This window comes from Aegilops tauschii, chromosome 3 (assembly GCF_002575655.3).
Source record: "Aegilops tauschii subsp. strangulata cultivar AL8/78 chromosome 3, Aet v6.0, whole genome shotgun sequence".
Classification (NCBI taxonomy): domain Eukaryota; kingdom Viridiplantae; phylum Streptophyta; class Magnoliopsida; order Poales; family Poaceae; genus Aegilops; species Aegilops tauschii.
The window spans coordinates 48,514,260-48,586,348 of record NC_053037.3 but is presented as its reverse complement, the minus strand read 5'-3'; the positions used below and the strand labels follow the sequence as shown (position 1 = coordinate 48,586,348).

General features: G+C 44.3%; 1 protein-coding gene and 2 non-coding genes across 3 annotated transcripts; 2 read left to right on the top strand and 1 right to left on the bottom strand.

The window, feature by feature from the left end:
- Window positions 1-20,439: 20,439 nt before the first annotated feature.
- LOC109738719 (uncharacterized) lies at window positions 20,440-24,165 on the bottom strand. Its single transcript, XM_020297805.3, has 10 exons — window positions 23,892-24,165; window positions 23,687-23,798; window positions 23,004-23,358; window positions 22,831-22,864; window positions 22,409-22,612; window positions 22,064-22,153; window positions 21,635-21,700; window positions 21,462-21,553; window positions 21,325-21,372; window positions 20,440-20,878 (listed from the first exon to the last, which is right to left on the bottom strand). The coding sequence occupies exons 1-10, from the start codon at window positions 24,150-24,152 to the stop codon at window positions 20,761-20,763; spliced, it is 1,380 nt and encodes a 459-aa protein (XP_020153394.2). The 5' UTR covers window positions 24,153-24,165; the 3' UTR covers window positions 20,440-20,760.
- A 24,778-nt stretch (window positions 24,166-48,943) lies between these two features.
- Window positions 48,944-49,016, top strand: TRNAK-UUU (transfer RNA lysine (anticodon UUU)). The gene has a single exon. It is a non-coding gene; the product is annotated as a tRNA-Lys (tRNA).
- A 2,858-nt stretch (window positions 49,017-51,874) lies between these two features.
- TRNAW-CCA (transfer RNA tryptophan (anticodon CCA)) lies at window positions 51,875-51,948 on the top strand. The gene has a single exon. It is a non-coding gene; the product is annotated as a tRNA-Trp (tRNA).
- The last annotated feature ends 20,141 nt before the right edge of the window (window positions 51,949-72,089 follow it).

The following is a 72,089-nucleotide window of genomic DNA, read 5'->3' as shown; positions in this document are numbered from 1 at the left end:
AGTTCAGATTTATAATAAAAGAGGACAAAGAAATCTTTGCGCACTATAGGGTGGACACTGGCTGTCCTCTCATAGAGGCAATCCTCTTTGATCAAGAGGAAATAATGCGCTTTCAATCTCTAGACAATGTTGCTTTTAATGAAAACCTTAGAAAAAGGATTCCTACCAATGTTCTAGTTGATAGAATTTCCGAACTTAATAATAATTTTGCTATTTGAAATAATGAGCTAGGATATTCTCTCGAGTATAGGCTCACGAAGTTCTGTCAGAAGAATGCTTATAATGATGAATTGATTGTGCAATACGAAGGGCCGAAGGAGGAACCTATACCTCCCAAAATTGATCTTGGGGACTTCTGTCCCATTAAATTTAGCCCTTTTGATTACTTTTGCTTGCCTCAAAGAAAACTTGCTTCTGAACGTAGAGAATATGAAATTAGTTTTCATGATCTATCCTATTATTATGGCAATACCTAGATTTATCCTTGTTTTTATGCCTAGCTAGGGGCATTAAACGATAGCGCTGGTTGGGAGGCAACCCAATTTTATTTTAGGTTTTTTTTGCTTTTTGCTTCTGTTTAGGAATAAATATTTGATCTAGCCTCTGGTTAGATTTGTTTTTATGTTTTAATTAGTTTTTGTGCCAAGTTAAACCTATAGGATCTTCTTGGATGATAGTTATTTGATCTTGCTGAAAATTCCAGAAACTTTCTGTTCACCAAAACAATTGTTTAAAATCACCAGAACGTGATAAAATACTGATTCCAATTGAAGTAGATCAATAAACAAATTGTCTAGGTCGTCCTATTTTGGTAGAATTTTTTGAGTTCCAGAAGTTTGCGTTAGTTACAGATTACTACAGGCTGTTCTGTTTTTGACAGATTCTGTTTTTCGTGTGTTGTTTGCTTATTTTGATGAAGCTGTGGCTAGTAAAAGAGTTTATAAACCATAGAGAAGTTGGAATACAGTAGGTTTAACACCAATATAAATAAATAATGAGTTCAATACAGTACCTTGAAGTGGTGTTTTGTTTTCTTTCACTAACGGAGCTCACGAGATTTTCTATTGAGTTTTGTGTTGTGAAGTTTTCAAGTTTTGGGTAAAGATTTGATGGATTATGGAACAAGGAGTGGCAAGAGCCTAAGCTTGGGTATTCCCATGGCACCCCAAGGTAATCTAAGGACACCAAAAAGCCAAAGCTTGGGGATGCCCCGGAAGGCATCCCCTCTTTCGTCTTCGTCCATCGGTAACTTTACTTGGAGCTATATTTTTATTCACCACATGATATGTGTTTTGCTTGGAGCGTCTTGTATGATTTGAGTCTTTGCTTTTTAGTTTACCACAATCATCCTTGCTGTACACACCCTTTGAGAGAGACACACATGATTCAGAATTTATTAGAATACTCTATGTGCTTCACTTATATCTTTTGAGCCATATAGTTTTTGCTCTAGTGCTTCACTTATATCTTTTAGAGCACGGTGGTGGATTTGTTTTATAGAAACTTTTGTTCTCTCATGCTTCACTTATATTATTTTGAGAGTCCTACAAAACAGCATGGTAATTTTCTTTAATCATAAATATTGGTCCTAATATGATAGGCATCCAAGATTAGTAAAAAATAAAAAAATTATGAGTGTGTTGACTACTATGAGAAGTTTGATGCTTGATAATTGTTTTGAGATATGAAGATGGTGATATTAGAGTCATGCTAGTTGAGTGGTTATGAATTTGAGAAATACTTGTGTTAAAGTTTTTGATTCCCGTAGCATGCACGTATGGTGAACCGTTATGTGATGAAGTCGGAGCATGATTTATTTATTTATTGTCTTGCTTATGAGTGGCGGTCGGGGACGAGCGATGGTCTTTTCCTACCAATCTATCCCCCTAGGAGCATGCGCGTAATACTTTGCTTTGATAACTTGTAGATTTTTGCAACAAGTATATGAGTTCTTTATGACTAATGTTGAGTCCATGGATTATACGCACTCTCATCCTTCCACCATTGCTAGCCTCTCTAATACCGCGCACTTTTTGCCGGTATCATACACCCACCATATACCTTCCTCAAAACAGCCACCATACCTACCTATCATGGCATTTCCATACCCATTCCGAGATATATTGCCATGCAACTTACCACTGTTTCGTTTACTATGACACGCTTCATCATTGTCATAATTGCTTTGCGTGATCATGTAGTTGACATCGTATTTGTGGCAAAGCCACCGTTCATGATTCTTTCATACATGTCACTCTTGATTCATTGCATATCCCGGTACACCGCCGGAGGCATTCACATAGAGTCATATTTTGTTCTAAGTATTGAGTTCTAATTCTTGAGTCGTAAGTAAATAAAAGTGTGATGATCATCATTATTAGAGCATTGTCTCAAGTGAGGAAAGGATGATGGAGACTATGATTCCCCCACAAGTCGGGATGAGACTCCGGACGAAAAAAAAGAAAGGCCATAAAAAAAGGAGAAGGCCCAAAAAATGAGAGAAAAAGAGAGAAGGGACAATGCTACTATCCTTTTTCCACACTTGTGCTTCAAAGTAGCACCATGATCTTCATGATAGAGAGTCTCCTACGATATCACTTTCATATACTAGTGGGAATTTTTCATTATAGAACTTGGCTTGTATATTCCAATGATGGGCTTCCTCAAAATGCCCTAGGTCTTCATGAGCAAGCGAGTTGGATGCACACCCACTTAGTTTCTCTTGTTGAGCTTTCATATACTTATAGCTCTAGTGCATCCGTTGCATGGCAATCCCTACTCACTCGCATTGATATCTATTAATGGGCATCTCCATAGCCCGTTGATACGCCTAGTTGATGTGAGACTATCTTCTCCTTTTTGTCTTCTCCACAACCACCATTCTATTCCACATATAGTGCTATATCCATGGCTCACGCTCATGTATTGCGTGAAGATTGAAAAAGTTTGAGAACACCAAAAGTATGAAACAATTGCTTGGCTTGTCATCGGGGTTGTGCATGATTTAAATATTTTGTGTGGTGAAGATAGAGCATAGACAGACTATATGATTTTGTAGGGATAACTTTCTTTGGCCATATTATTTTGAGAAGACATAATTGCTTAGTTAGTATGCTTGAAGTATTATTATTTTTATGTCAATATTAAACTTTTATCTTGAATCTTTCGGATCTGAATATTCATACCACAAATAAGAGAATTACATTGAAAATTATGCTAAGTAGCATTCCACATCAAAACATCTGTTTTTATCATTTACCTACTCGAGGACGAGCAGGAATTAAGCTTGGGGATGCTTGATATGTCTCCAACGTATCTATAATTTTTTATTGTTCCATGCTATATTATATTCTGTTTTGGATGTTTAATGGGCTTTATTATACACTTTTATATTATTTTTGGGACTAACCTGTTAACTGGAGGCCCATCCAAATTGCTGTTTTTTGCCTATTTCAGTGTTTCGAAGGAAAAGAATATCAAACGGAGTCCAAACGGAATGAAACCTTCGGGAACGTGATTTTCGAAACAAATGTGATCCAGAGGACTTGGAGTCTACATAAAGCAATCAACGAGGAAGGAACAAGGCAGGGGGCGCGCCCACCTCCCCCAGGCGTGCCCTCCACCCTCGTGGGCCCCTCGTTGCTCCGCCGACGTACTTCTTCCTCCTATATATACCCATATACCCTGGAAGCATCAGATATGGAGCCAAAACCCTATTTCCGCCGGAGGGGGCATTGATCACGGAGGGCTTCTACATCAACACCATAGCCTCTCCGATGATGTGTGAGTAGTTTACCTCAGACCTTCGGGTCCATATTTATTAGCTAGATGGCTTCTTCTCTCTCTTTGGATCTCAATACAAAGTTCTCCTCGATCTTCTTGGAGATCTATTCGATGTAATCTTCTTTTTGCGGTGTGTTTGTCGAGATCCGATGAATTGTGGGTTTATGATCAAGATTATCTATTAACAATATTTGAATCTCCTCTGAATTCTTTTATGTATGATTGGTTATCTTTGCAAGTCTCTTCGAATTATTAGTTTGGTTTGGCCTACTAGATTGATCTTTCTTGCAATAGGAGAAGTGCTTAGCTTTGGGTTCAATCTTGCGGTGCTCGATCCCAGTGACAGAAAGGGAAACGACACGTATTGTATTGTTGCCATCGAGGATAAAAAGATGGGGTTTATATCATATTGCATGAGTTTATTCCTCTACATCATGTCATCTTACTTAAAGCATTACTCTGTTCTTACGAACTTAATACTCTAGATGCATGCTGGATAGCGGTCGATGTGTGGAGTAATAGTAGTAGATGCAGAATCGTTTCGGTCTACTTGTCACGGACGTGATGCCTATATACATGATCATACCTAGATATTCTCATAACTATGCTCAATTCTATCAATTGCTCGACAGTAATTCGTTTACCCACCGTAATACTTATGCTATCTTGAGAGAAGCCACTAGTGAAACCTATGGACCCCGGGTCTATCTTCCATCATATTAATCTCCCAACAACAAGCTATTTCTGGCGCCGTTTAGTTTGCTTTCTTTACTTTTACTCTTTATCATAAAAATACCAAAAATATTATCTATCAGATCTCACTATCGTATGTGACCGTGAAGGGATTGACAACCCCTTTATCGCGTTGGTTGCGAGGTTTTTTATTTGTTTGTGTAGATGCGTGGGACTCGCGCGTGGTCTCCGACTGGATTGATACCTTGGTTCTCAAAACCTGAGGGAAATACTTACGCTACTTTACTGCATCACCGTTTCCTCTTGAAGGGAAAACCCATGCAGTGCTCAAGAGGTAGCAGTAGCATGTACACGTACGTACAGCGGCCATGTTGCAAGAAAGTAAATACGGCCACGTACGTACATACGGGTGGGGTCTCGAACGCCTACTCACGCATACGTACGGCCAGGGCTCATGTACATGGCTGGATCAGAATGGAGAAACAGCGTCGTCGTCGTGTTCATGGGGAGCCAACCGGCTGGGTCAGAACGGAATGCGTCGTCGTGTTCATCAGGAGGGCTTGGACGGAACAGCCGATGGAAACGAGGCCTGGCGTACCGCAAAACGGAGGAAACGGCCTTGTGTTCGACCGGCCACGTTCGAAACGGGATCCTGTTCATCGGGAGGGGTCTGGCGTACCGCAAAACGAAGGAAACGGACTTGTGTTGGACCTCCTACGGTCGAAACGGGGTCCTGTTGATCGAGAGGGGTGTGGCGTACTGCAAAACGGAGGAAACGGACTTGTGTTGGAGCGCTACGGTCGAAACGGGGGTCCTGTTCATCGGGAGGGGTGTGGCGTACCGCAAAATGGGACTCCACGGGATATTGTTCATCTCCACCATCGACTGCCTCCACGGGCTACTATTCATCCACCGTCGACCTCCTCCAGCCTCCACCTGCGACTGTTCATCCACGGGCTCCTGTTCATCCAGCCTCCACCGCACGCTCCTCCACTGGCTACTGTTCAACCAGCCCTCTCCAAGGGGTCCTGTTCAACCACCCCTCCACGGCCTACTGTTCATCCAGCCCTCCACCGGCTACTGTTCAACCAGCCCTCCATGGGGTCTTGTTCATCCAGCCCTCCACGGGGTCCTGTTCATCCACCGGCTCAATTGATCGGGGTACTATTCATCCAGCGGCAACGGCCTCTACTACCACGGGGTCCTGTTCATCCAACCCCCCACCGGTAACTATTCATCCAAACCCCCTCAACAATGCCCACTGTTCATCCAGAGGCAGCATCGATCGGCTTCAGTTAGCAGCAGTAGCGAAGGAATCTCTCGGGTTCAGTTAACAGCCAGGGATCGATCGCTCGGGTTCAGTAATGTAGCTAGTGCAATCACTCGGGTTCAGTAAGCGAACGCCTCACTCGGTTTCAGTTAGAGCCCAACGCCTCGCACCCACGCGCGTACGTGTACGAGAGAAACGCGCAAACCTCCGTGCATTGCTCCGTCCCGGCCACCCACCGTAACTGGGAACTCCCCGATATTTTCCTCGCCCTTGCTTCTACCACGGTTTTTTCCATCAAGGACGGCCCAAAGAATGTCATGCAGCTGCGTCTCCGGCCCGCCTAGGACGAAAAGCCCATTTTCTGTCATGATTTTTTATCATAGAAGTAGGACCCCACCACATCTATGATGATACCGGGTTTTGTCACAATTATTGTCATAGAAGTGTCATAAGTATGACAGGAAAAAAATTCGTTCGGCCCAAAATGTCACGGATGTGTCTTTTTTTGTAGTGTCTGGCGGGGCAGATCCTGGGCCTTGTTGGATTTGGTGCAAGGGTGGTTGTGATCCAGAGGAGGTCGTTCGAGTGGGGTGTCTGCAGACTGTTGTAGCAACCTCCTGCGGCTCCACAAATGGCGGTGGTCACCGAGGGATCTTCGGGAGGGTCCATCTCTCTATGTCCAATGGTTGACTTTGGCGGTGTGATGCAAACTATGGACAGCGGCTTGATGCAGAGGAATGATTGTGCAGTGGCGGCAATAGCATCGCATATAGCTGCTAGGATTGCGGAAAAGGGGTGTGATACATCTCCAACGTATCTATAATTTTTGATTGTTCCATGCTATTATATTATCTGTTTTGGATGTTTAATGGGCTCTAGTAAGCACTTTTATATTAATTTTGGGACTAACCTATTAACCGAAGGCCCAGTGCAAATTGTTGTTTTTTGCCTATTTCAGTGTTTCGCTGAAAAGGAATATCAAACGGAGTCCAAACGGAATGAAACCTTCGGGAGAGTTATTTTTGGAACAAACGTGATCCAGAGGACTTGGAGTGGACGTCAAGAACAAAGCGAGGAGGCCACGAGGCAGGGAGGTGCGCCTGGCCCCCCTGGGCGCGCACCCCACAATCATGGGCCCCTCGCAGCTCCACCGACCTACTTCTTCCTCCTATATATATCCATATACCCCGAAAACATCCGGGAGCACCACGAAACCCTATTTCCACCGCCGCAACCTTCCGTACCCGTGAGATCCCATCTTGGGGCCTTTTCCGGCGCTCCGTCGGAGGGGGAATCGATCACGGAGGGCTTCTACATCAACACCATAGCCTCCCCGATGATGTGTGAGTAGTTTACCGCAAACCTTCGGGTCCATAGTTATTAGCTAGATGGCTTCTTCTCTCTCTTTGGATCTCAATACAAAGTTCTCCTCGATCTTCTTGGAGATCTATTCGATGTAATTCTTTTTGCGGTGTGTTTGTCGAGATCCGATGAATTGTGGGTTTATGATCAAGATTATCTATGAACAATATTTGAATCTCCTCTGAATTCTTTTATGTATGATTTAATATCTTTGCAAGTCTCTTCGAATTATCAGTTTGGTTTGGCCTACTAGATTGATCTTTCTTGCAATGTGAGAAGTGCTTAGCTTTGGGTTCAATCTTGCGTTGCTCGATCCCAGTGACAGCAGGGGAAACGACACGTATTGTATTGTTGCCATCCAGGATAAAAAGATGGGGTTTATATCATATTGCTTGAGTTTATCCCTCTACATCATGTCATCTTGCCTAATGCGTTACTCTGTTCTTATGAACTTAATACTCTAGATGCATGCTGGATAGCGGTTGATGTGTGGAGTAATAGTAGTAGATGCAGAATCGTTTCGGTCTACTTGTCACGGACGTGATGCCTATATACATTATCATGCCTAGATATTCTCATAACTATGCGCTTTTCTATCAATTGCTCGGCAGTAATTTGTTCACCCACCGTAATACTTATGCTATCTTGAGAGAAGCCACTAGTGAAACCTATGGCCCCCGGGTCTATTCTCCATCATATAAGTTTCCGATCTATTTTACTTTGCAATCTTTACTTTCAATCTTTATCATAAAAATACCAAAAATATTTATCTTATTACTCTCTATCAGATCTCACTTTTGCAAGTGGCCGTGAAGGGATTGACAACCCCTTTATCAAGGTTCTTATTTGTTTGTGTAGGTACGAGGCGACTTGCGTGTAGTCTCCTACTGGATTGATACCTTGGTTCTCAAAAACTGAGGGAAATACTTACGCTACTTTGCTGCATCACCCTTTCCTCTTCAAGGGAAAAACCAACGCAGTGCTCAAGAGGTAGCAGGGTGCGACAACACTTGAGTGACTTCGATGGTGGTGCTGTGAGCACCCGGTCGCGAGCTCTTGGGTGAAAGCCTAGGTTGACCCGAGCTGGTTATACCTGGCAATGGTGATGTTCTTTTACGTCATTACCTTGAGGCATTGCTCGGATATGCTTTGATTGTTTCTTCAGGATGAAAACCTAGATTCAGGCCTTGGTGGTTGGATCCGGTGACAGCAACACTTAAGTGTCGCTCCCTTCTTGAAGGAGTTGCTGTTGAAGAACCTCGTGGTCTGTGTGGTGTCATGAGATGGTTGGTTCGGATATGGTCACTAATGTACTTTGCCGATCGTGGATCTAATCGCTTTGGATTTTTCTTTTACTCGCCTACACATAGCTTTGGTCTTATATAACTTTGCTATCTAGTGAGTTTTTGTGTGTGTGTGTGTATTCGTATAGGCTATGTGCATCCTAGCTGTGCAGAGGCCGGATGTGTGCTCTTTGGGTTTGTATCCTCTTGATGCTGCTTTTTGAGCAAATAAAATTCACCATTTTCGAAAAAAAAACACGCAGTTGAGCAGGTCATTCTTACGGAACCTCCTCAGCCCCTAGGAAGAGACTGTTGAATTTTAATCTTGTCTAACAACCAAGAGAGATTTAAATGGGATGTGGCCTACCCCACCCCATGTGCGGCACCATGATCTGAGGTGTTAACCAACAATTTTGGTTTTGGCCCCGACTCTCTGGCACTCAGTGGCGTAGCCATGCCCCAGCTTACTAGGGCCATGGCCTGGGGCGTGGCTCTATGATCCATGGTATATTGTAGGTATTTTTGACATTCTAGCCTTCGTAGGTATCGTAGCTACAAGGGCTGGCCCGGGGCATAGCCTAGCCCTGCCTACGCCACTGCTGACACTTGATATACTAGTCAATGTGTACGTGCAATGAACGCTTAATTTGGAAGTATATTAAGTGCATGTGAATATTAAGTAGGATATTATGTGTGTATTATTATGTAATTAACACTATATTTGACATGAAATTAACTGCATGCTAAACGTGTTGAGCGCTCGACATTGAAGCAGTCTAGGTCGTTGGATTGATATGATTTGATGGCCGAGATTAATTGAATCTGCCCCTTTGGGTATTTTTATATTGGTATAGCACGGGTACAGCGGGGTGCTATACAAACAGTTTTTAACCCCTTTCCGCGACAACATTTGGAACCGTCACCGAGTGAGTGTGGGCGATAGGGCGTTCCGTCCCACACGACCCAGAAACCGTCGGGGATATGCCCACCTGGCACACACACTCAGCAAAATGAGGTCGTGTGTGACCGGCGAGCGATGAAATACGGTTATACTGGTCGTAAGTACATCCCACACAGTCAGTCCCTGCTAAACGTTTCAGTTCGTATATACATCCCACACAGTCGCTCCAAGGAAAAGATTTCCGTTCGCACGTACATCACACACGATATTAACAATTTTATCATTTGCGTTAGTGAATGCATCACACACGGTGCGTAGAAGAATCTGTGTGGCAAAGACTGTCCATCACACACAGTTTTTATGTGGTAAATGTTTGCGCAAGGTGGCCTAACGCAAACAGTTTTCAAGAGCAGGTCGTGTGTGATTGTTCATTGATTCAACACGGTTTATTCCTAGAAACTGTGTGCGTTCTCAATAACCGTTTGCAATAGCAAAATCCAATTAGCAGGCTAATTCGTCATTAGCAGGCAAATTGCCCTATTATTAATAATTCATTTATTAATCTAATTGACATTCATATTAAGCACATAATATATTTCATTTCCATATTAAGGAAGCAGGATTTCATAATTGAAATACATCAGAGTACAACATGATATAGCTTCAGCACTCAGCTACTCCATTACACAACTGCACCAGCATCAAGTTTCACATCCAGCATGTAGAACCTTTCAAAATTAGCATCATAGACGGTACATAGACAGATGCATCTCATCTGAAAAATTGTTGAAGCGGAAGGAGAATATTGAGCCTTCATTCATGTTGAAGGTCTATGCAACTTTAGGCCAGTGCCTATGGATGATTGACCGTCTGTCATTCGTCCTCTTCAGGAACACTTCAATATTGAACCGTTGGTGTTGTATGAAAACCTTCCTCGCCTCCTGACCATAGAGGTGGTTCGAGAGGTAATCATCAGTGAACTGCTTTTAAAAGACCTAAAAACAAGGATGTGCATAAATATCTTCTCTATATTGGAAATGGGGCAAAGGAATAAAAAAAGGCAAGGTATAATAGTTAGTACCATCTTGTAGTGAATTGATGTCTTCTTCCTTGTGTAGACAAAGATCTTATTGTTTTTGTCCTAACAATCTTTCTGAGTTTCTTGACTTGATTGATATTCATGGACAACTCATTTCCCCATATGCAAAAAGGATCGAACAGTGGGTTCCTGCAATTGCACAATAATGTTAGAATGGTTCCTGCAATTGCACAATAATGTGTTATTAGACAACGGACCATGCACGTGTTAACCTTGATTGTAAACCTCAGTGCTTCCCATTGTTTCCCTGCAACACATATAAGGTAGTTAGTCATCAGATTAAGTAAAGGTTCGCATGCTATCAATAAAATATGTTGATGAAAAATAAGCACATTGCAGATTCATCAGATTAATTCAAGCCACATGGAAAACTCATTCATCCAAACCAAGCATGATTAAGAACTAGAAAATATAGCACTTGTATATGTTTCTCATGTATTAAGTGTAGCCAAATTCGATTTATTCCTCACATGCACAACAATACAAAATTCTACCCACGACAATTGGACATCGCATTGCAGAATTGAACCAAGCAGTTAACTAAACACCACAACAAATGAACCAAACATTAACTGAGAACCACATTGCACAATATAATATACTCCTAATAGAAGATCAGACAGTTAACCAAACCAAGCATGCTTAACAACTTGGAAATATAGCAATTGTATTTGTTTCTCATGTATTTACTGCAGCCAAATTCAATTTATTCCTCACGTGATGTACAATAACAGAATGCACCCACAATAATTGAACATCACATTGCAGAATTGAACCAAACAGTTAACTAAACACACAACAAATGAACCAAACGTTACTGAGCACCACATTGCACAATATAACATACTCCTAATAGAAGATCAGACAGTTAACCAAACCAAGCATGCTTAACAACTTAGAAATATAGCAATTGTATTTGTTTCTCATGTATTTAGTACATCCAAATTTGATTTACTTCTCACATGGTATACAATAACAGAATGCACCCACAACTATTGAACATCGCATTGCAGAATTGAACCAAACAGTTAACTAAACACCACAACACAAATGAACCAAACGTTAACTAAGCACCACATTGCACAATATAACATACTCCTAATAGAAGATTAGACAGTTAACCAAACCAAGCATGCTTGAAAACTTGGAAAATTGCACCCTGAAGAATTGAACATCATATTTGTAGAATTGAACCAAACAGTTAACCGAACACCACATTGCACGACATATAGAACATATACACTAGAGCAGAAGATTGCATGGTAAAAATAGATAGCACAATTCACTAGAATTTGTTAAGGAAAGGCAGTAGCTAGCAAACTGAACATGGGTCCTTATAGTGAGCTAATAAGACAAGCTACTCCTCATTGTCGGAGATATCAATGACGATTGGCTCCTTGGACATGGAAGAGGGTGAGGCCTCCGCATCGTGGGTGCCCTCGTCGTAGTGGTGAGTTGCCTGAGCCGCTCCGGGCACCAACCTGCTGGCTCTCAAGATGAGGTAAGCACGTGCACGCTGAGAAAACACCTCGTAGTCTTCGTTGAAGGCACCGAGGGTGGCCTCGAGAAAATGCCACAAACTGTCGTTTAAAGCAGCCAACCGCGTCGCGGCATCGGCGCGCGAGGCGTCGACGGTGAGGTGCACCTCCAAGATCTGGCTCGGCACGAATGGCAGCCATCGCGACCTCATCCGCGCATGCGGCCGCGATTTGCTTCTGTGCTGCCAAATGCTCCTTGAGATCCTGGCTATACTGCGTGCACCATGGCTTAGGGCGGCGCTTATTTTGTGGAGGGATCGGTGATTTGGGTGGAAGGTGTCGCGCCAGCGGTCGGGGCATGTGGGATGTGGAAGGAGGAGGATGGGGGTCGGGTGTGGATTACCTGACTGGATAGGCGAGGCTGAGCAGCGTGAAGGAGGGCCGTCGGCGAGGAGGCGGCGCTGCAAGCAAGGAGTAAAGGTTTCAACTTGGAAACAAAGGCGGAAACAGGGGAAATGTGGCTTTTGGTAAGGTGGAGCGGGCGGGGAGGTAGATATTTTCGCAGAAGCCAAAAATTTGGAATCGGTTCAGCGAAAAAACTGGCGTGCAAAGTGTCATTAGACACGGTCCCTTATTCAGAACTGTGTATGATATGTGAACATCACAAACGATTCAGATAGCTTAACCCGTGTGTGATGGGTTTGAACGTCAAAAATTTTGGTTCGAATTTCCATGGTTACAGTGGTCATCCACATCATTGCACAATTTGGGTACACAAAGGAGACTACAGCACACCCACACTTCTTAATCGAGCGAGTTTAGCAATTAAATAGAGCTAGCTGACCTAAACATTACTCTAAAAAATTAAAGATCGGCGCTCTTAATTAAACAAAACAAAGCGTCGTGTCAAGGTATGCCGCGCAGGAACGGACGACTGCTCGAACGCTCTCGGTGATTGCCAACTCTTCGGCCGTGGGTTGCCGACCGTTGTCGGAGAAGCTTCTTTCGATTTGTACGGTGACCGCCATGAGCTGGGCGTGGGCGGCCTCCATCAGGGCTAAGGCCGTCGCTGCGGAACGGACAACTGCTGTGCCGCTCTCACCAGTTGCTATCCCCGAGGCAGATGTTGCTGCCGCCGCCTGAGGAGCAACAGCAGCCGTTTGGGCTGCCTTGGCCGCCCGATCGCAGATTGCGGTCGCCTTCACGAAGCTTGTTAGCACGCGCCTAGCGGTTGCGGCCGCACTCTCGCCGGAGTGGGCCGCCGAAGTTGCCCTCACGACACGGGTCCACGTCCCCATATTTCACCGGCGACGATTGAACAGTGAAATTATATTTGGGGAGCGACCTAGTGTGCTTGACACGCCGACTGTGGACTGTAGCCGACGCACCTTCTCGCATAAGTCATAGGCGTACTATACACGACGGTGCTCCAGGATATTTTGTACTGCATCTCACATGGTTTGGTGATAATAAGCTATGTGGGATCTACATGATTTTTCATCTTGATTTGAATTACATAATGAGGTCACATCGGCAATGGACGGTGTTTGAATTGCTAGAACTTTTATCTGCGGTGAACATGCAACTACATGTGTGTCATAAAAGAATTGGAATTATTCAGGGTTCATTTGGACATTTTATACATTAAATTAGTTTTCTTGTCATTTCATGTGCAGAATTCAAAATTAAACTACACGCACATGCTCCGGTGCAACAACATGGGTTGTTAAATCATATATGTGTCCATGGGTTTATGCTTATGTCCCATGCAACACATGGGGATGAATTTCAGGGATCGTTTGGACATTTTTATACGTTAACTGTGTTTTCTAGGCATTTATGTGCATAATTCAAAATTGAACTACATGCACATGCTCCAATCCATAAAAATGGGTTGCAAAATCAAATGTTTGTCCTTTTTTGCAAGCTTAGGTCATATGCAAGAAATAAAAATGAATGTCAAACACCTTGACACTGTCGCTCGGCCGCTAACATTGAGATACATGGTTTTAAAATTCTAGTAAATCGAAAACTCGTCTGAAATTCATGAAACTTGACATGATATCATAGAACGGCATCGACATGCCGTGGTAAAATATTATCCCATTTGGGGCAGGTTCGGGTATAAGCTTCTCGCAAAGCAGAGCTTCTCTCACAACAAGCCTGATGGTTTCGGTAGGGGAACGTGCCACCTTGGGGGACGAAACGATATCTGTTGCATCTTCGTACTTCCAATTTTTTCTCGTATCAACATAAAACAACACGAGTGTTGTGTCAATTTTGGAGATTTTTCAGGGTTCGCTTGAACATTTTTATACATTAACTGAGTTTTCTATGCATTCATGTGCATAATTCAAATTTGAACTACATGCACATGCTCCAGTGCAGACAAATTGGTTCAAAATTGGAATGTGTGTCCTTGGTTACATGCTTAAGTCCCATGCAAGAAATGAGAATGAATGTCAAACACCTTGCCACCGTCGCTCGACCGCTAACATTGAGATACATGGTTTTTAAATTCTAGTAAATCAAAAACGCGTCTGAAATTTATGAAACTTGACATGCTAGCATGGAACGGCATCAACATGCAATGGTAAAAATATTGCCCCATTTGGGGCAAGTTGGGGTATATAAGCTTCTCACAAACCAGAGCTTCTCACAACAAGCCTCATGGTTACGGTCAGGAACGTTTCACCTTTCTGGACGAAACGATATCCGTTGCCTCTTCTTGATTTTAATTTTTTTCCTAGTGTCAACATAGAACAACATGAGTGTTGTGTTAATTTTAGGAATTTTTCGAGGCTCGTTTAGAAATTTTTATACATTAACTGAGTTTTCTATGCATTTGTGTGCATAATTCAAATTTGAACTACAGGCACATGCTCTAATGCATATAAATTGGTTGAAAATTCAAATCTGTGTCCTTGGTTGCATGCTTAGGTCCCATGCAAGAAATGAGAATGAATGTCAAACACCCGGCCACCGTCACTCGGCCGTAAACATTGAGATACTTTGCTTTTAAATTCTAGTAAATCCAAAACTCGTCTGAAATTCATGAAACTTGGCATGCTATCATGGAGCGGCATCAACATGCCGTGGTAATTTTTTTGTCCCATTTGGGGCAGGTTTGGGTATAAGCTTCTCACAACAAGCCTGATGGTTTCAGTAGGGAACGTGCTACCTTTGGGGACGAAACGATATTCGCTGCCTCTTATTGCTTTCAGAAATTTTATAGTGTCAACATAGAACAACAGGAGTGTTGTGTTAAATTTTAGAAATTTCAGGGTTTGTTTGGACATTTTTATACATTAACTGGGTTTTCTAGGCATTTTATGTGCATAATTCAAATTTGAATTACATGCACATGCTCCAGTGCATATAAATTGGCTGCAAAATCAAATCTGTCCTTGGGTGCATGCTTAGGTCCCATGCAAGAAATGAGAATGAATTTCAAACACCAGGGCGCTGTTGATTGCCGGCAAAATGTTGAGATACTTTGTTTTTAAATTCTAGTAAATCCAAAACTCGTCTGAAATTCATGAAACTTAGTATGCTATCATGGAATGGCACCCGACATGCTGTGGTATTTTTTGTGTAAATTTTGAGAGAAGGCGCACTCGAATAACAACCAACAAAGGCATTTTGAAAAAATAGCTGCCACTTTAATATCTCAAACGTTTGTATAATTCAAATCGTGTGCGTTCCGTTAACCATTCACGTGACGCCACGTGTCTTGGTTTTAATGGTTATAAGAGGTGTCGTGCGGACAGCTGCTTGACTGAACAGGAGGCGTGCGAGCTCCCGTCCCAGCTCCCATCCCCGCGCCCGCGCCAGCGATCATCCCCGTAGCATTGATGGGTTGGTCGCTGAGCACTATCATAGAGCTGGAAGCCGCAGGCGTCAGCGAGGTCTCCGTGGACCCGCGCGAGCTTGTGTACATGCCAGCGCCCGTGCCCGTGCGCGCCCCTCCACCCACCGCGGCGCCGGTCCCCGTGCGTTTGGCTACCCCCGCCGCACATGTGCCCGTGCGCGCGCCCCCTCAGCGGCATGGGACGCCGCCGTCGACCACTACCTCTCAACGGCGCCAGTTGCCATCCTCCCGCGCCCCGCCCGTCGATCGTGCGACGACACGATGTTTGATTTACAAGTGAAGAACATTCTGTGCTGCCTTGAAGACTTCAACAACGACGTTCCGGAGGATGACAACGACGGCGCGGCACGCTGTCTCCGCCGCCGCCGGAAATAGTTTTTTGGGGGGTTTAATACTGTATCTCTAATTCTCGATCATATGAATATAAACTCGCAGTGTGACTGAATGAAAGATTATGTTTGAACGAACTTGCGTTTTTCTCTCTTAATGTATAGACTTATCAAATGATTTTATTTTGAAAATAACTTCAATGGTTTTTAAATATGAAACACTCACCGCAAACGTTTTAGTTAGAACACCCGTATGCAAACCGACAGCTTCCCCAGGAAGCCAAGGGAAAATGTGCCGAGTAGGATTTATGCCGCTTTTGATCGCAAATGTTTTAGATAGAACACCCATATGCAAAGTGAGAGCTATGGTCTTCCCCCTTAAGTCAAGGGAAAATTCGCGTCACAGCATTTGTGCATCCCTTCAATGCAAATGGTTGTTTTGGATGACCCGTGTGCAACCACGTAGAAACAATTGGGTAAGATTTGCGTCTGTCATATTGGGTATGTTGCCATTTGTCAAACTGGAAAGATTGACATTTGTTGATCTAGTAACATTGCCATTTGTCAACCTTGTAACACTGCGATTTGTCAAAATATGCAGCTAAAAATCACTAGCACTATCTAATTTTTGCAACTAAAATCACTAGCACTGCTCATATGAACACCAATACAAAATGGCATTGTACTTTTTTTGTCAAATTTGAGACCAGTTTTGATGTAATCTTTATCTAATTGCATACGGGAGATTATTAATAATTGGAACCAATATCCCAAACGGATTATTTATTCGAACTGTGAGCGTTAGGCTAGCCATAGTGGGGGTAACATAACCGGTAACATGCACTTGGGACTAGCAAACATGCTTATGTGGCACACAATTAAAGAAGAGAGAGAGGGTTAGAGTAACATAGGTAGATACCGTATCATATTAAATGTTATGCTACTTTGTGTCATGCATGGCAATAAATATGATCATCTATGATACTACTTTATGATACTATGCACTATGAAGGTAGTAACATACACTAGTATCATATGCATGATACTAGTATATGATACTCCCCACTATGACTAGCCTTAGACCAACAATGGATACGTGCCATGCTTCGGTTAAGCAATAAAGCGGCAGCATTAATCATCCAAATAGAAAAATAATATAGGTGCCGCCACGCGACCCGTGTGTCGTGCGAGCAGGCGTGAGTTCACGGGACGCGTATGCAAATGTACCGTTCATTACATACAACAAGTCATCAACACACAACGACAACGAGGATACATGTTGGATTATAGATTATTTCCAACAAAAAATTCTAGTAGATACTAAAGTTTTTCTCACACAACAAATAACAAAGCGATGAAATAAACTTCAGCTCAACCAATCCTCGGCGTTGGAAACGCTTGCTTTGAACCATAACCGATTCTCTGGGAAGGGCGTGCTATTGTCAATCTCGAGACCAACGCAGAACTGATCATCCAGGCTGAAGCGGCCGATATCAGGACACATATGTGATAGCCAGGGTAGGGAACCATAGGAATGTCCAAGGTATAGATACAGTTGCTTCTCATAAATGGTAGTAACATTGTGTCAACAGCAGCTGGATCGCCTTTCACCATCATTGGATAGTTTTGTCCAAGGAAGAGCGAGTTTTCTCCAAGACTATCAATACTGAACCATGGAGAGGGTGTTGGCACTAGCATACTAGTATCCATCCCGAATACCCTGCAACAGATGTTGGAATAGGTCCGGAGAGTGCGACCATGGGAGACAACACCTGCTTCGTTAGTAACATCAGCAGTGCCCTGTATACATACAAGAAGAGGTGATCCATCGGAATAAGTTGCCAGGCGCCATTGAGTATATAGGTCCTGCTTGTCCTCATGCTCGTGATCATCACCATCGTCATCTCCCCCTTGGTTATAAAAAAAATCAAGTATAGGTGATGGAATGTTCATAGGACCTTGGAAACACAAGAAGGTTAATTAGTAAAGGGAAACTAGCTAGCTAACCCCCATGCATGTGGATGAAACAATTATAGTTACGATGGAAGACAAACGTACCAAAACCATAAGGATTCCATGCAAAAACAGTGCCACGAGTGGTGGCAGCAAACACAAGACCCTCGTATTGAATTGCATCACAGTACTTATCCGTGTAAAAAATTGATTTTTGAGCAATATCCATCGAGGCGTGGAAGTAAGGACGGCAACAAGCTTGTCGAAGATAGCAACAACTTCATAGTTCTTGTAATCCCAAGAGTGGTTGGGAACTCGACAAATTGCTATCTTCCGTAGACGACAGTCACCATGATCGTATTTGAACGTATGTAGATCATTTGTGTGCTCGACCTCAGGGCAGTCTGTGATTTTTGGAAGTGGAACCCAGTGACGAGTGTACACATTCACAAGTTCCCACTCGCAGTTATACCCAATATAAACAACCCAATCTCCATTTGCGTCTGCCCAAGCCTTACCCTTAAGCGATGGCATCTTAACATCACACGTATCATTATCAAGCGGCATCAACTTGCACAAGGCGAGGCTTCTATCGTCCCCACGCCGGCGACCAGCGTCATGGCGAAGAAGATATATAGGCGAGATCAAACCGCTCCTGAACCCTTGGGTTCTTTGCAATGTTGTTATTTGTTGAGTCGAGAATGGACTTGAAAGAACCTGCCATGCTAGCCGAGGTGATGACGTCACACAGATCAATGAGTTCCTCCACCACGTCATCTTTCAGATCGGGGCAAGAATAGCGGGGTCGTTTCCGGCCTGTTCCCTCCATGGAGAAGACGGTCGAACAATGGCAGAAGGAAGGGTGAAGGCAAATGGAGGGAGGAAGAGTGTGCGACAACAGTTCCAAATCGAGAGGGAAAGGCGAAGAGGCGGTGGACGGTTGCCACGGTACACTGACGACAAGGCCGAGTGAACCGCATGCCATACATCGCACACACCTTGATCTGGTGACCGTTTCTTTTGTGTTGCCTAATCACAAACAGTTCATCCGAGTGAACCGTATGCTGTATATCGCACACACCTTCATCTAGCTGCCCATTTCTTTTATTTCTCCTCATCACAAACAGTTAATTAAACTGAACTGTATGCCCTGCATCGCACACGCAACTAAAATCCGAACTGTGTTTGATGCATCCGTCATCGCAAACGTTCTGCACCTTTTTTGACGGGTTTTTTACACCATCGTTTGCGATTATTGCATCGCACACAGCTTCGTCGAAGGGTCTCTGATCGTAGTGTCGCGTTAGCAGCATCCTGCAGTAGTGTAGATTAGGAGAAGGATCCCATCGGTTTAAGCTAACGCTCTCTACAAGGTAGATGGGGTCCGTCTAACTGTTGATCCTAATGCGATGCTGAGAAAACAGAGACCATCTCCACCGCCAACTGTCGCAAGGTCAGTCTCCTCACTGCTGGAGACCCCAAGATGCAGTCACGGACTACCTTGCTAATGGCATATGCCTGCCTGTTGGAATATATTGTCCACCTCCCTCCATCAGTTCGGACTTTTGGATGAGTTGGCTGGAGCATGAATTTAATATGATATCAGAGCCAAGAGGTCTTGAGTTCAAGACCCTACCAACGCAGTATTAAATAAAAACGATTTTACGGCCTACATCGATCCCAGGTCTGCCCATCGCGCAATGTCACCTGACGCATGCCGAATGAGCCACCGCTAGAGTGGTAGAAATGCAGCCATCGCCGCGTCCTTGGCTTGCCAACCGAGGCCAAGGCCAAGACGTCCTCTTCTCGTGGTGCAGTGGGGGCTCCTCTCTCCTCTCGGGGCCTGCGTGCAGTGGCCGGACGTGTGTTGGGTCTTTGGATTTTGAGGTGATGCGGTCGTGTCTGGCTCCAGGTGAAATCCTTGTAAAAAATTCTGTTGATGGTGGTGACAGCATTGCTGGGATGTCTAGTTCATCCAACTCCCTCTCTCTAGGCGTAAGCCGATCTGGTTTTGCTAGATTAGACGGCGTTGTCACTACCTTTTTGGAGGCGTCGTCCTGAAAACCATGACTATTGGTGGTAACTAACGGCTCATGTTTGGGAAACATATGCCATGGCGTCGTCTGCGTTGGTGGCACACAGGTGCCGTGGCGTTGCCTCGGCCTCGTGACCCTTCAAGTGAGTCCCACGACACCACCTGTGTCGTGGCGTTATGCAGTCTCAGAGCCTTTGGATTGTGTCAACGGTGCAGTGTTGTGGTTTGATCACAGCTGACCGATGCTGTTTGATTACACCAGCGTTGCTCTCTGTTGTGTCGATAGGCTGCAAAGCTTTATCCCCCCACCTTCCCATTCTCTATAAATATTCCAAAATTCATGGATGTACTGGCTAGGCAAATAGCAGGACAGGAGAAGAAATGCAACTAAAGCAGCTATCAAATGGTGGGGTGTCACATATCAGATTCAGATTGCACAAAATTCCCCACTGGAAAGAAGGCCTGGTTCAGACTTCAAAGAAGCTACGCATCCCAAAAAATTTGGTGAACATACGTCGTGGCAATTCACACATCCACTTTTGAGTAAAGAACCTCGTAAAGAGCCCGTGCTTTCAAGTACAAGGAATTACAGGCACCTAACTCCGAAGAATGCGGCTGATTGTGTAGTAGCAGAAGCTCCATGTGGTTTTCAGGACAAGGAAAATTGGGAATAAATTGTGCCAGTATATGTGTATCTTCTTGTCTACTTCACGTATGTGTAACTATGTGGGAACCAGCTTTCCAGGAGAGATTTCTTGATCCTCAGAACTAGGGCAAAGAGACCATAACAAGGGAAGTGAAGCAATGCCACCACCAAGTACCTGCATGGGTACAGTTTTTTAAGATCGCAGTTTGAGGCAGAAAGGTTACAAGTTCAAACAGTAATGGAGATTATATGTTAAAAAGAACTATAATTAAGTATCTCGAAAGGATTTTGAACCAATCGAAATTTATGCAAGAACCTAAAACAGTAATCAGGTTATGAAGCTGTTCAGAATTCTGTTGACTAGTCTTCTTGATCATCTATCCAAAAATGGTTGACCCCAAAATGTATCCCCAAGAAACAACCATAGTCTGGATTGATGTTTAAGGCAAACCAGTAAGGAAATCTATCAACTGCGGTCAATCTAAGTTCATTCTTGACTTATGCATGCTAGGTATGTACCATGCCCAGTCTAGATTGTATACAAAGGTACTAATTCATTAATGAAGCAGCTGCACATGGAAGAATAGCACTACAAAAGTACTTTCGTCAAGCAGAGCTTACCAGACAGGTGCTCGAGGGTATGTCAAGTCTAGGAATGGGTAAGGCCACCTGGAAAAATAGTATAACATAAACACAAGAATATTTTTTCCACGATTAAGATTCAATATAATAAAGGGAGATGTAAGTAAAAGTATTACCAAATCGACACATTAGCATGGATAATCCACTGAACACTGACGAAAAGGCCTGTCCAGAGCATGAAATATGATATTCTAAACCACGGAAAACGCTGCAATTTTAGATTAAACAATCAATATAAAGATCAGAAGATTGTGGTATGGATTGATATATTCAGGCACAAGACATTTACCAGGCTATTCAAAGCAGTATCACCAATTATGAAGAGAGCATTGAGTGAATGTGTTCCAATCAGCAACTGCAGTATGCAATCACAAAATAGTAGTAAGACATGCAGCAAAGAATATGTTCACCATCGTTAGCACAGCTCCAAACCACCAACAAAATATCACAATTTGCAGAACCCACAACCCAAAGCCATACACAATCATATGGACTAGCTCAATAACCAGAATGGAACTAGAGGGGTCCTATTTAGACTTCTATGTATTATGGTTTTAGAGTAAATTCAGAATAAAATATACAATAATGAAGTAAATGATACAAATCATAGTTTTGGTTATCAAAAAAGTGGCAACAATTCTTCCCATTTCTTTGGACTAACAAATAACTTAAAAGGTCCCAGAGAATACAGTTTGAAAATCTGTGATCGAAAACTCACAAAATTCATTTGATACTGATTCCGGGCAAGAAAAGGGTAGAGAATGAACCAAAACACCATATCCGTAAGCATCACAGCACCTGCATTTGTCTGAAAACAAGCATATCAAAATCGGGGCGCAACAAACACCAAATCCCTAATCATCACCATTCATCGGCCGGCCACAGTTCATAATGCTTTCAGTCAAAGAAAAGCTATAATAATGTAAAATAATTACATGTCAAGCAATTACACTTTCAGATTATGTTATTTGTTTTTTCAATCAATCACAACACACCTACCGTTCAGCAGTTAAAACTCAGAAAATCATTTGCACTTTGTATTTAAATATATATGATGAATTACCTGAAACATAATCTGGAACAGATAACCCCAAAATCCTGCAATTTCCCGGCCATCATGTGTTTTATTGAAACAAGATCTTTTGATGGAATCGTCGTATGTACTTTCCCCCGTTGGAGCAATGATATAAGAGCCATGATCTCCATCAGATTTATCCGTCTTGCAAGCGTACCGATAACATCCATAGATCGAAAGCACCGAACCAAGCTAAAGATGAAGAAGGTGCACGTTAGAGGTATCACCTAGTAAGTGCCAGCAAAATAGGCAATGAGCAAGCATGTGGATACAACAAATTGCATGTTATACAATCAAAAAACATTTTATATTGGTCATTTGTTCAAATTCTGGCAGAACATGTTGTTGTCATTCTCGTGTGTAGGTAAGAATAAGTGGTCACAATGAGTTTACTGTAGCAAACAACATACCCCAAAGTACAAGGTGACAAGCAAGAAGGTCCACCTGTCAAATGTAGAGAACAAACGAAATCAAATAATGTTCTGAATATTACTTTGTACCAAATGGAGACTTTGCGTTATCTTTCAGTTGTTGTTAGCGAAACTTCACAGGCAGTAATACGAGGAAGGATGAAGTAGCTTACTGAGTGTAGTAAAGGAAGACGGTCCATCCATCGACAATAACATCAGAGACAAGCACTGAAGCCATGAACAAGAATGACACAAGGCGAAAAGCCAGCAGCCAAGCGGGATGGATCTCCTCAAGGCACGGCTTCCAGCAGTCTTCAAGATACACAACTCCGGGTCCGATCTTGGGCCGCGCCTCCTCTCTGTCGACCCCCTCCTCATTGCCGGCCGGCGAACTGGGTCCCTCGTACTTCCAGATCAAGTAGCAGGCCAGGGCCATGCAGGAGTAGACCCAGGTCGCGCAGAGCAGGAACCTCCAGTTGAGCCAGTAGCCCGGGTCAGTGGTGTCCATGACCATGGCTGATTGCAATGCTACGACCAAATTGACAACATGTTTTGTCAGGCTTTTTTCTATAAAATTCGATTCTAATACCATACTTGTGGATGTGACCAAGAGAAAAGCCATTTTCCCCTGTTCCATGCCGACAAAGGGAGATATTTGCCGAACAGTGAAAGAAAAAGGAGAATGGAATCAGGTGGTACCCCACGGGAAAGGCAAAGACGAAGCTCTGCGCCATGATTCCGTGATCCAATCCACGCGCACGCCCACACGGAACACAAGAACAGTAACAGCGGGCATCAAGAAGCCTCGCGCGCAGGGGGAGACAGAGAGAGGGGGGAGCAGAGCAGAGCTAATTACCAGTGCAGACCCGCACGCAGCGGGCGCCTCCTCTCCGACGAGAAGAAGAGTGGTTCGCTCCGCCTTCTCCAAGCTCCCGCCTCCCTATCTCTCCAGCTCCGCCCGATTGCCGCTGTCATCAGATCGGAGAAACGCGTGCGCATCAGTACAGCGCGAATCATAAATGCTGGGGACAGGACCAGGGGGGGCGTGGATCGATCTTTACCCGTGCTCCGGTCTCCCTCTCAGGTCGCCGGCGCCGCGGACGGAGGGAGGGATCTCCGGAAGCGTCGGGGGGGCGGGAGTCGTGGACTGGTGTCCCGTCTACCAGTCTCACTTCGCTCGCTCGCGGCCACAGACAGGAGTCGGCGGCTGTGGGTGTGGGGGGGAGTGAACAAAGAGGGAGGCCGGCCGTGGGGAGCCACGTATCGGGTGTCTGATTCCAGGGTGCTCCACGGTGGTGGCGATGTGGTGGACCCGGCGACATCTCCGCTTCTCCCTCCGAGTTGGCGTGGGTGACTCGTCGGCAGGAGTCGTTTGCTTGTGCCGTTTTGTCTTTGCCACCCGGGGCAGTCGCAAATCGCCAAACAGTGTCCGCACGTAACACACAAATCGCTAACGTCCACGGGGTTTGTGGCTAAACAAGTGTCACCAAGGAAGAGACGAATTTGGGAGTGTATCCAATTGGCACTTGATTAAGAATCAAATGAGTTTCTTTCATTCTAGAAGCGTAGGCCGCGCCTCCGAGGCCTTTAGGTCTTAATAATAATTCATATTTTTTGGTGCAATCTGCCGACCTGAATACACCACGCAACACTTGCAAACACTCGCAGCAGAATCAATAGAGTTGCACCTTGTGTCATGTTGCAGTAAGAACAATCAACGACGACATAATACATTGTTAGTCGCTTGTATTTGTTTTGTAAATCAAAAATGGTGATTTATCAATCATTGTTGGCAACTTGCATATATGCTAATCATGAAAGTTGAAGCATACCCAGTGGCGGAGCTAGCAGAGAATGCCGGGGGGCAGAGCATAAAATATGATTGTTTGGGGGGGCTAGTGACTACTTTTTTCTTCAATCTTAGCCCCGACAAAAGCAATCCTTCACTGTTTTCTCTAATCTTTGGGGGGGGGGGGGGGGGGGGGGGCACAGCCCCCCAGAAGTGTACATAGCTCCGCCATTGAGTATAACACGAACTCAAATCATAGTGTTCCAAAGATGGTTCGCTGTCAGATACTTGCCCTCTGCTGTTGGATCTCCATGCAGATTTTCATTTGGGTACAAGGTTCAAGTTCAAAGCTTTCTCGCCAAAGTCTGAAGAGTTTTACTGAGAATGTCAATGCAGCGTGAAACTCGATCCAACCTTCTGGGAACCTTTTGTTGTGCAGAACAATAAACTACGTGCCACGGGGAAGTGCTTATAACGTTGGAGCGATAAATGGATTTGGTAATATGAGCCTACAGATTTCAATCACTCTGGAAGTCATTTATCGGGCTGGATGTTGTTACAAATTATAGGGCACTGCCACCCTAAAAAAATTATAGGGCACTGTCTAGTGGGGAGGTGGCCCTGTTGCACAAGAAGCTTTTGGGGCTCTGTTCACTGGAGCGGACAATCGCGAGACAACGTTCGAGGCTGCTCTACCTGAGAGAAGGGGACGCTAGCACAAAGTTTTTCATTGACATGCTCGCCACTATGAGAGGAGGGACACCATCATGACCTTGCACCATAATGAAGAAATCCTCACGGGTCGGGCTATGCGGTGAGCAATTGTTGCCAATAAAATTAATCATGCCGCACAGATCATCCAGGAGCATGCTTAGAAGATAGATCATGAGATTACCACTAGACATGTAGTCCCTCGCAGCGGAACAAGAGTCAGAGCAGCGCGTCCCAGAGTCCTCTTCATCACCGATCTCCCACGTACAGTCAATCGCCAGATGCCTCAAACAGGCTCGTCTGAGCCATGGAAGCGCACTTCCTCTAATGGTATCAACACGTACAAGAGTAACGTCGGGCGGCAGAGTGTAGGTCTCTTCGCATTGCCCGAGCATGGAGAAGTGGCTAGGTGCAACTCTTGTAGTTATAGGCGCCAGACCAACCTTTGATCCAATTTCGATCAATCGATTACCTCGCACCGCGGTATCCCTCCACTTATATAGACATCCCATCATGGACTCAACACTTGAGACCCATTTGGACTCTAGATGCCCAAAGGTCTACTCGGCCCCTGGTTGGATCACATCCGACTAGCAAAAGTCTGATCCGACCTCGTAGGTCACTTCCCTTACATGAGTGATAACGGTGTCCCAGTCGGGAGGAGGGGGGAGGGTCTCTCATCAAATCGTCTCCTGGCCTGGTGGTCCGGGCCGAGGACCCCATATTAGTGGGCCACACCAGACGGCCCATGGTGTATCAATGGGAGGCTCCCGAAGGCTTGTTGTGTACTCTAAGAAGTAGAATCGTCGATACCGATGAGCGGCTTAATTATGAAGTCGAGGGGAAGCGCGTTGGAAACATACAAATACAAGTTGGGACTCCGGATGTCACCAAGTGGGCTTGCGAGCCGGGTGGCGCTTACACTGCCCGATCAGCGTATGCAGCGTTGTTCATGGAAAGACAGCTTGCCCCCACGGCTGATTTCACGTGGAAGTCTAGAGCCCCCCTGCAGTGCCGGTTCTTTGTTTGGCTCGCCATGAAGAACCGTTGTTGGACCTCCGATCGTTTGGCTAGACGTGGACTGCCGCATCAGGATACTTGCATACTTTGCAACCAGAAGGATGAAACCATGAGTCATATCATGTTGCAGTGCGTCTTCTCGAGAGCCTTCTGGCTATAGCTGTGCACGGCTCTGGACAAGCCGGACTGGACCCCCGCGCAGACAAGCACCCTCCCTGTTTGGATCTTGGGCAAGTGCATACAAGGCATGCATGACAAGGATCTGCGAGCTTTGCTCACACTGGCCTTTTGGGAGTTGTGGAAGCACCAGATCGGTATAGTTTGCGGTGAGTCGCCATCTTTGCAGCGGTTGCTAGGCAGGGTTCTTGTTGACGGTAGAACTTGGAGGACGGTGGGATTGTTGAGAACACCGGGTTTAGATATCTTCTTCTCACGGATTCAAATGTGGGTGTCGAATGAGACGTAGATTTATGTGTTAGTGTGGAGTAGACGGGTGTGTTGTAACACCGTCGTGGAGGGGCTCTTGTACCCTTTTTTCTCTCTCAATATATATGATACCCATGCTATGCGTAACCGAGAAGAAGAAAATGTCGAGGGGGAGCGCTGTGTTGAGAAACTGGTGTGTGTGCTACGGACCGCGCGGCCGCTAGCGTCGGCCATGGGCAACGGGTAAGGGCGGCTAGGGTGGAACGAGATCCTCTAATGTAGGTTGAAACTATTGCCGAGGGACGTCCTTCTGGCATCACCGTTCAGCAGCCATCCGACGGCAGCAAGTGGGAACCAGGGAAACAGAGTTAGAAAGCAGCGGAATGCCAGCCTAGAAGAGATACGGCCCAGTCCAGAAAAGAAAAATACATCCATCTGTTTACTCCCCGTCGTCGTTCGCTCGACATCGCCTGCGCTCGCCATTGCCATGACGGTGCGTAACCCTAGCTCCGCCGCAGGTGAGAGAGCAATCGCCGCTGCCATTTCCACACCTGCGAGGGAGTGCGACCGCTACCGCCGCCTGGGTCAGCGCAAGAGGGAGAGTCGCTGGCAATGCCATGGCCGCCACCACCGCGTGTCTGCACCATGCCGTCGGGCTCGCGACCGTTGCAGGAGGTGCCAAGTATGTGCCGCGTGTAGGAATTTGTGGCTTGCAATATTTTTATATGTCCACTACATTATTATACTCCCGGAATAAAAACCTCACTGTGGAAGTATTCATGGAAATAACCGGGAATACTTGATGTGGAATTGTACTTAAGAAAATATACTTAAGAAAGCCGGTACGGCTATACTAGAATACAAAACACAGTTTATATGAATACACTGGAATTATACCCGGAAACAGTATAGAGCGGAATGCCAGGTTGTCCGTAGGATTGGCTCTATGGATTGTTAAAGCCTGCGAGTTTGATTTTGAATTCAAACTCGGCGCATGACTCACACATGCGTGTATGGGACCAAATTGATTAACGGTATTTGGACTCGGTAACTGGTTGTTAATTATTCTGGTTGGTTTGACAAGTCACGAGTCCTAACTGAAAACAAATTGAAATATCTGGAACTTGAAGTCTATATAAGGTCCCACCCTCTAGTCTTAATATGCATTGTGAGCGGCATCATCGATAAGGCAGAGGAATAGAGGTAGGCTGTTTAGCTCCAAAAACCTAATTTTTTCTAACATTGGCGTCTGAGCCGGTTAGGGTTAACGACGTTGTCGTCAACTCGATTCGATCCATAATCAATTCCGCTGCTTACTCTGCCGATTCGATCGTGGTCAACTGATACATGGGCAATCTAAACCAAGGTTAGCTTGGGAATCAAACTAGATCGATCTGTTGTGTGCTTCGTCAAGATGCCTTGCTGCAGATCCATCATAGAGCTCCGCCGCTCACAAGTCGATCCGGAATTCCCGATTGATTTGCTCGCTCCAAGTCACCGACTCCGCCCGAGGCCCGATCTCCAGCCGCCCCTCCGCCTGCAGCTCACGTTGAGCAGCTAGCAGTCCGCGCTGGTGCCGATCGTCATCGTCGTCCGCTGAATCACCTGACCCCAAGTCGCTGACCTCGCTCTGTTTACTCGTCTGCTTCTAGCCATCCACCTCGACGGGTCATCAGGTACATGAGCTACTCCCTCCTTTCCGGTTTATAGGGCTCAATTCAAAAATCTCACCAATCAAGGTAGATGGTGGTGGTGGAATACTTTTTGTAATTTGCAAAAGCATCCAATTAATGCTCTTGTTTTTCTCAAAAATTTATGTTTATCAATGTATTAATTGCAATGCATACATGCATAAAATACATGCATTGGTCAATTTTCTCTTTAATATTTGCATGTAATTATTTAATGCACCTTAGAATCTGAACTTGTGATGGGGAACAATCAAATTGCGCGTTATAAAATGAAAAAACTAAGAATTTGAGATAAACCCTATAAACCGAAAAGGAGGGAGTAGTCGCCAAGGGCTGCTCGGAATTTGTCAGGCTCATGACCTGCTACTGCTCAACACCATCGAAGGATTTTTTTTCTATCTCTCTCCACTGAACTTTGTGGATAGATGGCCTCCAGATGGCACAAAATACACTGTTTCTGCTCATGGTTGAGGATATTTACTATGTGATTTACTGCCGAGCCTGCAGATCCCCGTTAATGATGCTAGTGATGAGGAATTAATTCTTCACACATGTGACCTTCATCTACCACTTAGATTGAGGAAGGAGAGTGTAGATAATCTCTCGCCACTGCGGAACAAGCAGGAAGCTTGTTTGTTGCTGTTGCAGGTACAGTACTACTTGGATGTTCAGACGAATTGATGAACTGAGTCAGCTATAGGCGCCTTGCTCCTACTACTAGTACTACTTGCATGAGGAATTGGGATTTCTTTGCCGATATCTACAGATTGGTAACACTTCTCTCGCAATGATTTTTTAAGGGGTTAGTTCCCACGGAATTTTTTTCGGTTCGGGAAAGATAAATCATGTTATTTGTTTTTGCGGAGAAAACTAACCGGAAAAGACCAAAATTCAAATGCCATTATTGTGGATATAAAATGGCTACTTATGTCATGATCATCGTATGGTTCTTTCATTCCTGAATATGAGAGGACACAGACTGTGTGGAAAATTACGTGCAATCTGGAATATATTTTTAGACAATACTCTCATAAAGTGATCAATAATATTTATGGATTCTATTCCTATTGAAAATCATAATGTACAAATTGCATGAATTATCAATGCACTATTATGATCATGGTATTAGAATAACTATTCGGATCATAGCCAGCCTTATAAAGGCCCGACTGCTCCGTCCCGAACTTCCCGAACTCCCCGAAACCCAAACAAGAACGGGCCAACAACCCATCTTCCACCTCCCGATTCCATCGTCGCCCAGGACCGCCGACCCACCCCGCGCGCCTCAACCGCCGACGAGCCACCGCCACCGCCCAGCGCTCCTCCCAGGCCCCGGCCGTCGTGTGCCTCCTGGTCGCCGCGCGCCACGCCCATACCCCCGACCCCAACCGGCGACACGCCGCACCCCCGCCCCCAACGGATCCGGAGGAGACGCCGCCGCACCACCTCCCGGAGCACCTCGGGGGTCGCCGGATCCGGTGAGGTTCCTTCACCGCCCTTCACTCGCCGGCGACCACGAGCACAGGCACAGATTAGACGCTATCCTGCAGCTGGAGGAGCCGTTGACCTTCGGCCGGAGGAGTCAACGACCTGCAGCTGGTCGCCGCGAAAGACCCCTCCCGCACCCCGCCGTTGATCCCTCTGGCGTCGTCGCCTCTGCCCGAGCTCTCAGTGACGCGCCCAAGCGCCGTCCGTCCTACCCCAGCAGTGTTCCTGCTCATCCACGCCGCTGATCTAGATCAGGGTTGCCCCAGCCGCCGCGAAGGCCTACGACGAGTGTGTCCGGGGTCGGGATCCTCTTCCCCCGCTGTTTGCCTGGGTAGCCGTCGAGCCCACCTCCTCTGCCCACGGCGTGTGGACGCAAATGACGGCGACTCCGCGGTGCTGTAGCCTGCTGCCGCTGGGTGAGTTCATGTGCAGCTTTGTGTTGGGTCTTGGCTCTGTGCGTGTGACGATGGTGAGTGAGTGAGGTGTGTGTGTGCACACAAACTGAAAAAAGTTTCAGATCTTGTAGCTAGCTCGTGTGCACCACAAGTGTTTGTGTTTATGCCCCAAAGAAGAAGGTCACCAAGTTGGAGGGGAGAAGGTCAGATGAGGTGCAGGGAGCAGGGGTGTCGCCTTTGATGAGGAACATGGTCGCTGTTCCAGAACGTGGTGTTCTTTTTGTTGTTGCTGAGTGAGTGAGTGAGCGGGTAACTTCAGAGGCATAAAAGAACATGCAAACAATGTACGTACATGTGCAGCGATCTGAGGCGAGATGTAGAGGGTGTAAAGACAGTTTTGAGTCTGGGTGGATGCAAGTGAAGTGCTGAATTTGCACACTATTTAATGGAAAGCTATTGAATGGATTCCTGAACATGCTGAATTTGCTGCTGGGAGATGTTCAGCGTCTCATTATCTATCCTAGGTACTGGTGTAAAATACAGTTTTTATCGGTTCTTTAGAAAAATGCTCCTATGCATATTATAGCCAACATAACTCAACACTGGCCTTGCACACTATTTAACTTGCCATCAACATATGATGTCCGGAAGAAATTCTGAGTTTTATACTGCTTCAACAAATGTTGGGTGTTATGTATGTTTTTTTAACTGGGTGTTACATATGTTTGAGCAAACCAGTAACCCTTGAACGAATGGTTGTTTGAGAAGTTCTAAAAAATTGCAGCCAACAGGTAGCCATTCAAGTTGAATATGTGTAGTATCATCAGTTCATAGTTGAAGTGAAGATACAAGGACAAAGTTTGAAGAAAAGTTTTTTTTTATCTAGATCAGCGAGTTCATATGTAATAAAGCCTTAGAAAGCAAAACGAAATTCAAAAAAACAAAAAATGCTAGCGAGTTCTTTGCAAAAACCACATGAAGTTCAATAAGTATAATTTTAGAGGTTCAAGTAATATGGGAACGCTGGAAGTTTGTAGAAGAAAAATGCCGGTGGTACCATTGTTGTCAGCTACATCTGCCGGAGCCCCTACTCCTCCACGAATCTGGCCAACCACGCACCGCCGACATGGATCCACACTAACAATCTCAACTTAAAATAACATAGAAGTTTGAAGTATATAAAAAACTCAGATTTTTTGCAAGAAGTTCACGTGCACCTCCGTGCACGGTTTAGAATTTATATTGCGGGACGTCCGACCTCCAATTACAAGTTTTAAAATTACAAAAAATGACGTCCGACCTTCAATTGCGTGCAATTAGACATATACACAAAAATGTGACAGAAGTTCAAGGTGAAAACAAATGAGAAGTTCAAGTACTGCAATGAATGCATTTCAGGTGAGAATAAAAGTATAGAAAAATAAAAGCTTAAAAGGTTTGTTGAAAGAAGTTCAAGTGCTCTGTCCGGGAAAGTTAAAAAATTCTTGCGAGAGAGGTTCACCTTGTATTTCCATGTTCAAAAACACAAAAAAGAAATTGATTTTTTGCATTTTAAAAATAATTCTCTCAATCCATAAAGAAGTTCAGCTATTATTTGGAAGCAATTTGCTCAACTTACAAATTTGAAAAAAGTTTCTAATATTCAACAACTTTTCAAGGGTATATTGTATGCCTTATTCCAAAAAAAATGGTAAAAACAAATTGGTGTATGTAGTTCTAAAAGAAAAGTTTAGCCATATTAAAAAATGCATCTTTTCAACAAGTCTCTAATGGTTTATCATTTGTGAAATTCCGACGAACGGGTGAGGAATTACGAACAATAAAATGTGACAGAAGTCAAACTGAAATCAACGAGAAGTTCAACTACTATAAGGAATACGTTTCAGGAGAGAATAAAAGGAGTACAAAACTAAAAGCCTAAAAGGTTTATTGCAAGAAGTTCATGTGGACGTCCGACCTCCAATTACATGTTTTAAAAATGTCAAAAAATGACGTCCGACCTTCAATTGCATGTAATTTGATGTATACACAAAAATGTGACAGAAGTTCATCGTGAAAACAACGAGAAGTTCAAGTACTGCAACGAATGCATTTCAGGTGAGAAATAAAAGTATAGAAAAATAAAAGCATAAAAGGTTTGTTGAAAGAAGTTCAAGTGCTCTATCCAGGGAAGTTCAAAAATTCTTGCGAGAGAGGTTCACCTCGTATTTCCATGTTCAATTTTTTCCGTATAAAAATTGAATACAATTCTTTACTCAAAATATGAAAAGGTAAAGTTCAAATTGAAATAACAGTGAAGTTCGGAGTTTATTAAAACATAGGACTTACTTATTCAAAAAATAAAAAACACAACACCATTTTTTGCATTTTTAAAAACAACTCATAAACGGAAAAAATGGTTGCTAGAAGTTCAAGTGCTCGGCGAGGAAAAGTTTAAAAAATTCTTGTGAGAGAGGTTCACCGTGTATTTAGATGTCCAAAATACATAAAAAATATGTTATTTTTTGTGTTTTAAAATAATTCTCTCAAACCACAGAGAAGTTCAAAGTGATAACAACCGGAAGTTCACGTACTACATGGTGTGTATTTCATATAAGAAAAATACAATAAAGTGAAACAGAGTGAAGTTCAAACAGAACTGCCCTAGAAGTTCAACTACTTCACGCATTGCAAAAAACAGCACATCAAAAACAGAGTGAAGTTCAAACAGACATGCCCGAGAAGTTCAACTACTTCACACAGTGCATTTCCATTCGCAATGAAGGCAGAAATCATGATCTCGTCATTTTCTAATTTATTTCAATATGGCAGGAATATCATTTGTATAAGTTCAAGTCTTCGGACGGAGAAAGTTAAAAAATATATTATAAAAGAGGTTTGTACAAAAAGAATATCATTTATGTAACACTGACGAAATGGATGACAAAATTACAAACGAAAATATGTCACAGAAGTTCAACATGAAAACAGCAGGAAGTTCACCAACTATACTAAATGAATTTCAGATGAAAAACTTTTAAAATCATCGCGAGTATGAAAAAATAATCAACACGGGAAAGTTGCGTGTTTACAACAGCTTTCCATCGGTATATCAGTTGCTCAATTCCAATGAGTGGATGGAGAGCTACGAGAAGTGGATGAAGAGATACGAGCAAGAAAAAAGCACGTGAAAAAACAGAGTGAAGTTCAAGTACACATGCCGAGAAGTTCAAGTTCTTCACGCAGTGCATTTTTGAAGAATCTGTTTCGCGATAAAGGCAGAACGAATGATCCCGCCATTTTTGAAATTACTTGAAAACGGCTCGGAATTAGAGAAAACCATCAGCACGAAAAAGTTTCGCATTTTCTGTAGCTTTTTAGCGGTATATTATTTGCCCCATTCCGATAAAAGGTGTAAAAATTACAGCTAAAATATATTTTTAGCCATTTTCAAAATTGACATAAAACCGTAATGAATTGGGAGAAATAATATATACCAAAAAGTTTCGCATTTCCTCTGGCTTTCCAGCGCCATATCATTTGCTGCATTCGGACGTAAGGTTAAAAAATTAGCTTGAAAATACGAACTCGGTGGAACTTGTACCATTTTCTAAATTACTTTTAAACCATTCAAAATTAGAAAAAACTTTCAACAAGAGAAAGTAGCGCATTTTCATAAGCTTTCCAACGCCATATCATTTGCCTCAATTGGATTGTCCATTTAGAAATGACATCGAAAATACGAACTCGGCGGTTCGGTTTGTGAAATTTTACAATTTTCCAAATTACTTTATAACCATAAGGAATTAGAGAAAACTTTCAACATGTGGAAGGAGCGGTTTTACAGCAGCTTTCCAACACCGTATTATTTGCCTCATTTCGATAAACGGTTTAGAAATGCGATCGAAAATACGATTCACGTTTTTTGTGTGAAGAGAAAACGGTTTTCAAAACTGCTCTTAAACCACTTACATTTTGCTAAAAATTTAACTTGGGTCATGATACTGGTGTCCATAGCTTTCCAACGGTATATCGCAAGCCTTGTTTGGACAATGTTGGCGGAAGTTCAACCTAGCACTGGGAGAAGTTCAGGTCGAACAACCCAGGCAGTAAATTACAAAAAACGCAATTTCATCACGACCGGAAAACAAAATCCGCCAAAGAGCGAGATTCCTATTTAAAACTGGTATTTAGTTGCTAAAAAACGTTTCTAGATTACACTAACATCATATAGAACACGACTAACCAAAATAATTCGCGAGGGAAGCCACAGTTGCGAAGATAGCCCGAAGGTCAGGTTCGTATAGAAGGAAGTTCAGGCGCGTTACTCAGGCAGTTCAGGTTGTGATCAGAATATTATTCTGATCCCGTGGTCAGAATAGTGTTTATATATATTGAGAATACATTTTGCTGGATATATATTGGTTAACTTTATGCAGAATTTATTGAAAGAATTGAATTTTCAATTTAACTTCATTGCGATATGGGACATTATTTGCTCTATGGAGGAAGATAGAAACTCTCCGAGGGAAGGATTTGCCCAAATATTATTGGTTACACCTTGAAGCGGAAGATATAGTATTTTCTCAATGCAATTAGGAAAAGTGGAAGGTATGTCTATAATCTGTATGCACGGGATTTTTCATATATCATATATACTTCCATGCAAAAAATTCCAAGGAAATTCTAAAGTCAATAAACTTGGAATTGGAAATTATGCCCTCAAACTCCGTTTTGTGGAGGAAAATTATTATTGATGGATACACTATTATACTAATCTTGCATGAGAAGGAATTCAAACAGTGTCTATTATGACAATCATTTATTTATGGCGGAAAATATACTTAAGGAAGCCGGTACGGCTATACTGGAATACAGAACACAGTTTATATTAATACACTGGAATTATACCCGGGAACACTATAGAGCGGAATGCCAGGTTGTCCGTAGGATTGGCTCTATGGATTGTTAAAGCCTGCGAGTTTGATTTTGAATTCAAACTCGGCGCATGACTCACACATGCGTGTATGGGACCAAATTGATTAACGGTATTTGGACTCGGTAACTGGTTGTTAATTATTCTGGTTGGTTTGACAAGTCACGAGTCCTAACTGGAAACAAATTGAAATATCTGGAACTTGAAGTCTATATAAGGTCCCACCCTCTAGTCTTAATATGCATTGTGAGCGGCACCACCGATAAGGCAGAGGAATAGAGGTAGGCTGTTTAGCTCCAAAAACCTAATTTTTTCTAACATTGGCGTCTGAGCCGGTTAGGGTTAACGACGTTGTCGTCAACTCGATTCGATCCATAATCAATTCCGCTGCTTACTCTGCCGATTCGATCGTGGTCAACTGATACATGGGCAATCTAATTTCGATCAATCGATTACCTCGCACCGCGGTATCCCTCCACTTATATAGACATCCCATCATGGACTCAACACTTGAGACCCATTTGGACTCTAGATGCCCAAAGGTCTACTCGGCCCCTGGTTGGATCACATCCGACTAGCAAAAGTCTGATCCGACCTCGTAGGTCACTTCCCTTACATGAGTGATAACGGTGTCCCAGTCGGGAGGAGGGGGGAGGGTCTCTCATCAAATCGTCTCCTGGCCTGGTGGTCCGGGCCGAGGACCCCATATTTAGTGGGCCACACCAGACGGCCCATGGTGTATCAATGGGAGGCTCCCGAAGGCTTGTTGTGTACTCTAAGAAGTAGAATCGTCGATACCGATGAGCTGCTTCATTATGAAGTCGAGGGGAAGCGCGTTGGAAACATACAAATACAAGTTGGGACTCCGGATGTCACCAAGTGGGCTTGCGAGCCGGGTGGCGCTTACACTGCCCGATCAGCGTATGCAGCGTTGTTCATGGAAAGACAGCTTGCCCCCACGGCTGATTTCACGTGGAAGTCTAGAGCCCCCCTGCAGTGCCGGTTCTTTGTTTGGCTCGCCATGAAGAACCGTTGTTGGACCTCCGATCGTTTGGCTAGACGTGGACTGCCGCATCAGGATACTTGCATACTTTGCAACCAGAAGGATGAAACCATGAGTCATATCATGTTGCAGTGCGTCTTCTCGAGAGCCTTCTGGCTACAGCTGTGCACGGCTCTGGACAAGCCGGACTGGACCCCCGCGCAGACAAGCACCCTCCCTGTTTGGATCTTGGGCAAGTGCATACAAGGCATGCATGACAAGGATCTGCGAGCTTTGCTCACACTGGCCTTTTGGGAGTTGTGGAAGCACCAGATCGGTATAGTTTGCGGTGAGTCGCCATCTTTGCAGCGGTTGCTAGGCAGGGTTCTTGTTGACGGTAGAACTTGGAGGACGGTGGGATTGTTGAGAACACCGGGTTTAGATATCTTCTTCTCACGGATTCAAATGTGGGTGTCGAATGAGACGTAGATTTATGTGTTAGTGTGGAGTAGACGGGTGTGTTGTAACACCGTCGTGGAGGGGCTCTTGTACCCTTTTTTCTCTCTCAATATATATGATACCCATGCTATGCGTAACCGAGAAGAAGAAAATGTCGAGGGGGAGCGCTGTGTTGAGAAACTGGTGTGTGTGCTACGGACCGCGCGGCCGCTAGCGTCGGCCATGGGCAACGGGTAAGGGCGGCTAGGGTGGAACGAGATCCTCTAATGTAGGTTGAAACTATTGCCGAGGGACGTCCTTCTGGCATCACCGTTCAGCAGCCATCCGACGGCAGCAAGTGGGAACCAGGGAAACAGAGTTAGAAAGCAGCGGAATGCCAGCCTAGAAGAGATACGGCCCAGTCCAGAAAAGAAAAATACATCCATCTGTTTACTCCCCGTCGTCGTTCGCTCGACATCGCCTGCGCTCGCCATTGCCATGACGGTGCGTAACCCTAGCTCCGCCGCAGGTGAGAGAGCAATCGCCGCTGCCATTGCCACACCTGCGAGGGAGTGCGACCGCTACCGCCGCCTGGGTCAGCGCAAGAGGGAGAGTCGCTGGCAATGCCATGGCCGCCACCACCGCGTGTCTGCACCATGCCGTCGGGCTCGCGACCGTTGCAGGAGGTGCCAAGTATGTGCCGCGTGTAGGAATTTGTGGCTTGCAATATTTTTATATGTCCACTACATTATTATACTCCCGGAATAAAAACCTCACTGTGGAAGTATTCATGGAAATAACCGGGAATACTTGATGTGGAATTGTACTTAAGAAAATATACTTAAGAAAGCCGGTACGGCTATACTAGAATACAGAACACAGTTTATATGAATACACTGGAATTATACCCGGAAACAGTATAGAGCGGAATGCCAGGTTGTCCGTAGGATTGGCTCTATGGATTGTTAAAGCCTGCGAGTTTGATTTTGAATTCAAACTCGGCGCATGACTCACACATGCGTGTATGGGACCAAATTGATTAACGGTATTTGGACTCGGTAACTGGCTGTTAATTATTGTGGTTGGTTTGACAAGTCACAAGTACTAACTGGAAACAGATTGAAATATCTGAAACTTGGAGTCTATATAAGGTCCCACCCTCTAGCCTCAATATGCATTGTGAGCGGCACCACCGATAAGGTAGAGGAATAGAGGGTAGGCCGTTTAGCTCCAAAAACCTAATTTTTTCTAACACCGCGTTGCTAAGCGCGAGCAGCCGCGGATGAAGGGCGACCAACACATAGCCTGGAGTGCGTTGCGGCCTGCAGTATGACGCTAGAGGAGGCAGACAGTAGCTCAGCAGCTGGAGTCTGAAATGAATTTTCAGATGTACAAACCGAATTTGTATTTTGTGAGGAATCTAGAACTCAGATTGTACTGAGATTGTATATTAATGTTCTCAATTTAAGAGCAGAGCATTGATGCTTGTCAATTTGTGAGCATGATATTCATTGATGATTTGGGTTATAGCTGATGTTTTTCAGCTGTGTACCAAGGTGCTAGAGGTTGGCCATGTACCAAACTTGTATTTAAACTCTCTCTCTTTTCTACTAACAGAAAGATCAGTGCTCCTCTCAATATTTTGGGAAATGATAAACTTTCTCTCTTTTCTACTAACAGAAAGATCAGTGATGCTGTCCATTTGTGAGCACACTAGTGAATTGGAAATCGTTGTAATATAGTGCAGAGCATATCAGAAAGAGCAGAGCATATCATTGACGATGTCCATTAGAAATTGATACAAGGGATGTTGTCCACTTGTGAGCATACAAGTGATGTTGTCCATTTGAAATTTGTACAAGTGATGTTGTTCCATTTGTGAAATTGATATAGTGTAGGAGGAAAAAGAGATTAAATAAAGTGAACTATGGTCCATAACATTAAATAAAAAATCATTGTAATATAGTGCATCAGACAAAAGAGATCATCTAAACTTGACCAAAGTGAACTATAGCCCAAACTAAACACTTGACATTACAGAACGGAAACTGTTCCAATTGCTTGCTTCTTTAGGATCACTCAAGTTAGAGCATATGACTTCCAAGAACAAAAGTACCCAAACTTCATCCAAAATTTTACATTGCCTGCCAACATGAGGTACCAAACCGGACAATATACCTCCACAATGGAAAAATAATCATGACCAAAGAACTTGTGCAAGTGACATATTTCAGGATAAGAGAGAAGTTCATGTGATTCTTACTAAAATTTGTGAAACCTCGTGAAAATAAGCAAGAAGTAGGAACTCATGGAACCTTCAGAATTCTATCAGTTCTAGTGAGCTACTCATGGAAACTTCAGACTTAAGCACCGGATTGAAAAGGAGAGCTGGTCATCCTCAGTCGTCTGCTTTTTACATTAATAAAGGGGAGAGTTTGATCAAGTTGAAAGCAATCTGATGTTCCTAACGTCAATTCCAGTGAGCGATTTATGGGGAAGATGGCAGAAGAAAAGCAAGTTTCAGACGTACATACAAGATTGAAGAATAGAGCAGATCGTTCTCCGACGATCGACGCCTTCACTAGAACGCGATTGAAAAACATGGCAGGTTCTTCTCCGGCGATCGACTCCTTCACCAGAACACGCTCTTTTCCATCTCTCTCGCGCCGTTTCTGTGATCCTCCCGCGTGTTTCTGTATCCTCGCGACATTTTCTCCTCCTATTGGGTCAGATTGGGCCGCATCACGTTTCTGGGCCGGTGGCTAAGCTGTGTTTACCCCACACGTCGCTGGTTTTCATTGCGAGTGAAAGCTTCTGCCGTCGGATGGCTGCTGAACGGTGATGCGAGAAGGACGTCCCTCTGCAGTAGTTTCAACCTACGTTAGACGATCTCGTTCCGCTAGGGTTTGGACAGGGAGGAGGGAGAGACCGCTTGCGCAAATTTTTCGTTGATTGCGAAGCATATCGTGCTCGTCCGTGCGTACCGGTGATTGGAGCCGTGCCTGCCGGATCGCATGGAAAGTGAACAAGTTTAATTTGTGTCCGGTTAGGAGTCATCGATTATTTTAGTACTTGTTCCGTTTCAAAATAAATAAATTATTTAGTACTTGTCCGAGTTGAACTAGGAACTCTAGTTCCAGTAGTAGTAGGAATAGGTAAATTATATACTCCTCGTTTTAGTCTCTGTACGGTGGTGCCTATATAAGCACGAGCACCGTAGCGTTGTAGACCGCATTGTATCGATTGATTGCGTTGATCTCATCGAAATCCTATCTTTTGTCTCCGGTTTGTAATGTCTTTTTAATATAAGATGTCAACTACTAAATGTGCTGCTTTGTGAATTTGATACTAGGTAGTTCTCCCCCCTCGGCAGGCAAGTAGCCTTTGCGACTTACATCTCTGCTACAGGAGGGTATGAACCCCCGGATCTAGGCGAGGTGATGGCGGGGAACTCCAACAGGTTTTGGTTTCCTCCTCACTGATTGATGGAGCCCAAGACTGCTTGACGACTTTCAGTGTGGGGCCAGCTTGAGCCGAGGTCGTCTCGTAACAGGAACAGGAAGAATAGCAAACAAGCACACAAGCAGGAATAGGAATATTGGCTGTCACTATCCTCTGGTTAGCAATCAACTATGGAGCTGGCAACTCACAAGCCAGCAAGTCAACCTCTGTCAGATCTTCGGCCCAGTTTATGGACGAAACTGACTCTACTTCCTCATTCAGGCTGATATGAACTGCAAAAGTTTTCATCTTTAGCGTGGATATCGTAGGTATAAATGAAAGAAACTGGAATTAGGAAGTTGTTTCTTTCTCTCGATACGCAGAGGGGAGAGCATGCCCTTTCTCAGGCAGTATATCAGTCGTTAACGATCTTACCGGGACACATCCAATTGAAACTAGAATCCCAACCTCTTTGGAAGAAGCTCCAAATAGAAAAAATTTCAGAGCGGGGAATCTTCCTACAAACTAAAATGTGTTAAATATATATATACCTACCTCTGCCTAGAAAAACTGGAGTTTCAGGCACCCTCGTGGGAGACATTGGATGTTGTCAACCGGCCTTAAAATGCTCATAAACAGCTCTTCCCCTTTGACTTAGTTTTCGCTCTCCTCTGTTTCTAGTAGAAAAAGCCTGATCCTACTTTGCGAGTCCAACAGGTCTAGTATTCTTTTCTTTTTCGTCTGAGGGAACGTGGTAGCCCTGATCTAGCTAAGACTTGAGATTCCATTCTATTTCATTCTGATCTCGTTATGAGGAAATAGGTGAGGCGAGGCTAAGACAAGATATGGGACTTCCCGCGCTAAGTTGTTCCAATCTCAGTACTTAAGTAACCAAACTCGAAAGTGCTGCTATGAGCTAGATTTGTGCGTACAAGGGTAAAGAAGCGAGCAAGGCTACCTTTCCGCTGGAAATCCTATACCTGAGTGCTATTTGATCAGAGTGAGTTGTAATTGAGCTTGATTTACTTGCTCTTCTATTTGCATTTTTTGTTAAGTATGTGGGTGACTCATCGTCGTGAGATCGGTTGGTCGAAAATTCTTTTCAAGTAGTCTCAGTCGGCGAACTCGGCTCCACAAAAGAAGTCAGTAGTGAATCAAAGAACTCATGCATGTAATCAGTGACTAGGGATCGATCAATCGGATGCAACCGAGCCATACAAAAAGAATTGGAAAAGGGATGACGCAAGAGCAGCGGAAGGTGACTTAGCAACATCAGTCATTTCCTATAGAAAGGAAGGAAAGGATCTCTCTTCTGTCTAGACGAAAGATCTCATTTTTGCTACCGCTCTCCCTCTTACGAGTCTCTGTCAGCCGTTGTTTAATAGCTTTCAACGCGAGTTCAGTCATTCTCTTATATACTGAAAAGTACGAACAGACTTAAAGCACAAACATGAAGGAAAGGCTGAATTCGAAACATCTTGAATCGGATTCTCTCTTCTCAGAGAGCTTGAGAGTGAAATGAGTGGGCCGGCCAAAGAAGACCACTATGGAAGTGAAAGGGGAGGGCAAGAGCGGTTCGAAGACCATAGCCCGATGTGGGTACATTGGCGTCATCGTCGTATGAAATTCACGCACAAAGGGCGCCGCATCACTCTCAATGGCATTCAAGATAATCCTTCCTGCCGTCCAATCTCTGTCCGTAAGCTGCAAGGATTGCTGAAACGGGGTGCTGTTAGCCAGTGTGTGCAAGTGCGTCAGATTCACCAGGAGCATGATCTGCAAGCAATTACTCTGGATGCTGATCCTGCAGAGCAGACACCTCCAGCTGTTCAAGAACTGCTACAGGAGTTTGATGCTTTGTTCCGGGAGCCAAAGGAATTACCCCCTCGTCGTGCCTGTGACCACCAAATTCCGTTGGTGCCAGGTGCAGTGCCAGTAAATGTCCGGCCATATAGATATGCACCCCACCAGAAAACAGAGATTGAGAAGCAAATCTGTGAGATGATGAACAATGGCATTATTCATCGCAGCACGAGCCCCTTCGCTTCTCCAGTGCTCTTGGTTCATAAGAAGGATGGATCCTGGTGCTTTTGAAATATCCTATGCCAGTCGCGGGTTGTCCCAAGCTCAACGTAGGTTCGCAAGAGAAAAAGAGGGGGGGTACCTTGTCTGTCGGTCGAAGAAGGCAACAAACAAGTGGAAGCAACCGATGCTTTGGTCATTCTACTCCTTGATGCCAGTCTGTGCTTGCTGTCATGCTGGCAAAAGCGGGGGTTTCGGCCGGCTTTACCTACTATTGGATTTGAACCAATGACTCTCGCCATATGAAAGCGGTACTCTAACCGCTGAGTCAAGTAGGTCAAGCTGAGTCCAGTCAGAGAAAATAAAAAAAAGAGAAAGCCAACCAAAGCGCAACCAGAGTTCTCCGCGGGGTGGAGCGCTAAGAAAGAGAAAGCGTTATCGCTATACGAAATGAAGCAGCGGCTAGCACACTAAGATAAACCACTTGGTTTAAAAAACTGCTTAGTGGCGTGTGATTTCAACACTATTCCAGAGGTATATGATAAAAATGGTGGGAGAGACCTCTATGTTCCTCAGCTTAAATCATTCTATGATTGTTTACAATTCTGTCATCTATTTACATGAGGGCTAGAGGGTGGTCTTGGAGCAAGAAAAGTGTTGAGTCCAGGCGCATTATGGTACGACTGAGACTGAGTTGGGCAGGAGCAAGCAGTTGGATTGGCCTGACTCTTCAAGACCAAAGATACTCGGCTTCCTCTTCATCAAGTCACGAAATTCGACCCTTAGTTAGCAGCACCAAAACTAGAGCAGGCCCAAGACAAGCAAGAACAGTCAGTCAGCACCGATCAGGGAGGAAGCAGACAGTAAGCTAAGAATACTGGAAGAAGGTGGTCGCTCAGCCAAAGCCCTAGTTCAACCAGAACAGTAGGGAAAGTGGTAGAGGCCGCTCCGTAGCTTTGGTCATCGCACTCTAATCCGCTTTAGAAGAAGCAGCTATTCTATTGCTTGGCTATAAAGCCTATAAGTAAGAACTCTGGGGAAGGAATCCGATCTGCAGATGAAGCAGAAGCAGGCAAAAGGCGAGCGCACAGCGAGGAATTTTCCATACTAGATCGACTCAACATTACCGAATCTACTCTGAGACTCTCTTCTCTTCATGGTTGGCTGTAAAAAAAGAGTCTCTTTAGTCCCCAACTCTATGGATTTTACTTTTTGGCTCAACACCCTGCTCTCGACGTTTGCTCGGGACGGGAGGCTATGAAATAGTTAAAATCAGATGCAACATTAAAGAAAGTCAATCCAATAGCCTTAATTCGTACCGAACACTATGTCCTAATAGTAAGGGATTTCTTTCAACCCGGTGGTACCCGGAGAAAACGTTGCCCGAAGGAAGGGACTAAACCCATCTGTTCAAGTAGTAGCCAAGTAGTACCGAAGGAGTATCTCCGAGTTAAGGAGTACCAAAGGGAAGGAAGAAAAACCAAGTGAAAGAAAGAGATCGCAATGGTCTAAGATATAGTCAGTGAACAATAACTCAGATCTGATGTCGGATCGAAACAAAAATGCAAAAAGACAACACAAACGTAAAAGATCGAACTCTAATTTAGTTACTGAGTGAGATGTTTTGCTACCTACAAAAGGTTGGTTCTTCCCCTACAACCCCTACCCCTCCAAGGCAGTACTCTTCATCGGCAAATCCGAATGTCTCGATCCGAGTTGAGACCCACCTACAGAAATTGATCCATCAACGACTTTTTCTATAGTGGCAGGAAGTCTCCAACTCTTCGATATGCGCTAGCTAGGTAATCCCTTTACTTAATCTGATATGGGATCTCTTGCTACCAGAAAGGAACTGAACTGGCTTGCCCGGAAAGAATGGATTGCGACCCTTGGAGAGCTAATGGTACTGGACTGATAGCGCACTGATTGAACCGACCCCGGACGTACCACTGGGGAACCTGTGGCTGGAGAGAATCTCTCGTGATGGAGAAATGTCAAATGGGAAGCTCTATGGAGGCACAAATCGTGTCGTTCGTCATCGAAATGGGACTGACTCGCTCGGGAACAGGCACAGGATTGAGGAACTTTCTGGCGTAACACACCCGTAATGGGGCAATCTGACTAGCTGGTCAAAACCCTTTCCGCAGTGTTTAAGTGGTGCTGGAAGGAATCAAGAGGGGAGGAGGAAAGCTGTACCAGGCGGAAGGAGAAGAGCTGATTGCTACTAAATCAGAACAAGCTTAGTTCTGCATGATGTCTCAATGGTGCATGGTCAACTCAGTAAACCTAACATCTCTGATCTCTGATCCAATTTCAACCCTACTGAACTCTTAAGAGTAGGTGTTTCAAGAACCTAAGTCCTTACAAAAAAAAGAATCCATGATCACTATATACCCCCGAAGGTACTGAGCCCAAACATCTGAAGCCATACGGATACTCACATCTGCAAAAGGCTGAGATTGAGAATTGAGGAATTGCTGAAGAATTCACTGATACAATCCTCTACTAGCCCCTTTGCTTCACCTGTGCTGTTAGTGAAGAAGAAGGATGGGACATGGAGGATGTGCATTGAAACCAGGCAGCTGAATGCCAGTACAGTAAAGAAGAAATACCCAATTCCGGCACATAGATGCCCTATTGGATGAGTGGTGCTAAATATTACAGCAAGATTGACTTAAGATCTGGCTATCATCAGATCAGGATGAGAGAGGAAGACAAGCCCAAAACTTCATTCAGAACCTTGTAACTATGAATTCAATGTGATGCGGGCTTACAAATGCTCCTGCAACGTTTCAAGCACTCATGAATGATGTGTTCAAGCCCAGAAGATTTGTGTTGGTTTGATGATATACTTCTTGAAGTAAAACACTGAAGGAGCATCAACAGCACTTGCAGCTAACACTTTTTCCGCGGAATCAGCTACATGCTAAGATGAGCAAGTGTGAGTTTTGACTTTCAAAGGCGGAATATTAGGGGTAAAATGGAAAATAAGGTGGCAGATGCATTTAATAGGAGAAAGGCCGGAACATCTGTCCAGCTGGTCCAAGGTGTGCAAACCGCTCTGTGAAGGCCGACTGAGAATGAGGGACCTAGTAGTGTATTTCGAAGCCTTCTAGGCAAAGCTGCTTTGGCATGCACTGAAAGGGCGTCTTCCTTTCCTATATTATACCAGAGGTGAGTGCATAATCTGGTGTAGAACGGAGGGGATATCCTAAGTTGATGTGCACAAGTGCTTCCTCTGATTGAGTCGATTGCCTCAACCAATTTCTTAGTACATCAACACAAGAAGTGGCGAATTGGGGATGATACTACCTCAGTGAAACTGTGGGAAGATGGGTAGGTGGGGCCTCTCAACCAAGACATCGCGGTTGGCGAGTGGGGACTCTACTGAATTCTAGCATGGGTGTGGTAGATTACTGACGTGAAGCCAGACCTCTATGAGTGCTCTACATGGCCGGATCAAAGCTATTCTAAAAACTAGATCCATTGGAGTGGGAAGTACTCAAGATGTAGAAGAGGACCCAAGCAGGTTTGGTCCTCTTTCTCTGATGTGTTCTTAGAACCCACTACTCTCCCTCCTAAAAGACCATGTGACCATCAGATTCACCTCACGATAGTCAACCAGTGAATCAAAGGCCTTATAGGTATTCACACCACCGGATGAAATTGAAGCCATAATCCAGGAGTTACTCTAGAATGGTACTCTACAACCTAGTTCATGCCTCACCGGCTCTTCTTTACAAGAAGAAAGAAGGTTCGTGGCGCCTATGGATTATAGGCAACTCAATGCGCAAACCGTAAAAAAGAAATACCCGATACCGGTCATTGATGATCTTCTGGATGAGCTACACGGTTATACTGTGTACTCAACAATCGTTTTATCTATTCCCACATCGATTCACCAATCCTGGAACTCGTTATGGATAGAAGGTCTGTAGAAGTGAAAGTAGGACGACGGGAGAGAAGAGTAAGGAGTACCGGAAAAAGAAGATTTTGGACTTTCTGCCCACGAAGAAATAGTAGCATTTGAAACTGGAAAGATTGACTTTGGATAGTAAATCCCCAAGGAAGGGCTATAATCCAAACAAAGGAGGAGCTAGCGGACAGTTCGAATTTCAACGATTAGGGAGGGGAATTGAAACACTTGTCTTTCACAATCAATTCTTTCTTTTTTTATGTTTAGGACACGCGAAGCGAGAGCGAAACTCGCTATGAGGAGAAGACTCGGCAAGAGAGGTTTGAACAAGAGGAACTGCCGTCTAGTTGAGTTTGATCATTCTCTCTTTCTACCTCTCTTTCTTTCAAGAGCTGAATAAGGGCATATCCGCAAAAGAGAGAGAAATCAGACTTTCTTCTTTACCCCCCTCATTATTCAAGACGTGAATATAAAGTGTATTGTACTCCCTTGGATCTTTTCCGGGATCTTTACTCGTCGTTGATCAAGGAAGCTAGAAGGAAGATGGGTGGTAGGGTGAATGGACATTCGTATCCTCTCCGACTCGTCGGTTAGGAGAGTAGCGACCAAAAAGAAATCATTATACAGGATAACTGCTGTAGAGATAAAATGTAGGAAGGAGAAAGTTGGTTTCAATGAGTCATGTGAACTGTAGAAGAAATAGGTAAACAAGGCGGGTTAATATATATACGTTGAAAAGCAAGGGGATAAATTGAACGAAATGAAGAGCAATCCAGAATCCTATTTTGTATACTATAAGAAAAAGGCACTGAAAACTTGGAAACGGAAGATGTTGTAACTGATATGGGTAGTCACACATTAGGCAAAATGGTGTAGTGGTTGGGCCAGGTAGCTTCTTCTTTTGAACAACATTTCATTCTGTTTTGGATGCTTTCTACTATGTTTCAAGTGATCAAAGAAGAGTTTATTTCCCACTACTCATATCACATCTTATGTGTTGATGCAAGCTGACTAAATCAATAAGATGGTATTCGTATTTGATTAGACAAGATGGTATTCTTCTTTATTCCGGAGCACAACAATCCGGATCTCTATCTTATAGCTTATCCTTCCTATTCTGTATGTATTACGATCATGTCAAGTCAATGGTCTGTCTGCCCTGCAACCGGTCTTGAATGGCTTCAGTGAATTGTTTGCTGAGCCTACAGAGTGACCTCCTAGGAGGACAATAGACCACAAAATACCCTTACTACCAGGCACTAAACCTGTCAATCATTAGAGAAGGGACAGAGTTCAAGATAAGACTATCTTGCCTGTTTGGTAGAGAGAGTACCGGGTATTCCGATGGTTAAAGATTCAAGTCTTAGTGGCAAAGGGGGACAGCTTTGGCCTGCAACCGTTTCCACTTTACGGCCCACAGCTTGTGTTCTTCGGTATTAATTCAGTTTCTGTTTGTTTGGCTTGTCTCGTGCACCACCTGAATTGAATCATAGTAATGGGACTTTGGTAATCCAGTGATGAAGTCAATGCTGATAATGGACCATGCTTCATCAGGAATGGGTAGAGGATCGAAGAGGCCAGGGAGTTTTTAATGTTCTACCTTAGCTTGCTGACAGATTTGACACTTGTTGACAAAAGATTCCACTGATTGAAAGATTCCTGTCCAAGCAAATAGTGCCTTGATGCGGTGATAAGTAGCAGTAATGCCAGAGTGGGCACCAATACCACTGGCATGAAGTGCTTGCAAGATGTTTTTTTTCATTTAGAAGTTTGCACCAACCCATACTCTTCCTCTATATCGAATGACCCCATTATGCAATGAATATTTGCTATTCTTGTGAGTGCTCAGGACTGCCAATTCAGATAGTAAATTCTGGGTGAATGTGTCTTTGCTGTACCCTGCAACAATATCAGTGAGCCATTGTGGTTGACAGGAAGTAATGGCATTGACTTCATCTGGCTCATGTAATCTAGATAGTGGTGCATCAGCTGCCCTATTCTCTGAGCCTTTTATTGGATGGTATATTGTAATCCCATGAGCTTGAGGAAAGGAAAGCTTTGTGCTGCATTGGTGTTTTAAGTCTTTGAGCAGTCAAATGAGCTAAGCTCTTGTGAATGAAACGCCTGTCCTGCTAAGCCCAAACTCTAATGTGCTTGACTTGGAAGTAGGCCACTCTTTCACTGTGAGGATCTTCTTTTAGTCTGTAGCCACCCCTTGCCCACTAATGACATGACCCAGGTATTCTATCTGTGGTTGAGCAAATGAACATTTATTCAACTTCACATATAGTTGATTCTGCTTCAGAAGGTCAAATACTTGCTGCAAATGGGTGACATGATCTTGCAAGGATTTGCTGTAGATTAATATGTCATCAACAAAAACAAGTACACAAACCCTAGTCAGCTCAGCCAGAATTGTGTTCATAGCACTCTGGAGGGTGGGTGGTGCATTTGTGAGCCCAAATAGCCTAAAATTCATAGTGACGTGGGTCTTGAATGCCGTTTTGTATTCGTCTGCTTCATGTAATCTTATCTGATGGTAACCAGCTCTCAGATCCAGCTTAGTAAACCAAACAGCACAAGATAACTCATCCAACAATTCTTCAACTACAGGCATTGGGTATTTTATTAGACGAATCCATCTTATTTCCTTATTTCTCTGTTTTGGTAGCAGGAGAAGTAGTTTGTTCAGCCCGGACTTCAAAGTAGTCTCCCCCGTTGACCTTCTTTTTTAGATAGAATCCTCAATGAGTGTAAAGGACTCCCAGACTTGCTCCACAGTACTATACCATACAGAGCCGCGCCCTTGTGATATGATAAGAAGAAAAGGGGCCAGACCGCCCTCTTTTCTTTTCCGCACCAAGCCTTCTTGTAAAATCAGGTGTATAGCTCAGTTGGTAGAGCATTGGGCTTTTAACCTAATGGTCGCAGGTTCAAGTCCTGCTATACCCAAAACAAAAAAAACCACTCTTGTATTCGTAAGGATGCATAGTAGCCTTCAAAGAGCACTCTTTGGCCTTGAGAAAAGCCCCTTTCTCATCAACATCTCGACTTCGCTCGTTGTTTGAGGTAAGTATAAAGCAGATCAGACTGGCTCGGTCATTGATAGGCTGGCCTTCTCCTTATTCATTGGATAGGGCGTGGGGGAAAGTCAAGTCAAGCACTAGTTAGTTGGGGTGGGACGCACCAAAGCAGCGTTCGTTGCACTAGCGCCTTATCTTTTGAAGCTAAACAGAGGCTCGAAAGACGGAGTACGTCCGAAGTCGTGGCTGCCTTTTTGTAGTGCGCAAGTCAGAGTGAACTTCTTCTTCTGTTCTGCGGATCTACTAACGAGAACTGCCGTACAGTCCTATCTTTTTTTAAGAAAGATCGTAGATGAACGTTTCGTTTCGTTACCTAAGTAGTTGAGCAATTCATTCCAAGGTAAACAAAGAGGTATTTCCTTTTCTCGTTCAGTCCTTCTCTCCTTCCATCCCAGTAGGCCTATTCATGCTTTTTTGCTATCCATCTTGATCAAATAGAAGAAGGGGAAATTCAGACTAGGCAAAACACCTCAAAAAGTGAAAAAAAGATAAAACAACTTTCTTATTGTCAAGTAGTAAACCATAGTTCTCATCCTAGGAAACCATATCGATCATCGGTTCAGAGCTCCCAACTACGAAGCTCTTTTCTAGAGCGAGTCAACAATTCGTGGATCCATGGTTTGGATGAAGCTATGTACCCGGGTAGAGATGATTTGTCTCAAAGATGTTCCACTCATCCAAGAATCTGAAACTTCATCTACATAAACTCATAAATAGCCCTTTCCTTTCTTTTCTTGACTTAAAAAGGTAATCAATCCTTTCTTTTCATCTTTTATCAAGTCTTTCTCTTCCTGATTGAGTCAATCAGGGATAGAAATTCGGATCAACTATGAGGAGTAGGGCTGCTGGGCAAGTGAATGAACTCTGTCCTAGGCATTTCCAATAAGTTCAGTGAAGTGAGGGCGAAACCTTTTTTGAGAGGGAAAATACACTCCAAATGATATTCCATAATGGAAGGAATGAGTGGAAGATTTACTGGAAGAAAAAAATACGATACTTTTCTAGTCGTAGGTAGGGCTACCTATCTAGTTTCGTGCTTCGGGCGTACCAGATTCAATAGGCTAGGTTATAGCTGACAGATTTCTTTAAGAACTAGCCGCCTATAAGCCTCGCTAGTAGTATTCCTGCCCAGTGCCAGAGTAGTGACTCACAAGGTAAGTTCTCCTCGATGCATTTCCAACACTCTCTTTTTCTACGTACACTTTTGATTCCTCAGTAGGTAGGGACAACGTTCGAGATCTCATCCGACCGTCTATTTCTCACTGATTGGGAGATTGGATTGGAATCCGAGGAGAACTGATTGGATGTCATGGAACGAATGGGGCACTACGTTGGTTACCCACTGCTAGCCTAGCAGAGATTTCTCTATTTGTTGAAAGTGGAAAGGAGTCATATTTGAATCGGAAAGTTGGGCTCGTTCACTCACACCTTTCTTTGATTATCGATGACTTGGCTTCTTGCTCAAGTAAGCACCCGGCATACCAATTCATTATCCTTGGGGCTCGGCTCGCTCCTTCCTATCTACGTTATTCTTTCTTTGCTACTCTCGTAATGATGTTCCGAAAGAAATCAAGGTTACCAGGTCACAGCTCTGATTCTTCTTCCCTTATAGAACCTTCCCGCAAGAAATCAGTGGAAGTGGGTCCGCCCCTACAACTCATCAAATCTGCCTTCTTTTCTGTTCTGCGTTGTACATATTCTCAAGTTATGAGAAAGAATGGATTTGAATGCAATTTGGAATTAACAAAATAAATGAATGAAGAATATTTTTACCTCTTATCTGATAAGCAATCAAAGCATTTGAACTGCTCAATGAACAATAAAGAAAGAGCTAAGGTAAAAAAGTATATGTGTTACTAATAGTAAACCAATTTTATTTGGAGTTTGCTTTCAGCTGAACATGTTATAACTACAAATGAGGTGAGGCTTGATTAGGTGGCTTTGCAAGAACTAGGGAGGAACACAAGTTATGTACTTTAGGCTAAACATATGAATTTAGAAGATCAACTTTTCCAATTGGACATAAAAAAAGCAACCAATAATATATATATATATATATATATAAATATAAACTTCCATAATATTTTCTCTATGGTGAAGTAATTTCATCGATAACCACTAAACGATTAAGTAGCGATGTATGCAAAGCTAGACAACGAACATTTCATAATACACTCGTTCTGCATATCTTTAGGATAAAAGATAAAACTGCGAAAAAATCCGTTTTCCTAAATAAAAAGATCAAGAAATCTATTTTGTATGGTTCTTATTTCGTTGAAAACGTTTCCATGAGACTTTCTTTCATTGAAGAAGTCCATGACTTGTTCTAGGTGATATGAGGCTGAACAGGCTTTAGAAAAAAATGCAAAGAAGGGTACATGAGGGTGGAATAAAAATCAAAAAGATGACCCCTTCTTTCTTCCTGAGCATTACCGATAAATATTCATTCTTTATACATTAGGTTGGGTTTCAGATGTATATCATTTATTATATGAAACCAAAAAGAAGAAATGACAAGAAAGTTGTATATAGATGGAGGAATAAATTATGATGTGGAAAACAAGGCAGGGGTTCAAATCCTGTCATCCCTACCTATTACTTCTCCTATGGGCAGTAATGAGGGATCAATTGAGATCGATTCAAATTGGACAAAATTCAGAGTTTCATTTTTCTATATGCATGCGGTACAAAAATCATCCTTTTCTTTACTTCTTTATCTCCCGGAAAGCGCTCTTAGTTCAGTTCGGTAGAACGTGTGTCTCCAAAACCCAATGTCGTAGGTTCAAATCCTACAGAGCGTGATTTTGTTCTTTTTATGTCGAATCCAAAAAAAAGAACTTATATAAATATAAGAAAATGAGACAGTAATGAGGTCCATATCGTCATCGTAATAAAAAGAAAGATCTGCAAGCATTCTTTATGGGAGTCGGGGCTTTCTGATTTGAAGTTGCTGGAAAAGGACCTCTATGATCGGTTGATAATTAGTCGTTTTTTAAGGTAAGTAGGCAGGGGTGTCTTGATCGAAACCGAACTTCAATTCCACCCAGCTCAGATTCTATGCAGCAGTGGGGAAGACCTGTTTATACTTTTATTGAGAATTCCATTTCTTCCTGCCGCACCCCAATTCTTTCCCAGTAGTTGCAAATTGATATGAGACCTTGAACCCAGGGGGCTCCTATGTTCTGGGCAGAGGCATTGATGCGGGCTATTAGAATAAGGTGGTAAGGTCCAGGCATCTTCAAACCCCACATATGCCCTCTTTGATCTAGTAAGGGGAATGAAATAAACAGGAATGTTGCACAGTAAAGTGTCAGCACTCATCCCCAAACTCCATAGGCCCCGCAATAGAAAGAGTTTACTTTGGTGCCGGAGAGCCGAAACCGCTAACCGAAACAAGACATATTCACTTTGACCACAGCCACCCGCACTTGCCTACCCGACTGGCTATTTTAGCTATTCTCTCTTCAACCTTCCTCTAACCTAAAATAGTCGTACCGCTCCCCCTTTAGAGATAGATTTCTTTATTCTCTAAGCTAGCTAAACGCCCGAAACATAATAAGCTAAGCCTCCGTCGATTTAGCCAAAGCAGGCCTGGAGAAAATAATGGGAGTCGGTGTCCCTTAAACGCCTTGTTTCCTCTTCTTTATGGTGGCTTCTTCTTAAATGAAAGAAGATCTCTGCTGCGCTTATGCCTTCAAACCCGAAAACAGTGGTTATTACGACACCAGGTGAAATAGCTGCTTTTTCTTCTCTTCCTCCACTCGACCTATTGAAGTTGCGCTCACCCGCAGCCCTAAGCCCTACAGTTCCTTCGCTTACCGCCTAATCTTAATCTATTGCCCTGCCTCCAAGAGAAGAAATGGCACCAACCGATACAATGGCAGCTAGTTCCAGGGAAGCTGCTTCAATGGAAGTTGGATTGCCTAGTTGCTTTTGAGTTCGATTTGAACTAGTTTCCAAGATTTTTTTTCATCCATGCCTATAAGTATAATTATCTTTTCCAATCCGAGTGTTCCATCGGACTTACTCCATTTGCTTCTAGGGATAGATAGGGCTGGAGTCATCAGTGCTAGAATGAAATGTGAATGAGAGCATAGATTGATTGTCTCACTGCATGTACGTATAGTAACCGGTTAATAATACTAAGGGTCCCTAATACTAATCTCGACATGAGAGGAACGTGTCCTCTCGGCCTTGATATATACTAACAAATATGGTTTTTTCACTCAGACATGAGAGGTGAGATCGATTATATGATGGAGACAGATGGAGGATCAGAAAGTGAGAGATTGTGGCGTGAAGCACATGTAAGGTGTACAACTCTTGAGACGGATGCATCGAGGTGCCGGCCTGTGAGAACGCTCGTCATAGCGTTGCACCATAATTTTGTGATGGGTCTTTCGTTTTAAAAATAGGAGTTTTTCGGGTCTAGTTTACCGGTCCATCAATGAATGCGTATGAAAAGTGAAATAGTTGATGTGATGGATGTGCCCGGTATCGAAAAATGAAACATCGGCTCGACGCAGGATTTCAATAGAACGAAAAACATCGTAAGTAGTAGAGGGATAGGTACTTATTCCCGGCCAGCGGTATCATTGCTGCTCCCCGCCTAATGCGGACCATTGTGCAATGCTTATGTGAAATCTCAATCCAAAACTTCTTCGTTTCGTTGGAAAAACCAACAAAAACAAGAACATTCTTTCACGAACTTCCATGACAAAATGCTAGTTGCCTCGTAACACATACACTGGAGCATTTGTCCCATCAACGAAGACTACTTACTATACGCGTTTTTGAGTTGCATTTAGTGCTCTTTTTCGTCGCCAGCTAAATCAATCAATTTGACAAGATCTTGCATCAATCACCTCGTCCTCTAGGGAAATGCACTCCTGAATAGACTCGATTCCCCGCCCCGCATCAGTGAAATGTCTAAGACGCAACGGAATAGCAACGTTTCTTTCTATATGATAATATGCACCGAGGGGAGGAGATGCCTGAAAATTGGTTTCTTCTTTTCAAGAGTTGGGATTGAAGGATTTGCTAATGCCCGACCCTTCTCGACTAGAAACTCTTCCGCTCCTCCGGACCTTTGGAAAACCAAGAAGCAGAATGCAGTGTCTGCTATGATTGCCCCAGATGTAAGTTGGCCTCCCCCAGCCACAACTATTTTAGCCGATTTTTTCTTTTGGATATGGCAAGTGGTTGTAACTGCTAAATACAAATCAATGAATGTACTTGAACTGCCGGTATCAATAAGGGCAATGCCTGTTTGTCCACCAACAGTGACCTTGACTGAAAATGTGCCAGCAGTGACCTGCCCTGAAACTGCATGAGCCGAAATATGCATGAGATACTCATTTGGAGGGGAGTCCTGATCCTGTGGGATCTCTTCTTCTTCTTGTACTGCAATCTCTTCTGTGGCATCATTTGGTGTGTCAGTTTCCTGCATGACATTGATAGTAGGGATTAACTTGCAGAAGTTTTTGATTTGTCTTTTTCATGTCATGGGATAACCCCCTCGAAAGAAGAGTGCAAAGACCAAGTTCCCATTTCCTCCGTTCATCCACGAGAATCGATATTCGTTCTTTCCACTTTGAATACGTCAATTCTCATCCGTTACTTGAGATTCGATACGTAAGACACGTCATTTCTCATCCGTAACTTCCATCCGATAAGGGCAATAAAGCCAAGGCAAGCTCATATTTGCGTATCTAAAGGCTTGGTGTGGAGTTTTGGGGAGAGGGCCTGGGTTTCGGGAGATGAAAAAGCCTACTTTTACAGCTAAGTGATTAGGACTTGATCGAAAAATATTGCTCTCAAAACATGCATTTATGAGGTAAACTAGAAAAACACTACTTTTGACCCATAGTGATCCGCACTTTTTTCATTGGAAATCGAGTTTCCTTAGGGAAAAAGGACTTGCTAACTTTTGCAGCTATATGAAACGGACTTGCCTACGGCACTTTTGCACCGAAGAAACTAAAAAATAGTCTTTCTCCGCCTAAAAGCAAGGTAGGATTTCTACGAAACAAGTCCGGATAGGTAACTAGGCGGATAGGAAGGATTTCTACGAGCTTCAGTTCATGAATTGAAATATGCATGCATCCCATTCATAAGGAGTAGCTGGCTATCCGTGTGCAACACTCATTTCTTTCTAGGAAGATAAGATCCCGCTCTAAGGCATTGGAGCTGCTGGAATATGATACGAAAATACAGATTGATGTTTCTGCTTCTCCTCTCTCGGGAATAGTTTACCGACGGGGCCACCTGTAAATTCTTTAGTTAAAACAGGCCTCGGGAGTAGTCATCCTAGTATCGAAAATCATCTATTTTGCTTTCCGAAGGTAGACAGCAGCGTTGATTCTCCGATTATACGATGGCAACATGTGTGAAGTCTAGTACCAGATCATATCGGGGATAGCTAGCTCATCAGCAGTTCATTTCTATGTATGGCGAGAAGTCCAACTGTCAAGCATGGCACGATTCCAGAATCATCGCTTGGTTGCTGCTTAGATGAGATGAAACCTGAGCTGACTTCTCTGTTTTAGTACCGGCCAGGCCTGCTTCTTAAGTGAACTCATCCATTCCCTTGTTAGTACAGAAGGAGGTGATATCGTGTCAATTCCCTAAAGAAAACCGTCTTTTCCAATGATTTAGGGCCCATACCCCAATAATGATGACGAAGAGGTCTTCCTGCTTCAAAAACAGGGCTTCCTGACCCGATAAAAGAGTGCACATGGAAGTAGTTCTGCTCAATTCTCCAATACGACTTCGGGTGTGACCCCAACCCCACCAAATGGTGATCCTCGAGACCAAAGGGCATTGAACGAGAGAGAAGGAAATCGTCCACAGAGAATCGGAGTATCCAGCCTAGTGATAGTTAGAAAGAGTTGGCCAATACAGAATCTCATGCGCCTCTCATTGATGAACCCCTTTTTTCCTTTATCCTCTACTGGTGGCTGATTGATTGAGCGCCGGTCTCACTCATTCTTTATGAGCGGAAGCCATGCACCTATCACCTATAACCGGAGAAGTACTATACGGCACGGCACCTTCGGCGAGGACTCAACTCAACAGAGAATGATTTGACAAACATTGATCCATGCTTGGCCTTAGCCTGAGCTCAACTCTGAAAAAGAAAAGAGGAGAATCTCTCTAGCTTGTGGAATCACTTCCCTGGATGCTTAGATAGCTCGAGAAAGTGCGCCACTTCTCCCTTAGAGCCCATCTATCTAAACGGGTATAAAAACAGAGAAATAGGCTCATTAAGTGAAGTGAGAACAGAACTCGATCTTTGCTAGGCGTGAGAAGAAGATATCGGTCCTTTGGCCATCGGGAGCAGTGGTAAAGAAATCCTTTGAATGGATCAGTGAGTTCCGGCACGATTGCTGGAACGAACGGAATCTACGGGAACGAGATCTTTCTGTTGGCACGATATCTTTCAGGAACTGCGGTAATCCAATCCTTGAGCTAAGGACGAATGCTTGATTTGCAATCTTTCAAGACGATTTTCTTGTAGCAGATGTGGAATCCAGATTGGCATAACGGGTTCTACGTGAAGTCAGCCGTTCGTCATCATTTGAGGGTTCGGGTCGGGATCATGGCCATAAATCGCGACTTTTTCCACTAGAGCGAATAACATTCTTCGAAACAGGCACAGGACACTAGAGCGAATAGCATTCTTCGAAACAGGCACGCACAGGACTTGAAGCAGAATCAGAGAGTGATCCCTTTCCAACAGACTGATCGAATTCCAGTGATACACTACGCCTGGCACTATTCGTCACATTAGTAGTTAAGTTACTCATTTGTTACGAACAAGGAGACGCTAGAGATTCTATGAACTTCAGATCGATGCCATTCACTAATCTCAATCGTCTTTCTATGGATTTCTGGGCCGATGGGCGAGAAACCTTAAAAGTAGCTGCTACGGGCTCTGTGGTGCATCTCAGAGCCCTTCCCCATGGGGGGTTCCCGTTCTGCTAATCTTGCTATCTTCCCCAGGTTTGCTCGTTTCGATTGGAACAAGAAGTCCGTATTGGTATTTCTTGGTATTGGTAGCAGATGTTCAGCGGTAACAAACAGTAGCTGCAAGTAGATCATCTCTCTTTCTTTCGTACAAGTAGATCGTTGGGATGAGATCTGTAGTCTAAGAATCGGTTCATAGGAAAGCACGCCTTGCAGTTGGCATCGGTAGAAGATTTCCGTCTTGTCCCTCGGAGTGGAGCTAGACTCACTTCCTTTGTTCTAGACATTATCCTTCTATAAAGTGATTGAACCGAGTCTTAAAACTTGCACATTTAGTAATTGAGCTCGGATTTCTGTTAAGTATACCCACAGAGATTGTATGAGAAACTATTCCTCCTCCTTTTGCTTAAATCACCTCACTTCCCTTATAAGAAGGTAATAGTGCTTGTATCCTGGGTCATGAGGTTCCCCTCTTCAGTCTGATAAGAAGAAGTCAAGGTCTCGGTTCCGTATTAAGTAAAGATAAGGAACCCGCCCAGAGGATTTCTTCGGTTTCGGTAGGGAAGCCACTGGTTCGTATCACGCTATGGTTGAGGGACCTTCTCGGTTCAAAGCTAACAAATAGGTCTCATGTTGGCACTCAATCGCTAAGAGCAGCCAACAACTTAACTTGCAGGCTTTAAAACCTGCTCATACGGTAATGGCGAGGGGTTTTGCGGATCCCTTTCTCTATGAGTTTCGGTTGATAATGACTTAAGGTGAGCAACGAACCTCCAATCACTTTTTCAGGAATACATAGAGAGAACCATCCGGCTGCACTCAACTGCAAACTAAAGGAACTCCTAACAAGCAGGGGAATTTCTCCTTTGTTACTGGTCGGGACGACCTAAATCCTGTGGTCAGTTCGGACAGGGGCATTACAAATGAGCTATGCTCTATGATTTCGCTTTGTTTACACGGGTGAGTGACCTACACCTTCCAATCTATGGTTTCACCCGCGAGGTAGAACTTTCTCTAAAGCTTCTTCGCTCCGTAATACACTTGCGCCTTCCTTTATAACCATGCACTCCCACTACTTCTTTAGGACATGGCTGACTTGTTTATCACAAGTCGTCTCCCGAAAAGGCAAATATCGAGATTGAGATGCTGCTTGGATTTCCTTGCTTGCGAGATCAAAAACTGGGTATCGAAAAAAGAAATCTGCTCACGGTACCTCTTACCTCAAAACTTCTATTGGATCTGGGATCAGAAGAATTCCAATTTGAATGTGCTCATATCCAACTACCCGAAGGGACGATATCAGGAAAAGCAAAAGGTGCATGAGCGGTTTCAAGTTGTTTTGGTTGCGCAGCTTTCGATCACTGTGTCAGCCGAGCTCTAACGCTTCTATAAAGTGAGAAATCATGGTACCTTCACGTCTACCTTTCCCAAGGGCTAGTTCAATTCCAAAGAAATGCAAGCAATCATACTGGACTCCCGCCGCCTGCTAGGCTCACTATACCAAGTTAAGTTCCTCGAAAGTATTTTCATCATCGGTATCAGCAGAGTCACAAGATAAGGGATAAAGATAGTAGCCCATAGCTCCTTTATCAATTTCCTTCTGAAACTTATCAGGGTCTAACAATGTTGGAGAAGTAGTATTGCTGCTGTCAGAAAGAATAATGGTTTCTTGCCCATTGTGACAAATACTCATTGTTCTGGCCTTCCAATCTAAATTGATTGGACTGTGACGATATAGCCAATCATAACCCAGTATAACATCATTGCTTTCCAATTTCAGTAGCTTGAAGGTGTCTTGAAATGTGTGCCCTTTAATAAGTAGTATCTGCAGTGTAAGCTCCAGTAGTTAATTGACCTCCTCCAGCCACTTTGACAGTAAACAAATGTTTCTGACTCTCATATCAGTGAAGCCCACACCACCATAATCTTTAGGGGTGCATAGGTGTTCCCATCTGACCATGTGAAATTTCTTCTTCTTACTCCCAGTAGAAGTGATTTCTTATTGTATCAACTTTTTTCTGTATTTTGACAGGCAAAGTGTAGCAACCCAGAAGGTACATAGGGACATTTGATAAACATGCATTGATCAATATATCTCTTCCTCCATAAGAGAAATGTTTGCATTGCCAAGAGTCCAACTTCTTTTCTACCTTTTAATGAAAAAAAATCATTAGAAGAGATCTTGTCTTTGCTGATTGGTAATCCCAGATATTATATTTTATTGGAAATTTGCCTATCTCACAGTTATATCAGCTACCCTCTGCTCCTCCTCTACACTCAACCCTACTGTGAAAATATCACTCTTCAAGTAATTGACTTTCATGCCAGACATTTCCTCTAAACAGTAGAGAAGGAATTAGAATCCAGTAATAGACTCCATGTCATTATGCAAAAAAGCAAAGTATCAGAAGCATATTGCAAATGACTAATCCCCCTGGTATCAGATGTGGTACCAAACCTCTAATCACACCTGCTTCCTTAGCTCTATCCAGAATTGCAGATAGTGCATCACCTACTAGGTGAAAAAGCAAAGGAGAAAGAGGATCTCCTTGCCTCAAACCTCTGAAAGTAGAGAAATATTCTCGCCAATCTCCATTCATATTCACACACACTTTGCCTCCATCCACTGCTTGTCTAATCCAATCTATCCACCTGTCAGGGAAGTTTTTCCTATGCATTACCTCTGCCAAGAAAGGCCACTGAACTCTATCATAAGCTTTTTCAAAGTCCAACTGAAGCAAAATTCCTTCAGAGTGAGAGGTTTTCAACTCATGCAAAACTTCATGAAGAATTACACATCCATCGAAAATGTACCTCCCAGGAATAAATCCAGTCCGAAGAGAGCTGATTACTTGTCGAGCCAGAGGAGTAAATCTAAGTGTCAGAGCTTTGGTAATAGCTTTAAACATAACATTTAGAACACATATGGGTCTATACTGTAGGATACTATTAGCATCCTTAATCTTTGGCAGTAGAGAAATGACACCATAGTTTAGTCTGGACAAGTTCAACCTGCCATGATACAGCTCCTGAAGCATTTATATTAGTATATCTCTCAACTGGGGCCAAAAAGCTCTAAAAAGCTAACAGAGAAGCCATCTGGACCTGGAGCAGTATTTGGTTTCATGCTTTTCACCACCTTGTCTACCTCTTCACTCATGAAGTTAATACAAGTGAGGACTGATTTCTGTCATTCATATAATTCAGAAGAGGAAGGCCGGTTGAGTGCTTTCCGCGTAAGACTATTGAGTTTCCAGCTGATTGCCCATATTTTCCAGGATAGGATTTGTCCACTTGATTGAATTCATGTCATTGAAGCAATGAACTTGCTAGCCAGCGTGCCAAAAAGGTTGCTGACTTTGGGTACACAGAGTAGTGGCGAGAAAAGGGCTTGCGCCTCAGCCGTTTCGCTTGATTCGGACCTTGTGGTTGTAGTCACAGGGTACAAAGATAACCCCACAACCATTTGTTGTATTCTTTAAGTCAATCGCTCGTAGTATGTGCTAGAATGAGATGAGATCCAGCTCAAAGGTGAAGACCTCATTCTTTGAACCCTCCCGGGCAGTTCCTGTTCTAGCTTCTCTATCTCTAGCAAGTGATACGAACAACACAACATCTTCTCCGGTCGTAGGTCGGTAGGGCTTGCCCTGGCTAAGAAATGGAATAAAAAATTCCCGGTTTCTTGACTGTTTCTGAGATTATTTACCTTTATTTACATGAAGATGCACGGTCTCTTACACTTTTCCTAGCTTAAGTTGGCGGATTGGTAAACAAACAGCTTTGCAGCTCCGTTCGCTTCGGCACCACTCCCTTGCTTCTTATCGAGGTCGGTGCCAACAAACAAGTCCCATCAAGCAATGGAATCTACATAAGAATGTAATCACTGTTAAGTATTCCACTCACTGATGCCCAGGAAAATGGGCCTCTGAAGAAAGCAAAGACGTGGCCCAGACCGAAAAAGGAACTTGATCACCCGGAGAAGATTTCTTTTCTTTGCTGATTCCTCTCAATGAAATTTTCCATGTTGCACTAAGTTACTTACGGATGTATGCATGCAGTCCGGGAACACTTTCGGGTGAACACCCATCCGAACAAGTAGGGTCAATTGTTCAGCATTTAGGCCGTAACATTTAGCAAAAAACGAATCTGAAACCCAACAAGTGCTCTCCGAACCAAGCTAGATAGTCTCCTATCACTAGGCTCACCAACCAACCTGGACTTTGATTCTTTCTTATTATTCTAACCGGATATAAAAACCATAAGGATTGTTTCCAGCCGAGAGTTCCCATATGACATAAGCGCTCTTGGGTGGGGTGGGCCCTCATTCGCCAGTTCTTTGAGTGCCCGTCGTACCACGTGGTTGGTACACTAGTCTGATAGATACTTTACTTTAAGGATCTGGCACCTTCACTAGACGGAGAGTAAGCGACTTCTATTAGCACCGGACCGTCGAGTCGAATTTCTCGTGTCATGTGCAACGTCCATCAATGGTGGTTCATTAATGTCCATAGATTTAGACTCCTCCCCCTTCCCTTATACGCAAAAGATCGAGAGGGGCCCGAACCCAAACCGAGAACGTAAACAGAATTCGACTAACTCTCGTATGGCTCGCCCTCGAGCCCTGGGCGAGTCGGCCGGGTATTTCCCTCTTGTTCTGTTTCCGCCACGATAAAGACGCACGGAAGAACTATGGTATGCCCAGCGCATGGAGGATCCGTTGAGAGTGTCCCTTGTCTCGGTAGGGAACATTACCTATTGTCTTGAAAAAAAAAGGTCAGTGCTACGGTCCCCTATTGTTTGATCCAATATTGACCGGTGCGGATCACGTTCTACTACCTCTGGTTCATGGTTCGACCTCCCGTAGTGGTCCTTGCTTTTCTTTTTGAAAGCTCCGCAGGGCCAATTTTGCGTACTTGCTCAGCGTGCCCCCCTTTCGTCGAGTGCCCCGCCCGGTTCACAGGGCTGTTGGCCTACCAAGCAAGCACTTGCCCGCTGCTCCTGCCGCCTGCCAAGTGGGCTCCGCGCTCGTTATCCTGACTGTTCTCTGCTGGGCTCGTTATCTAACCATAAGCTATGGCAATTCCAGCTCGCACCCACTCTGGCCCGCCCAGCGGGGCCTGAGTGAGCTCAGTGGTCAGCCCCTGACGTTAGGGGTCTTTCGCTTTTGCCAGATCTATAGAGATATTACGAGTCCTCCGTCCCAGATTCCCTCGCCGCGGCCATCTGGTTCACCGGTACTAACAAAAAGTCTCATGCTTATGTTACTGTGACTGATATATAAGTATGATCTCGGACTACGAAGACCTAGTCGTGCTTCTGGTTTCCATTCTCATCATCATATTGAAGGAAACTCCTCGTGCTTTGCCATAAGAACTTGGAGTCCGTATCATGGTGAAGGTAAGGTAACGCTGTGATTCTTGCTCAAAAAACTGACCGTACACGTTCGAGTTATTGGCTCGTCCGACCCGGCAGCATTCATGAGTCGCTCGTTCAACTGTCCCTCGGAGACACGGTCGAGAAGTGCCATGCATGGTCGCCCCCATCCTTTCTTTCTCTCGGTCCCACCAGGGTGGGCCCCTCTGGGGTAATAAAGAAATGGATAAAAAAGGGGACTTCTGCTACGAGCTATGCCACCCATTACTTATGAGGGCAGTCGCATCCGTCCCATCGCAAGCACCTACAATGTCATGATCACATTGGTTTACCCTTTTTTGGTAGTTCAACGGACGGTCGCCCCTCCAACAAGAAAAGGTAGAAATATGGAAACTTCTCTGCCATTTAGATCGGAGAATTCATAGAGGAAATCGGGTTTTAAATTTCCAGAAACCACACGATTATATAGCCAAAGGGAATACGCCGCGCCTAAAATCATCCCAGGTGCAGCTAATGTGGCTACTAAGCTATTTCTTTGGAAAGCTCCTACTAAGATTAGAAATTCCCCGATAAAGCTGCTAGTGCCGGGTAAACTCATATTGGCTAAAGTGAAAAAGAAGAAAATGGTAGAGAAATTCGGCATGGTGCTCACTAAACCTCCATAATATCTAACAAGTCGAGTCTTATGTCGGTCATATAGAACACCAGCACATAGAAAAAGGGCTGAAGAAACCAGTCCATGACTTAACATAAGTAAAATGCTACCTCCAATTCCCTGTATGTTCGATAGAGCCTAATATTCCCCCAGAGTACACCGCTTACCCCCCGAACCGTACAAGATAGTTACCACCTATCATACGGCTTTCTAACTCCACTTCTTTTTCTGGTCGTTCCGCTCTGTCGGATCGATGGTAGTCTCAGAGATCTGGTAACCTCCGACATTTTTGACAACACGCTTCCTGCTTCCGTTTTGAGTTGCGCATCTTTCTCCCCAGGGCATACTATAGTTTCACATCGTAGACCCCCACCCCAACTCTATCTTCCTTATCAGTGAACCGGAACATAGTGCATAGGTACTCTTCGATGCTGCGAGGACAAGACGAGGTGACATACTACGATCACGCACTGAAGTTCTGCCCTTCGGCTCGGCATATGGAACCTCTCAGCTGCTCCCTCGGGATAGGTAGGCCCACCCCCCTTTCCCGAGAGGCGGCCGGGCTGTGTTTCCCCTGCGGCCACCCAGTGGCGGCAGAAAACGAAAAAGGGTGGGCTCCGCGCGGTTCGCGTTTTATTGTAAAAAGAGAGCTTTTCATTCTCTTATAGAAGCCCGCGCCCACGCGGGTAAAGCCCAGCGAAGCTGCAGGGAGCACTGAGCAATGGGGGGATGAGGGCGACTCCGCCCACGGGTTGGACCACACCACAGGCAAAAGTCCTTCCACGGCAAGAGAAGGGTGACCGGAACAAGAAAAGGGAGCTAGTCGTTGGAGGGAAGACAAGGTTCGTTCCATGCGACTCCACAGAAGAGTACGCGTGCTAGAAAAGGCTGCCAGCTTAAAAACGCTAGCTAGCTACTTTTGTAGCCTTATTTAGTTTGGTTGCTTACGCTTGCTCTCCGGCGCGCTACGGCAACACCCCCTGCTTGCTTCTTTCTATTCGACGCGGAGCTCGCAGCCTCCCCACCCTTGCTTAGCGTTCCACTTGTGATCCTGGAGGATTTGGAGATTTGCGCCCGACCATGAAGAATGGATTTTGTATTTTATTTCATGTGAACGGCCCTATCTTGTAAAGAATGGTTTTTTGTGCTATAGACCACGTTGAGAAAGACCAACCAACAACACAAATAAAGACCGTTCCATTTGGGTACCTCGAAAGGGAGGTGCTCCTTATGATGCTACGGACGGCTGTCCGAAGTGCATGCAATGACGGGCTCGGATAGGATAGGATTGTGCGCGCCGGGCCCTTCGGGTGTCCATATTTTGGCCGACCTTAGCGTATATACTATGTTATGCGGCCGTAATATTTTGATACCTTCCACCGCTGTTACGCCAGAAATCCAAGGTTCCACACGAGCTCCTGTTCTGCGGCGTGGTGGCAGGACCGCTAGGGGATTGGCTCCGGGTGTAGGTAGGGTCAAATCCGCAGGGGTCATGCAAATACATAGGCCCCTTCCCTTCTGCCGAGTTGTTTAGAAGGCGCTTTCCGTTCTACGGTCCCTCGGAGCGAAGGGTTAGGCAGGTAGTACGGGCCCTCTGACTTCCAGCTATGTGCTGTGTGCGACTCCCGCGAAGCGAATGAAGGGAAGCTCTTCGAGCTTTCTCCGCCAGCGGCTTATGTAGTGGTCGGCATTCCTACGTGCTCCGACTGATCCCCACTGGAGATTATATGAGGGGTCTTGGAAACTGTCGTGACGCTTTGGTGACGAAGGTCACCGGGGTGACTATGGAAGGATTCCGTGGTAGTCTCTGACTCCCTCCAACTCAATCAATATCAAGAACATGTCGTGAGCATGGGGGTTTGGCCGACTACTAAACTATTGGCTAGGGCTTTTCTAGTTATAGCTTCTATAGTGAGTGGCCCTTCCACTTTGATCTAGTTGTAGTTTGTATTGTACTAAATTGAACACATATCAAAGAAAGGCGATCAATCAATAAGTAGTTGCCCTTCTCCGGCCTGGGAAAAGCAGCGAACTCGTTAAACAAGGGGCTTTTTTATTCATGGTCGCTACTGTTGTATTGTATATTGTCGGGGGAAGCTACTGCTTCTACGACAGCTCCGCTTCCTCGTTTGCTTCTACTTTGCTTGTTTGCGCGAAGGCTTAGAGTCCTTTTCGCTAGGTCCAAATTCGTCAAAGCGAAAGATCTGATCCAACGGAAATCCCGCATATTGAGCGCAGCTGATATGTGGCTACTAGGCGCGATCATCCCGCATGCCATAAAAAAATACTTCTTTTTTTATGGCCCGTCATATAAAGATAGAATAGATATGGATAGAGAGACATTCTATTGATTCGCGAAATGGCTCGTCGATCCAAATGAATCATTCTTCTGGTCTCTCTCTGCCCCCCCCCCGCCCCAAAACTGACCCACGACATAGCGCCCATTCGTTTCGCGCGCGGGAAGGCAACGAAGTTCAGTTCAAAAGACCGCAGCGGAGTGGAGCAGCCACGACACGAAGTTCCTTACCTTAGCTGGATCTCGCTGGTGCCACCTAAACGGTAGGTATAGGTGGCGGATGTCTGACGTTTGGAGTTGTCGTTCGTGCACCTGTCCCCAATAGAAGAATGAGTGATCCCTTCCCCTGCGGATCATGGCCTTACCACTAGGTCCCCGATGGCCAGCGGGGGATTCGGTATAGCAGCTCACGTTCGTTTGCGCTTCGCGTTCCCGCTGGACTGGGCACGTGTTAGCTGTAGGAAGTATGGTTACGAAAGTGACTTCGGTTCGCCAGTTCAGGCTCAACTCCTCGCTTTACGTTAGCGGACTTATAGGTCGGGCCGGGGCTCCACGCTCTTTCTTTCCGTGTGGGACGATGCCGGGGAATGTGTTGAGGCGGCGAACAACAACAAGACAACTAACTACATTTGCTTTTTCCCTCCATGAGATGAGCCAGTGCATTGGACCGATGGATAATAGAACTGAGCTGGCCAAACGCTTGGGCACTCTACATACGATGTAGAAAAAATCAGATACATATCGATTTCTTTCTGATGGATCCAGAATAGATAGATATCTTGTATCATCAATAGATAGAAAGAGGTCAACCCTTATTATTGATAGAAAACCTTTCGATCTATCAGAACAGATCAGGCCATCTATCAATCAATTTGAATCATCTCGCTTTTCGTTCATTTCAGCCACGCCATAATAGCCACCACAATAAGAAAGAAGCAAGCGAAACAGCTAGAAGTGCTCGCTTCGCCGCGCCCAACAATTCTTATTCACGAGAAAGCCAACGGAAAGATTCGATTCGGACTTCGTAGAGCCGGTGCTGCTGCTGTCTGCGTAGGGCCGTCCCCCACTCCCGTCCTGGGGCGCTAAGGGGTTTTGTTTTACGAACAGACAGCGGTGTTTTGCTGACGCCTCGAATCGATGCTTTTGTTGCGACATGCTAAGTTTTCTCCCCTATTGCTAGTAGGTTGATGGGTCGCACGCCCGGCACACATGTTTTGGCCTTGCTTGTGTGCCCATAACTCAAAATAGGTGACCTAACGGCCGCCGCCCGACTAAACATACCAATAGTCACCAAATTCATGTGGGCTACTGAGGAGTAGGCAATGATCTTCTTAAGATCGATCTGTTTTAAAGTGGTCAAGGAAGTATATATTATCGCAATCGTGCTTAGAGTATAAATGAAAGGAGTGAAACAAAGTGTCGCTTCGGGAAACATGGGTATTGAAAATCTTAAAAACCCGTAGGTTCCCAATTTTAAAAGAATTCCAGCCAAGATGACGGATCCAGCCGTAGGTGCCTCTACATGGGCTTCGGGTAACCAAATATGAACTGGTACCATAGGCACTTTGACGGCAAAAGAGGCGAAAAAAGCAATCCATAGAAGGATTTGGCGCCGCTCACTAAATTCAGTGGTTAATAAAATTTGTAAATCGGTGGTTCCTGTTTGGAGAAGAATCAACAGAATAGCTAATAGCATAAAAACGGATCCAAGTAAAGTATATAGGAAAAACTGATATGCTGCCTTGATCTTTCTTTGTCTCGAACCCCATACCCCTATAATGATGGTAGAGTCAGGGGTGGCCACAAAGCGGAATTGACCGGTGGTAGTTGGTCAAAGCTCTAGTGGGTAGCCACTCCCTTCTCAGGGAACCGTACGTGAGACTTCCGCATCATACGGCTCCGTCCCGAGCTTCCGTCATCGGCCCTTGTCATTAGACCACTATGCTTGTCTTTTCCGCCTTGACTCTCGAATCTTTTGCTTCTCGGGTGGTGGCGAACAATGCTGCTTGCGTAGCGGGAGATGCCCGCCCGTCGTTTAGGCCTGCTTCCTGCCCGAAAGAAGGCTAGCCGGACTAGTGGTAGGGGACCTGACCGTAAAAAACCCTACCCTATTCTCGAACCCTCTGCCGAGCTCTACCCTGCCCGCATTTATTTGGAAGGGGGCCAAAGAAATGTCTCCACCTGCTGCCAACAGTCTTTCTTCGGAATTCTACTGAACGGGTCGATCCTCCCCTCCGTTTGTTTTAGCAACTTATCCTAAGGTCTCTTCGCCAAGAAATCTCCGGCAACGACAGAGGAACTGACCTGCCTGCAGTGGCGGGGCGGCTTTAAAAAAAAAGACCTGGACGATTATCCCTACCCTCGGTAGCTTACGAGTTTACGTCCATCCCTGGTCGGGTACAATTTCCTTTATTTTTATCCCTTGTAGCCGTTATCCGAATTCGCGCAAGTGTGTCCACACCCCCCTGACTTGACGAGGAATTCATTCTCGCGAACAAACACACCCCCTACACACACCTAGGAGCACCCCTTCCTGCATATCCATACAAGACCTGAGTAGGCGGGTCGAGGTCCTACGAGGTACCCACTACTCGGAGTACCCTCCGACCAAAAAAAGATGTGTGGTTCGGTGGTTCGACCAGAAATGCTATGCTTACGCAGAAGACTACCCCTCTTCCCGAAAGCTTCGCGGGGACCTTTACTACTTTACGACGATGGGGGACCGCCCGTAGGGGGTTTACTGCACAAGGCCCCTGTAGAGGAAAAGCTTGATCCCAGCGAATAGAAGATGCTCAGCTCCGCACAACATAGGGATTGGCACGCTTTCAGAAAGAACATAGAATAGTAGAGGATCCAGCATGCAGGACACGGCGATCATTAGAAATTCACGAATTAGAAATGCTGTAATATACTCTTTCCCAAAACTTCTCATACCAGACCAACCCACTGAAATGCAAATAGGGATCAGAAATGTGGTCAATATCACGAAGAATAATGAAAGACCGTCTATACCCATATACAAATGGATGTTTTCATAAGGAAGCCATCGAAGGCTTTCCACAAATTGAGATTTGGCCGTAGAAGGATCGAATTGTATCCAAGGAACAGGGGGATACAAAAAAGTAATAAGAGAAACGCACAGACCAATCAATCGTATCGGTCTTATTGAAGAATTTGGAATGAAAAGAGGAGTAATGCTTCCTAGCACGGGACAGAGAATAGGACCACTTAGATCGAAATAGCATTCACAGAAATGTTCTAACATAGAGTAGAATTGAACATTGAAAAGATTAGTTGACAACAGTCAATCAAAAGATGGGGCGCCAAATTACTAAACAATAGGGGTCTTTCTGTGCAAGTCAGCTGAACACCGTAATTGATGAGTGAGTAGGTGGGTTAGGTGCGCCCCTCGCCCAGTGGGAAGTCATGAGGCTAGCCCCCCCCTGAATGAAGAAGTAGTGGGGCCCCCTGCCCGCCCACGTATGCGCCTTTATTTAGATTCTAACTAAATATTATACTGAACTTTATCCGGGAATCTTTCTAAAGAATCCATCTGGCAAAACGCAATTTGTCGATTTCAATCTAAGGTGCACCTTGCCTTTTTCAGGTAGCTTTGTTATGCCTATTCAGCTAGGTGGGGCATTGGTCATAGCCGAAGTCGAAGGGAAAAAATAAGGTAATGAGATGATGGTGCCATCAAGAAGTTTTCGACGAACGTAGTAGCGGCCAAAAATGAAACTCTTGCATGAAAGACCGGATTTGACGCAAGATGAATGGCGTTGGGTTTTTTCAAATGAAACCCACGATCAGAAAGTCACCAACGGAGCCATACAATCTATCTAGTAGTGTGCCATGGCACGGTACTCCGCTTCGGCAGTGGAAGGAGCAACTGTCTATTGCTTTTATCTCATCCAAGATAGTGTCTCGTCTCCCCATAAAATAGATAAGCCTGTAGTTGAGCACCTATCTGAAGGCCCAATCGGCATCAGTAGTTGCACGCAACTCTAAAGAAGACGATGACGGAAAAAAGGACGGCTCGAGAAAAGGTACCTCGAATATATCTAAGAATCCGATGAACTGCTGCAAAGTGAACTGACCGGGGGGCAGCCATGAAAGGCTGACTTTCTTAGGAAAAGCCATCTAGGCAAGAGATCGTTAGATAAACCAAACTGCTGACCTACTATCTGTACTGCGTCGGATCAGATAATGGTGAGCCATCAGTCGGACGGAGTTTAACGTAAAGCTCCAAGGGAGTGTCAACAGTCTTCTCATCATTGAGTTGAGCTCGAGTGATCAAGTCATGACGTTATTTGATCTGAGATACCAAATATCCACGAGGAGAATGTGCGACCTCCAAGCCAAGAAAAGGCTTAGGGCGCGTCAGCGCCTTCATAGCAAATAATTGATGAAGGCGACACTTGATCAGCGATATGGTAACGGAGTAATCACCAGTCAGTTTGATATCATCAACATACAACAACAGAATAGCACGTCCTCGAGGATAAACTGATATGAACATGGCCGAATCATGATCACTCCGAGCAAACCCTGCCTGGATAACATAACCACTGTGCTGAACTTCAAAAACCGACGCTATCGGGGCTTGTTGAGACCATAGATCGCTTTGCGTAAAGGACAGACAAGAGAAGAAGTCAGAAGGGCAGGTTCTCTTTCATCCGTCTTTTCTAGGTGCGCATCTCCATCTACTAAAAGTAGGGGTGGTTGCCATAGATAGATTGGGTCATTCGTAACCTGAGCAATAACCGATGCTACTACAGCAATAACGGAAATAACCGATGCTATAGCAGAAACTACAGCTATACGTGGCGGCCCCACACGCAGCTTTGTTTAACAAGCATCACCCTTCCTTTCTTTTCAAATGCTTCCTCAGTCAATCAGCAGCTTATTCGATTCCTATTCTTATTAAACATCTGATATAGATGGTGGGAACAATGAAGCAGATTCTTCATCTGTAGGTTGCAATCCGTATGATTTCTTTTCTCGATCTCCTGCTTGTGTTTCACCTCGCACCTAAGCATCACGTTCCTAGGGACAGAGACATCTGTGCTCTAAGGCAATCATAGTACTACCAGCATGGTTACATCGTTCTGCGGGCAAGCTTCAACTTCAAAGTCTCCTGATTTGGCACCAGCCAAAGGAGTAGGAACAGCAGCTAGGGAAGCACCATTACCATCCATGGGATGCTTTGTGAACAGCCCCCTCTATTCAATACCGATACCTGTCAGATTCCATAGCTGCTGAATCTCTTTCTTTTTCCACTCTTTCCCCGTCACGCAAGACGCTTTTCTGGCACAAACCTAGTAGTTATTTGTCCTGCGGATCTTGGGTGAACTGATGACACTGATGCTCCAAGACCAAGAGTTTTCACAGCCAAAGCTATTGAAGCTGCTCCCCCCATGAATCACAGCTTTCTGGATGCACTGCTTGAACACCATGGAGCAAGATAGAGAAAAAACTCCTATCCCAGTTGATCGAGCTGAACCCACCCACCGCCGGGCAGGTGCATTAGCCTCTTCTTTCTAGTTTTCGACAGGGCTACCCGCACTAGCCTCTGACCTCTACTCCAAAACCTGAACTTCACAGATCCGAAGCCTAAACCTTCACTACTTCCATCACTTCATAGAGCAGGTCTTGTTTTCAAACTTGCTTTCGGGTTAAGTGCAGAAAATCAATTCAATATTCCTGTCATTGAGGATCTATTAGATGAGCTACATGGTGCACAACTGTTTTCCAAACTTGATTTGAGATCAGGTTATCATCAGATAAGAATGAGAAGAGAAGACATTCATAAATTTTAGGACATATTTTTGTCATTATGAATACTTAGTGATGCCATTTGGACTCACTAATGCACCTGCTACCTTCCAATCTTTAATGAATCATGTTTTTGCTCCGGAAATACCTTTTGGTATTCTTTGATGATATTCTGATATATAGCAAGACCAAACAAGCTCATCTCAAGCATCTAAAGTTAGTCCTGGACATTCTAAGGTCATAAAACTATATGCTAAGATTAGCAAATGCAGTTTTCCCGTCCCTCAAGTGGAGTATTTAGGGCATGTTATCTAAGGATAGGGTCTATCTACAGACCCCCACAAAATAGTTGCCATCAAAGAATGGCCAGCACCTAAGACTATCACTCAGTTGAGGAGTTTTCTTGGTATGGCTGCAGAAAAAGAAGATTTGTCAAGAATTATGGGATCAATTCTAGGCCACTTCATGACTGTCTAAAAAAAGATTCATTCCAGTGGTCAGATGCTCAAATTGAGGCCTTCACAACATTGAAGAATTGTGTGGTCACTGCTCCTGTTATGGCTTTGCCTGATTTGACCCTACCATTTACTTTTTAAATAGATGCATTAGGTCAAGGTATTGGTTCTGTCCTCATGCAACAAGGCAGACCAATTGCTTATTTCAGTAAAACCCTTGGACCCAGAAATGCAGCTATGTCAACTTATGATAAGGAGAAGCTTTAGCTATTTTGGAATCCTTGAAGAGATGGCGCCACTACTTTCTTGGTTCCCAATTCTTTTTTTGATCAAAACTGATCAACAGAGCCTTAAATACATCACAGAACAAAAAGTCTCTGAGGGCATCCAACACAAGCTTATGTGAAAATTGCTTGAATT

Coding starts and splice junctions, on each gene's coding strand:
- LOC109738719 (XM_020297805.3), bottom strand. CDS start 24,152: ATGTCGCCGGGTCCACCACATCGCCACCACCGTGGAGCACCCTGGAAT. Junction 23,359..23,686: donor CTGCGTGCGGGTCTGCACTG/GTAATTAGCTCT, acceptor ATTTGGTCGTAG/CATTGCAATCAGCCATGGTC. Junction 22,613..22,830: donor TTGTCACCTTGTACTTTGGG/GTATGTTGTTTG, acceptor CTTCATCTTTAG/CTTGGTTCGGTGCTTTCGAT.